Source organism: Clavelina lepadiformis, chromosome 3, assembly GCF_947623445.1.
Source record: "Clavelina lepadiformis chromosome 3, kaClaLepa1.1, whole genome shotgun sequence".
In the NCBI taxonomy this organism is placed as follows: domain Eukaryota; kingdom Metazoa; phylum Chordata; class Ascidiacea; order Aplousobranchia; family Clavelinidae; genus Clavelina; species Clavelina lepadiformis.
The window spans coordinates 12,698,367-12,770,455 of record NC_135242.1 but is presented as its reverse complement, the minus strand read 5'-3'; positions in this window follow the sequence as shown (position 1 = coordinate 12,770,455).

The following is a 72,089-nucleotide window of genomic DNA, read 5'->3' as shown; positions in this document are numbered from 1 at the left end:
ACTAAAAAATTTGCACTATACATTAGTTATATAGGTCCTAAAAAGTGCTTTGTGAACTATATGGTGCCAAATGTGCAATTCAAATTGCACAAAGTTCTAACTGGTCTCAAAATGTTTATTAGAGTCTAATAAGTAAATAATAAAAGTATAACAGTTAACCAATGAAAGGTTTGTCTGTTATCGTTAAAAGAACTTAACTAAAAAATTTGCACTATACATTAGTTATATAGGTCCTAAAAAGTGCTTTGTGAACTATATGGTGCCAAATGTGCAATTCACATTGCAAAAAGTTCTAACGGGTCTCAAAATGTTTATTAGAGTCTAATAAGTAAATAATAAAAGTATAACAGTTAACCAATGATAGGTTTGTCTGTTATCGTTAAAAGAACTTAACTAAAAAATTTGCACTATACATTAGTTATATAGGTCCTAAAAAGTGCTTTGTGAACTATATGGTGCCAAATGTGCAATTCACATTGCAAAAAGTTCTAACGGGTCTCTAAATGTTTATTAGAGTCTAATAAGTAAATAATAAAAGTATAACAGTTAACCAATAAAAGGTTTGTCTGTTATCGTTAAAAGAACTTAACTAAAAAATTTGCACTATACATTAGTTATATAGGTCCTAAAAAGTACCTTGTGAACTATATGGTGCCAAATGTGCAATTCACATTGCAAAAAGTTCTAACGGGTCTCAAAATGTTTATTAGAGTCTAATAAGTAAATAATAAAAGTATAACAGTTAACCAATGAAAGGTTTGTCTGTTATCGTTAAAAGAACTTAACTAAAAAATTTGCACTATACATTAGTTATATAGGCCCTAAAAAGTGCATTGTGAACTATATGGTGCCAAATGTGCAATTCACATTGCAAAAAGTTCTAACGGGTCTCTAAATGTTTATTAGAGTCTAATAAGTAAATAATAAAAGTATAACAGTTAACCAATGAAAGGTTTGTCTGTTATCGTTAAAAGAACTTAACTAAAAAATTTGCACTATACATTAGTTATATAGGTCCTAAAAAGTGCTTTGTGAACTATATGGTGCCAAATGTGCATTTCAAATTGCAAAAAGTTCTAACGGGTCTCTAAATGTTTATTAGAGTCTAATAAGTAAATAATAAAAGTATAACAGTTAACCAATGAAAGGTTTGTCTGTTATCGTTAAAAGAACTTAACTAAAAAATTTGCACTATACATTAGTTATATAGGTCCTAAAAAGTGCTTTGTGAACTATATGGTGCCAAATGTGCAATTCACATTGCAAAAAGTTCTAACGGGTCTCTAAATGTTTATTAGAGTCTAATAAGTAAATAATAAAAGTATAACAGTTAACCAATGAAAGGTTTGTCTGTTATCGTTAAAAGAACTTAACTAAAAAATTTGCACTATACATTAGTTATATAGGTCCTAAAAAGTGCTTTGTGAACTATATGGTGCCAAATGTGCAATTCACATTGCAAAAAGTTCTAACGGGTCTCTAAATGTTTATTAGAGTCTAATAAGTAAATAATAAAAGTATAACAGTTAACCAATAAAAGGTTTGTCTGTTATCGTTAAAAGAACTTAACTAAAAAATTTGCACTATACATTAGTTATATAGGTCCTAAAAAGTACCTAGTGAACAATATGGTGCCAAATGTGCAATTCACATTGCAAAAAGTTCTAACGGGTCTCAAAATGTTTATTAGAGTCTAATAAGTAAATAATAAAAGTATAACAGTTAACCAATGAAAGGTTTGTCTGTTATCGTTAAAAGAACTTAACTAAAAAATTTGCACTATACATTAGTTATATAGGTCCTAAAAAGTGCTTTGTGAACTATATGGTGCCAAATGTGCAATTCACATTGCAAAAAGTTCTAACGGGTCTCAAAATGTTTATTAGAGTCTAATAAGTAAATAATAAAAGTATAACAGTTAACCAATGATAGGTTTGTCTGTTATCGTTAAAAGAACTTAACTAAAAAATTTGCACTATACATTAGTTATATAGGTCCTAAAAAGTACCTTGTGAACTATATGGTGCCAAATGTGCAATTCACATTGCAAAAAGTTCTAACGGGTCTCAAAATGTTTATTAGAGTCTAATAAGTAAATAATAAAAGTATAACAGTTAACCAATGAAAGGTTTGTCTGTTATCGTTAAAAGAACTTAACTAAAAAATTTGCACTATACATTAGTTATATAGGCCATAAAAAGTGATTTGTGAACTATATGGTGCCAAATGTGCAATTCACATTGCAAAAAGTTCTAACGGGTCTCAAAATGTTTATTAGAGTCTAATAAGTAAATAATAAAAGTATAACAGTTAACCAATGAAAGGTTTGTCTGTTATCGTTAAAAGAACTTAACTAAAAAATGTGCACTATACATTAGTTATATAGGCCCTAAAAAGTGCTTTGTGAACTATATGGTGCCAAATGTGCAATTCACATTGCAAAAAGTTCTAACGGGTCTCAAAATGTTTATTAGAGTCTAATAAGTAAATAATAAAAGTATAACAGTTAACCAACGAAAGGTTTGTCTGTTATCGTTAAAAGAACTTAACTAAAAAATTTGCACTATACATTAGTTATATAGGTCCTAAAAAGTGCTTTGTGAACTATATCGTGCCAAATGTGCAATTCACATTGCAAAAACTTCTAACGGGTCTCTAAATGTTTATTAGAGTCTAATAAGTAAATAATAAAAGTATAACAGTTAACCAATAAAAGGTTTGTCTGTTATCGTTAAAAGAACTTAACTAAAAAATGTGCACTATACATTAGTTATATAGGTCCTAAAAAGTACCTTGTGAACAATATGGTGCCAAATGTGCAATTCAAATTGCACAAAGTTCTAACTGGTCTCAAAATGTTTATTAGAGTCTAATAAGTAAATAATAAAAGTATAACAGTTAACCAATGAAAGGTTTGTCTGTTATCGTTAAAAGAACTTAACTAAAAAATTTGCACTATACATTAGTTATATAGGTCCTGAAAAGTACCTTGTGAACTATATGGTGCCAAATGTGCAATTCACATTGCAAAAAGTTCTAACTGGTCTCAAAATGTTTATTAGAGTCTAATAAGTAAATAATAAAAGTATAACAGTTAACCAATAAAAGCTTTGTCTGTTATCGTTAAAAGAACTTAACTAAAAAATTTGCACTATACATTAGTTATATAGGTCCTAAAAAGTACCTTGTGAACAATATGGTGCCAAATGTGCAATTCACATTGCAAAAACTTCTAACTGGTCTCAAAATGTTTATTAGAGTCTAATAAGTAAATAATAAAAGTATAACAGTTAACCAATGAAAGGTTTGTCTGTTATCGTTAAAAGAACTTAACTAAAAAATTTGCACTATACATTAGTTATATAGGTCCTAAAAAGTACCTTGTGAACTATATGGTGCCAAATGTGCAATTCACATTGCAAAAAGTTCTAACGGGTCTCAAATTGTTTATTAGAGTCTAATAAGTAAATAATAAAAGTATAACAGTTAACCAATAAAAGGTTTGTCTGTTATCGTTAAAAGAACTTAACTAAAAAATGTGCACTATACATTAGTTATATAGGTCCTAAAAAGTACCTTGTGAACAATATGGTGCCAAATGTGCAATTCAAATTGCACAAAGTTCTAACTGGTCTCAAAATGTTTATTAGAGTCTAATAAGTAAATAATAAAAGTATAACAGTTAACCAATGAAAGGTTTGTCTGTTATCGTTAAAAGAACTTAACTAAAAAATTTGCACTATACATTAGTTATATAGGTCCTAAAAAGTGCTTTGTGAACTATATGGTGCCAAATGTGCAATTCACATTGCAAAAAGTTCTAACGGGTCTCAAAATGTTTATTAGAGTCTAATAAGTAAATAATAAAAGTATAACAGTTAACCAATGATAGGTTTGTCTGTTATCGTTAAAAGAACTTAACTAAAAAATTTGCACTATACATTAGTTATATAGGTCCTAAAAAGTGCTTTGTGAACTATATGGTGCCAAATGTGCAATTCACATTGCAAAAAGTTCTAACGGGTCTCTAAATGTTTATTAGAGTCTAATAAGTAAATAATAAAAGTATAACAGTTAACCAATAAAAGGTTTGTCTGTTATCGTTAAAAGAACTTAACTAAAAAATTTGCACTATACATTAGTTATATAGGTCCTAAAAAGTACCTTGTGAACTATATGGTGCCAAATGTGCAATTCACATTGCAAAAAGTTCTAACGGGTCTCAAAATGTTTATTAGAGTCTAATAAGTAAATAATAAAAGTATAACAGTTAACCAATGAAAGGTTTGTCTGTTATCGTTAAAAGAACTTAACTAAAAAATTTGCACTATACATTAGTTATATAGGCCCTAAAAAGTGCTTTGTGAACTATATGGTGCCAAATGTGCAATTCACATTGCAAAAAGTTCTAACGGGTCTCTAAATGTTTATTAGAGTCTAATAAGTAAATAATAAAAGTATAACAGTTAACCAATGAAAGGTTTGTCTGTTATCGTTAAAAGAACTTAACTAAAAAATTTGCACTATACATTAGTTATATAGGTCCTAAAAAGTGCTTTGTGAACTATATGGTGCCAAATGTGCATTTCAAATTGCAAAAAGTTCTAACGGGTCTCTAAATGTTTATTAGAGTCTAATAAGTAAATAATAAAAGTATAACAGTTAACCAATGAAAGGTTTGTCTGTTATCGTTAAAAGAACTTAACTAAAAAATTTGCACTATACATTAGTTATATAGGTCCTAAAAAGTGCTTTGTGAACTATATGGTGCCAAATGTGCAATTCTCATTGCAAAAAGTTCTAACGGGTCTCTAAATGTTTATTAGAGTCTAATAAGTAAATAATAAAAGTATAACAGTTAACCAATGAAAGGTTTGTCTGTTATCGTTAAAAGAACTTAACTAAAAAATTTGCACTATACATTAGTTATATAGGTCCTAAAAAGTGCTTTGTGAACTATATGGTGCCAAATGTGCAATTCACATTGCAAAAAGTTCTAACGGGTCTCTAAATGTTTATTAGAGTCTAATAAGTAAATAATAAAAGTATAACAGTTAACCAATAAAAGGTTTGTCTGTTATCGTTAAAAGAACTTAACTAAAAAATTTGCACTATACATTAGTTATATAGGTCCTAAAAAGTGCTTTGTGAACTATATGGTGCCAAATGTGCAATTCACATTGCAAAAAGTTCTAACGGGTCTCAAAATGTTTATTAGAGTCTAATAAGTAAATAATAAAAGTATAACAGTTAACCAATGATAGGTTTGTCTGTTATCGTTAAAAGAACTTAACTAAAAAATTTGCACTATACATTAGTTATATAGGTCCTAAAAAGTGCTTTGTGAACTATATGGTGCCAAATGTGCAATTCACATTGCAAAAAGTTCTAACGGGTCTCTAAATGTTTATTAGAGTCTAATAAGTAAATAATAAAAGTATAACAGTTAACCAATAAAAGGTTTGTCTGTTATCGTTAAAAGAACTTAACTAAAAAATTTGCACTATACATTAGTTATATAGGTCCTAAAAAGTACCTTGTGAACTATATGGTGCCAAATGTGCAATTCACATTGCAAAAAGTTCTAACGGGTCTCAAAATGTTTATTAGAGTCTAATAAGTAAATAATAAAAGTATAACAGTTAACCAATGAAAGGTTTGTCTGTTATCGTTAAAAGAACTTAACTAAAAAATTTGCACTATACATTAGTTATATAGGCCCTAAAAAGTGCTTTGTGAACTATATGGTGCCAAATGTGCAATTCACATTGCAAAAAGTTCTAACGGGTCTCTAAATGTTTATTAGAGTCTAATAAGTAAATAATAAAAGTATAACAGTTAACCAATGAAAGGTTTGTCTGTTATCGTTAAAAGAACTTAACTAAAAAATTTGCACTATACATTAGTTATATAGGTCCTAAAAAGTGCTTTGTGAACTATATGGTGCCAAATGTGCATTTCAAATTGCAAAAAGTTCTAACGGGTCTCTAAATGTTTATTAGAGTCTAATAAGTAAATAATAAAAGTATAACAGTTAACCAATGAAAGGTTTGTCTGTTATCGTTAAAAGAACTTAACTAAAAAATTTGCACTATACATTAGTTATATAGGTCCTAAAAAGTGCTTTGTGAACTATATGGTGCCAAATGTGCAATTCAAATTGCACAAAGTTCTAACTGGTCTCAAAATGTTTATTAGAGTCTAATAAGTAAATAATAAAAGTATAACAGTTAACCAATGAAAGGTTTGTCTGTTATCGTTAAAAGAACTTAACTAAAAAATTTGCACTATACATTAGTTATATAGGTCCTAAAAAGTGCTTTGTGAACTATATGGTGCCAAATGTGCAATTCACATTGCAAAAAGTTCTAACGGGTCTCAAAATGTTTATTAGAGTCTAATAAGTAAATAATAAAAGTATAACAGTTAACCAATGATAGGTTTGTCTGTTATCGTTAAAAGAACTTAACTAAAAAATTTGCACTATACATTAGTTATATAGGTCCTAAAAAGTGCTTTGTGAACTATATGGTGCCAAATGTGCAATTCACATTGCAAAAAGTTCTAACGGGTCTCTAAATGTTTATTAGAGTCTAATAAGTAAATAATAAAAGTATAACAGTTAACCAATAAAAGGTTTGTCTGTTATCGTTAAAAGAACTTAACTAAAAAATTTGCACTATACATTAGTTATATAGGTCCTAAAAAGTACCTTGTGAACTATATGGTGCCAAATGTGCAATTCACATTGCAAAAAGTTCTAACGGGTCTCAAAATGTTTATTAGAGTCTAATAAGTAAATAATAAAAGTATAACAGTTAACCAATGAAAGGTTTGTCTGTTATCGTTAAAAGAACTTAACTAAAAAATTTGCACTATACATTAGTTATATAGGCCCTAAAAAGTGCATTGTGAACTATATGGTGCCAAATGTGCAATTCACATTGCAAAAAGTTCTAACGGGTCTCTAAATGTTTATTAGAGTCTAATAAGTAAATAATAAAAGTATAACAGTTAACCAATGAAAGGTTTGTCTGTTATCGTTAAAAGAACTTAACTAAAAAATTTGCACTATACATTAGTTATATAGGTCCTAAAAAGTGCTTTGTGAACTATATGGTGCCAAATGTGCATTTCAAATTGCAAAAAGTTCTAACGGGTCTCTAAATGTTTATTAGAGTCTAATAAGTAAATAATAAAAGTATAACAGTTAACCAATGAAAGGTTTGTCTGTTATCGTTAAAAGAACTTAACTAAAAAATTTGCACTATACATTAGTTATATAGGTCCTAAAAAGTGCTTTGTGAACTATATGGTGCCAAATGTGCAATTCACATTGCAAAAAGTTCTAACGGGTCTCTAAATGTTTATTAGAGTCTAATAAGTAAATAATAAAAGTATAACAGTTAACCAATGAAAGGTTTGTCTGTTATCGTTAAAAGAACTTAACTAAAAAATTTGCACTATACATTAGTTATATAGGTCCTAAAAAGTGCTTTGTGAACTATATGGTGCCAAATGTGCAATTCACATTGCAAAAAGTTCTAACGGGTCTCTAAATGTTTATTAGAGTCTAATAAGTAAATAATAAAAGTATAACAGTTAACCAATAAAAGGTTTGTCTGTTATCGTTAAAAGAACTTAACTAAAAAATTTGCACTATACATTAGTTATATAGGTCCTAAAAAGTACCTAGTGAACAATATGGTGCCAAATGTGCAATTCACATTGCAAAAAGTTCTAACGGGTCTCAAAATGTTTATTAGAGTCTAATAAGTAAATAATAAAAGTATAACAGTTAACCAATGAAAGGTTTGTCTGTTATCGTTAAAAGAACTTAACTAAAAAATTTGCACTATACATTAGTTATATAGGTCCTAAAAAGTGCTTTGTGAACTATATGGTGCCAAATGTGCAATTCACATTGCAAAAAGTTCTAACGGGTCTCAAAATGTTTATTAGAGTCTAATAAGTAAATAATAAAAGTATAACAGTTAACCAATGATAGGTTTGTCTGTTATCGTTAAAAGAACTTAACTAAAAAATTTGCACTATACATTAGTTATATAGGTCCTAAAAAGTACCTTGTGAACTATATGGTGCCAAATGTGCAATTCACATTGCAAAAAGTTCTAACGGGTCTCAAAATGTTTATTAGAGTCTAATAAGTAAATAATAAAAGTATAACAGTTAACCAATGAAAGGTTTGTCTGTTATCGTTAAAAGAACTTAACTAAAAAATTTGCACTATACATTAGTTATATAGGCCATAAAAAGTGATTTGTGAACTATATGGTGCCAAATGTGCAATTCACATTGCAAAAAGTTCTAACGGGTCTCAAAATGTTTATTAGAGTCTAATAAGTAAATAATAAAAGTATAACAGTTAACCAATGAAAGGTTTGTCTGTTATCGTTAAAAGAACTTAACTAAAAAATGTGCACTATACATTAGTTATATAGGCCCTAAAAAGTGCTTTGTGAACTATATGGTGCCAAATGTGCAATTCACATTGCAAAAAGTTCTAACGGGTCTCAAAATGTTTATTAGAGTCTAATAAGTAAATAATAAAAGTATAACAGTTAACCAACGAAAGGTTTGTCTGTTATCGTTAAAAGAACTTAACTAAAAAATTTGCACTATACATTAGTTATATAGGTCCTAAAAAGTGCTTTGTGAACTATATCGTGCCAAATGTGCAATTCACATTGCAAAAACTTCTAACGGGTCTCTAAATGTTTATTAGAGTCTAATAAGTAAATAATAAAAGTATAACAGTTAACCAATAAAAGGTTTGTCTGTTATCGTTAAAAGAACTTAACTAAAAAATGTGCACTATACATTAGTTATATAGGTCCTAAAAAGTACCTTGTGAACAATATGGTGCCAAATGTGCAATTCAAATTGCACAAAGTTCTAACTGGTCTCAAAATGTTTATTAGAGTCTAATAAGTAAATAATAAAAGTATAACAGTTAACCAATGAAAGGTTTGTCTGTTATCGTTAAAAGAACTTAACTAAAAAATTTGCACTATACATTAGTTATATAGGTCCTGAAAAGTACCTTGTGAACTATATGGTGCCAAATGTGCAATTCACATTGCAAAAAGTTCTAACTGGTCTCAAAATGTTTATTAGAGTCTAATAAGTAAATAATAAAAGTATAACAGTTAACCAATAAAAGCTTTGTCTGTTATCGTTAAAAGAACTTAACTAAAAAATTTGCACTATACATTAGTTATATAGGTCCTAAAAAGTACCTTGTGAACAATATGGTGCCAAATGTGCAATTCACATTGCAAAAACTTCTAACTGGTCTCAAAATGTTTATTAGAGTCTAATAAGTAAATAATAAAAGTATAACAGTTAACCAATGAAAGGTTTGTCTGTTATCGTTAAAAGAACTTAACTAAAAAATTTGCACTATACATTAGTTATATAGGTCCTAAAAAGTACCTTGTGAACTATATGGTGCCAAATGTGCAATTCACATTGCAAAAAGTTCTAACGGGTCTCAAATTGTTTATTAGAGTCTAATAAGTAAATAATAAAAGTATAACAGTTAACCAATAAAAGGTTTGTCTGTTATCGTTAAAAGAACTTAACTAAAAAATGTGCACTATACATTAGTTATATAGGTCCTAAAAAGTACCTTGTGAACAATATGGTGCCAAATGTGCAATTCAAATTGCACAAAGTTCTAACTGGTCTCAAAATGTTTATTAGAGTCTAATAAGTAAATAATAAAAGTATAACAGTTAACCAATGAAAGGTTTGTCTGTTATCGTTAAAAGAACTTAACTAAAAAATTTGCACTATACATTAGTTATATAGGTCCTAAAAAGTGCTTTGTGAACTATATGGTGCCAAATGTGCAATTCACATTGCAAAAAGTTCTAACGGGTCTCAAAATGTTTATTAGAGTCTAATAAGTAAATAATAAAAGTATAACAGTTAACCAATGATAGGTTTGTCTGTTATCGTTAAAAGAACTTAACTAAAAAATTTGCACTATACATTAGTTATATAGGTCCTAAAAAGTGCTTTGTGAACTATATGGTGCCAAATGTGCAATTCACATTGCAAAAAGTTCTAACGGGTCTCTAAATGTTTATTAGAGTCTAATAAGTAAATAATAAAAGTATAACAGTTAACCAATAAAAGGTTTGTCTGTTATCGTTAAAAGAACTTAACTAAAAAATTTGCACTATACATTAGTTATATAGGTCCTAAAAAGTACCTTGTGAACTATATGGTGCCAAATGTGCAATTCACATTGCAAAAAGTTCTAACGGGTCTCAAAATGTTTATTAGAGTCTAATAAGTAAATAATAAAAGTATAACAGTTAACCAATGAAAGGTTTGTCTGTTATCGTTAAAAGAACTTAACTAAAAAATTTGCACTATACATTAGTTATATAGGCCCTAAAAAGTGCTTTGTGAACTATATGGTGCCAAATGTGCAATTCACATTGCAAAAAGTTCTAACGGGTCTCTAAATGTTTATTAGAGTCTAATAAGTAAATAATAAAAGTATAACAGTTAACCAATGAAAGGTTTGTCTGTTATCGTTAAAAGAACTTAACTAAAAAATTTGCACTATACATTAGTTATATAGGTCCTAAAAAGTGCTTTGTGAACTATATGGTGCCAAATGTGCATTTCAAATTGCAAAAAGTTCTAACGGGTCTCTAAATGTTTATTAGAGTCTAATAAGTAAATAATAAAAGTATAACAGTTAACCAATGAAAGGTTTGTCTGTTATCGTTAAAAGAACTTAACTAAAAAATTTGCACTATACATTAGTTATATAGGTCCTAAAAAGTGCTTTGTGAACTATATGGTGCCAAATGTGCAATTCAAATTGCACAAAGTTCTAACTGGTCTCAAAATGTTTATTAGAGTCTAATAAGTAAATAATAAAAGTATAACAGTTAACCAATGAAAGGTTTGTCTGTTATCGTTAAAAGAACTTAACTAAAAAATTTGCACTATACATTAGTTATATAGGTCCTAAAAAGTGCTTTGTGAACTATATGGTGCCAAATGTGCAATTCACATTGCAAAAAGTTCTAACGGGTCTCAAAATGTTTATTAGAGTCTAATAAGTAAATAATAAAAGTATAACAGTTAACCAATGATAGGTTTGTCTGTTATCGTTAAAAGAACTTAACTAAAAAATTTGCACTATACATTAGTTATATAGGTCCTAAAAAGTGCTTTGTGAACTATATGGTGCCAAATGTGCAATTCACATTGCAAAAAGTTCTAACGGGTCTCTAAATGTTTATTAGAGTCTAATAAGTAAATAATAAAAGTATAACAGTTAACCAATAAAAGGTTTGTCTGTTATCGTTAAAAGAACTTAACTAAAAAATTTGCACTATACATTAGTTATATAGGTCCTAAAAAGTACCTTGTGAACTATATGGTGCCAAATGTGCAATTCACATTGCAAAAAGTTCTAACGGGTCTCAAAATGTTTATTAGAGTCTAATAAGTAAATAATAAAAGTATAACAGTTAACCAATGAAAGGTTTGTCTGTTATCGTTAAAAGAACTTAACTAAAAAATTTGCACTATACATTAGTTATATAGGCCCTAAAAAGTGCATTGTGAACTATATGGTGCCAAATGTGCAATTCACATTGCAAAAAGTTCTAACGGGTCTCTAAATGTTTATTAGAGTCTAATAAGTAAATAATAAAAGTATAACAGTTAACCAATGAAAGGTTTGTCTGTTATCGTTAAAAGAACTTAACTAAAAAATTTGCACTATACATTAGTTATATAGGTCCTAAAAAGTGCTTTGTGAACTATATGGTGCCAAATGTGCATTTCAAATTGCAAAAAGTTCTAACGGGTCTCTAAATGTTTATTAGAGTCTAATAAGTAAATAATAAAAGTATAACAGTTAACCAATGAAAGGTTTGTCTGTTATCGTTAAAAGAACTTAACTAAAAAATTTGCACTATACATTAGTTATATAGGTCCTAAAAAGTGCTTTGTGAACTATATGGTGCCAAATGTGCAATTCACATTGCAAAAAGTTCTAACGGGTCTCTAAATGTTTATTAGAGTCTAATAAGTAAATAATAAAAGTATAACAGTTAACCAATGAAAGGTTTGTCTGTTATCGTTAAAAGAACTTAACTAAAAAATTTGCACTATACATTAGTTATATAGGTCCTAAAAAGTGCTTTGTGAACTATATGGTGCCAAATGTGCAATTCACATTGCAAAAAGTTCTAACGGGTCTCTAAATGTTTATTAGAGTCTAATAAGTAAATAATAAAAGTATAACAGTTAACCAATAAAAGGTTTGTCTGTTATCGTTAAAAGAACTTAACTAAAAAATTTGCACTATACATTAGTTATATAGGTCCTAAAAAGTACCTAGTGAACAATATGGTGCCAAATGTGCAATTCACATTGCAAAAAGTTCTAACGGGTCTCAAAATGTTTATTAGAGTCTAATAAGTAAATAATAAAAGTATAACAGTTAACCAATGAAAGGTTTGTCTGTTATCGTTAAAAGAACTTAACTAAAAAATTTGCACTATACATTAGTTATATAGGTCCTAAAAAGTGCTTTGTGAACTATATGGTGCCAAATGTGCAATTCACATTGCAAAAAGTTCTAACGGGTCTCAAAATGTTTATTAGAGTCTAATAAGTAAATAATAAAAGTATAACAGTTAACCAATGATAGGTTTGTCTGTTATCGTTAAAAGAACTTAACTAAAAAATTTGCACTATACATTAGTTATATAGGTCCTAAAAAGTACCTTGTGAACTATATGGTGCCAAATGTGCAATTCACATTGCAAAAAGTTCTAACGGGTCTCAAAATGTTTATTAGAGTCTAATAAGTAAATAATAAAAGTATAACAGTTAACCAATGAAAGGTTTGTCTGTTATCGTTAAAAGAACTTAACTAAAAAATTTGCACTATACATTAGTTATATAGGCCATAAAAAGTGATTTGTGAACTATATGGTGCCAAATGTGCAATTCACATTGCAAAAAGTTCTAACGGGTCTCAAAATGTTTATTAGAGTCTAATAAGTAAATAATAAAAGTATAACAGTTAACCAATGAAAGGTTTGTCTGTTATCGTTAAAAGAACTTAACTAAAAAATGTGCACTATACATTAGTTATATAGGCCCTAAAAAGTGCTTTGTGAACTATATGGTGCCAAATGTGCAATTCACATTGCAAAAAGTTCTAACGGGTCTCAAAATGTTTATTAGAGTCTAATAAGTAAATAATAAAAGTATAACAGTTAACCAATGAAAGGTTTGTCTGTTATCGTTAAAAGAACTTAACTAAAAAATTTGCACTATACATTAGTTATATAGGTCCTAAAAAGTGCTTTGTGAACTATATCGTGCCAAATGTGCAATTCACATTGCAAAAACTTCTAACGGGTCTCTAAATGTTTATTAGAGTCTAATAAGTAAATAATAAAAGTATAACAGTTAACCAATAAAAGGTTTGTCTGTTATCGTTAAAAGAACTTAACTAAAAAATGTGCACTATACATTAGTTATATAGGTCCTAAAAAGTACCTTGTGAACAATATGGTGCCAAATGTGCAATTCAAATTGCACAAAGTTCTAACTGGTCTCAAAATGTTTATTAGAGTCTAATAAGTAAATAATAAAAGTATAACAGTTAACCAATGAAAGGTTTGTCTGTTATCGTTAAAAGAACTTAACTAAAAAATTTGCACTATACATTAGTTATATAGGTCCTGAAAAGTACCTTGTGAACTATATGGTGCCAAATGTGCAATTCACATTGCAAAAAGTTCTAACTGGTCTCAAAATGTTTATTAGAGTCTAATAAGTAAATAATAAAAGTATAACAGTTAACCAATAAAAGCTTTGTCTGTTATCGTTAAAAGAACTTAACTAAAAAATTTGCACTATACATTAGTTATATAGGTCCTAAAAAGTACCTTGTGAACAATATGGTGCCAAATGTGCAATTCACATTGCAAAAACTTCTAACTGGTCTCAAAATGTTTATTAGAGTCTAATAAGTAAATAATAAAAGTATAACAGTTAACCAATGAAAGGTTTGTCTGTTATCGTTAAAAGAACTTAACTAAAAAATTTGCACTATACATTAGTTATATAGGTCCTAAAAAGTACCTTGTGAACTATATGGTGCCAAATGTGCAATTCACATTGCAAAAAGTTCTAACGGGTCTCAAATTGTTTATTAGAGTCTAATAAGTAAATAATAAAAGTATAACAGTTAACCAATAAAAGGTTTGTCTGTTATCGTTAAAAGAACTTAACTAAAAAATGTGCACTATACATTAGTTATATAGGTCCTAAAAAGTACCTTGTGAACAATATGGTGCCAAATGTGCAATTCAAATTGCACAAAGTTCTAACTGGTCTCAAAATGTTTATTAGAGTCTAATAAGTAAATAATAAAAGTATAACAGTTAACCAATGAAAGGTTTGTCTGTTATCGTTAAAACAACTTAACTAAAAAATTTGCACTATACATTAGTTATATAGGTCCTGAAAAGTACCTTGTGAACTATATGGTGCCAAATGTGCAATTCACATTGCAAAAAGTTCTAACTGGTCTCAAAATGTTTATTAGAGTCTAATAAGTAAATAATAAAAGTATAACAGTTAACCAATGAAAGGTTTGTCTGTTATCGTTAAAAGAACTTAACTAAAAAATTTGCACTATACATTAGTTATATAGGTCCTAAAAAGTGCTTTGTGAACTATATGGTGCCAAATGTGCAATTCACATTGCAAAAAGTTCTAACGGGTCTCAAAATGTTTATTAGAGTCTAATAAGTAAATAATAAAAGTATAACAGTCAACCAATAAAAGGTTTGTCTGTTATCGTTAAAAGAACTTAACTAAAAAATTTGCACTATACATTAGTTATATAGGTCCTAAAAAGTGCTTTGTGAACTATATGGTGCCAAATGTGCAATTCACATTGCAAAAAGTTCTAACGGGTCTCTAAATGTTTATTAGAGTCTAATAAGTAAATAATAAAAGTATAACAGTTAACCAATAAAAGGTTTGTCTGTTATCGTTAAAAGAACTTAACTAAAAAATTTGCACTATACATTAGTTATATAGGTCCTAAAAAGTACCTTGTGAACTATATGGTGCCAAATGTGCAATTCACATTGCAAAAAGTTCTAACGGGTCTCTAAATGTTTATTAGAGTCTAATAAGTAAATAATAAAAGTATAACAGTTAACCAATGAAAGGTTTGTCTGTTATCGTTAAAAGAACTTAACTAAAAAATTTGCACTATACATTAGTTATATAGGCCCTAAAAAGTGCTTTGTGAACTATATGGTGCCAAATGTGCAATTCACATTGCAAAAAGTTCTAACGGGTCTCTAAATGTTTATTAGAGTCTAATAAGTAAATAATAAAAGTATAACAGTTAACCAATGAAAGGTTTATCTGTTATCGTTAAAAGAACTTAACTAAAAAATTTGCACTATACATTATTTATATAGGTCCTAAAAAGTGCTTTGTGAACTATATGGTGCCAAATGTGCAATTCACATTGCAAAAAGTTCTAACGGGTCTCTAAATGTTTATTAGAGTCTAATAAGTAAATAATAAAAGTATAACAGTTAACCAATGAAAGGTTTGTCTGTTATCGTTAAAAGAACTTAACTAAAAAATTTGCACTATACATTAGTTATATAGGTCCTAAAAAGTGCTTTGTGAACTATATGGTGCCAAATGTGCATTTCAAATTGCAAAAAGTTCTAACGGGTCTCTAAATGTTTATTAGAGTCTAATAAGTAAATAATAAAAGTATAACAGTTAACCAATGAAAGGTTTGTCTGTTATCGTTAAAAGAACTTAACTAAAAAATTTGCACTATACATTAGTTATATAGGTCCTAAAAAGTGCTTTGTGAACTATATGGTGCCAAATGTGCAATTCACATTGCAAAAACTTCTAACTGGTCTCTAAATGTTTATTAGAGTCTAATAAGTAAATAATAAAAGTATAACAGTTAACCAATGAAAGGTTTGTCTGTTATCGTTAAAAGAACTTAACTAAAAAATTTGCACTATACATTAGTTATATAGGTCCTAAAAAGTGCTTTGTGAACTATATGGTGCCAAATGTGCAATTCACATTGCAAAAAGTTCTAACGGGTCTCTAAATGTTTATTAGAGTCTAATAAGTAAATAATAAAAGTATAACAGTTAACCAATAAAAGGTTTGTCTGTTATCGTTAAAAGAACTTAACTAAAAAATTTGCACTATACATTAGTTATATAGGTCCTAAAAAGTACCTTGTGAACAATATGGTGCCAAATGTGCAATTCACATTGCAAAAACTTCTAACTGGTCTCAAAATGTTTATTAGAGTCTAATAAGTAAATAATAAAAGTATAACAGTTAACCAATGAAAGGTTTGTCTGTTATCGTTAAAAGAACTTAACTAAAAAATTTGCACTATACATTAGTTATATAGGTCCTAAAAAGTACCTTGTGAACTATATGGTGCCAAATGTGCAATTCACATTGCAAAAAGTTCTAACGGGTCTCAAATTGTTTATTAGAGTCTAATAAGTAAATAATAAAAGTATAACAGTTAACCAATAAAAGGTTTGTCTGTTATCGTTAAAAGAACTTAACTAAAAAATGTGCACTATACATTAGTTATATAGGTCCTAAAAAGTACCTTGTGAACAATATGGTGCCAAATGTGCAATTCAAATTGCACAAAGTTCTAACTGGTCTCAAAATGTTTATTAGAGTCTAATAAGTAAATAATAAAAGTATAACAGTTAACCAATGAAAGGTTTGTCTGTTATCGTTAAAAGAACTTAACTAAAAAATTTGCACTATACATTAGTTATATAGGTCCTGAAAAGTACCTTGTGAACTATATGGTGGCAAATGTGCAATTCACATTGCAAAAAGTTCTAACTGGTCTCAAAATGTTTATTAGAGTCTAATAAGTAAATAATAAAAGTATAACAGTTAACCAATGAAAGGTTTGTCTGTTATCGTTAAAAGAACTTAACTAAAAAATTTGCACTATACATTAGTTATATAGGTCCTAAAAAGTGCTTTGTGAACTATATGGTGCCAAATGTGCAATTCACATTGCAAAAAGTTCTAACGGGTCTCAAAATGTTTATTAGAGTCTAATAAGTAAATAATAAAAGTATAACAGTCAACCAATGATAGGTTTGTCTGTTATCGTTAAAAGAACTTAACTAAAAAATTTGCACTATACATTAGTTATATAGGTCCTAAAAAGTGCTTTGTGAACTATATGGTGCCAAATGTGCAATTCACATTGCAAAAAGTTCTAACGGGTCTCTAAATGTTTATTAGAGTCTAATAAGTAAATAATAAAAGTATAACAGTTAACCAATAAAAGGTTTGTCTGTTATCGTTAAAAGAACTTAACTAAAAAATTTGCACTATACATTAGTTATATAGGTCCTAAAAAGTACCTTGTGAACTATATGGTGCCAAATGTGCAATTCACATTGCAAAAAGTTCTAACGGGTCTCTAAATGTTTATTAGAGTCTAATAAGTAAATAATAAAAGTATAACAGTTAACCAATGAAAGGTTTGTCTGTTATCGTTAAAAGAACTTAACTAAAAAATTTGCACTATACATTAGTTATATAGGCCCTAAAAAGTGCTTTGTGAACTATATGGTGCCAAATGTGCAATTCACATTGCAAAAAGTTCTAACGGGTCTCTAAATGTTTATTAGAGTCTAATAAGTAAATAATAAAAGTATAACAGTTAACCAATGAAAGGTTTATCTGTTATCGTTAAAAGAACTTAACTAAAAAATTTGCACTATACATTATTTATATAGGTCCTAAAAAGTGCTTTGTGAACTATATGGTGCCAAATGTGCAATTCACATTGCAAAAAGTTCTAACGGGTCTCTAAATGTTTATTAGAGTCTAATAAGTAAATAATAAAAGTATAACAGTTAACCAATGAAAGGTTTGTCTGTTATCGTTAAAAGAACTTAACTAAAAAATTTGCACTATACATTAGTTATATAGGTCCTAAAAAGTGCTTTGTGAACTATATGGTGCCAAATGTGCAATTCACATTGCAAAAAGTTCTAACGGGTCTCTAAATGTTTATTAGAGTCTAATAAGTAAATAATAAAAGTATAACAGTTAACCAATGAAAGGTTTGTCTGTTATCGTTAAAAGAACTTAACTAAAAAATTTGCACTATACATTAGTTATATAGGTCCTAAAAAGTGCTTTGTGAACTATATGGTGCCAAATGTGCATTTCAAATTGCAAAAAGTTCTAACGGGTCTCTAAATGTTTATTAGAGTCTAATAAGTAAATAATAAAAGTATAACAGTTAACCAATGAAAGGTTTGTCTGTTATCGTTAAAAGAACTTAACTAAAAAATTTGCACTATACATTAGTTATATAGGTCCTAAAAAGTGCTTTGTGAACTATATGGTGCCAAATGTGCAATTCACATTGCAAAAAGTTCTAACGGGTCTCTAAATGTTTATTAGAGTCTAATAAGTAAATAATAAAAGTATAACAGTTAACCAATGAAAGGTTTGTCTGTTATCGTTAAAAGAACTTAACTAAAAAATTTGCACTATACATTAGTTATATAGGTCCTAAAAAGTGCTTTGTGAACTATATGGTGCCAAATGTGCAATTCACATTGCAAAAAGTTCTAACGGGTCTCTAAATGTTTATTAGAGTCTAATAAGTAAATAATAAAAGTATAACAGTTAACCAATAAAAGGTTTGTCTGTTATCGTTAAAAGAACTTAACTAAAAAATTTGCACTATACATTAGTTATATAGGTCCTAAAAAGTACCTAGTGAACAATATGGTGCCAAATGTGCAATTCACATTGCAAAAAGTTCTAACGGGTCTCAAAATGTTTATTAGAGTCTAATAAGTAAATAATAAAAGTATAACAGTTAACCAATGAAAGGTTTGTCTGTTATCGTTAAAAGAACTTAACTAAAAAATTTGCACTATACATTAGTTATATAGGTCCTAAAAAGTGCTTTGTGAACTATATGGTGCCAAATGTGCAATTCACATTGCAAAAAGTTCTAACGGGTCTCAAAATGTTTATTAGAGTCTAATAAGTAAATAATAAAAGTATAACAGTTAACCAATGATAGGTTTGTCTGTTATCGTTAAAAGAACTTAACTAAAAAATTTGCACTATACATTAGTTATATAGGTCCTAAAAAGTACCTTGTGAACTATATGGTGCCAAATGTGCAATTCACATTGCAAAAAGTTCTAACGGGTCTCAAAATGTTTATTAGAGTCTAATAAGTAAATAATAAAAGTATAACAGTTAACCAATGAAAGGTTTGTCTGTTATCGTTAAAAGAACTTAACTAAAAAATTTGCACTATACATTAGTTATATAGGCCCTAAAAAGTGCTTTGTGAACTATATGGTGCCAAATGTGCAATTCACATTGCAAAAAGTTCTAACGGGTCTCAAAATGTTTATTAGAGTCTAATAAGTAAATAATAAAAGTATAACAGTTAACCAATGAAAGGTTTGTCTGTTATCGTTAAAAGAACTTAACTAAAAAATTTGCACTATACATTAGTTATATAGGTCCTAAAAAGTGCTTTGTGAACTATATCGTGCCAAATGTGCAATTCACATTGCAAAAACTTCTAACGGGTCTCTAAATGTTTATTAGAGTCTAATAAGTAAATAATAAAAGTATAACAGTTAACCAATAAAAGGTTTGTCTGTTATCGTTAAAAGAACTTAACTAAAAAATGTGCACTATACATTAGTTATATAGGTCCTAAAAAGTACCTTGTGAACAATATGGTGCCAAATGTGCAATTCAAATTGCACAAAGTTCTAACTGGTCTCAAAATGTTTATTAGAGTCTAATAAGTAAATAATAAAAGTATAACAGTTAACCAATGAACGGTTTGTCTGTTATCGTTAAAAGAACTTAACTAAAAAATTTGCACTATACATTAGTTATATAGGTCCTGAAAAGTACCTTGTGAACTATATGGTGCCAAATGTGCAATTCACATTGCAAAAACTTCTAACTGGTCTCAAAATGTTTATTAGAGTCTAATAAGTAAATAATAAAAGTATAACAGTTAACCAATGAAAGGTTTGTCTGTTATCGTTAAAAGAACTTAACTAAAAAATTTGCACTATACATTAGTTATATAGGTCCTAAAAAGTACCTTGTGAACTATATGGTGCCAAATGTGCAATTCACATTGCAAAAACTTCTAACTGGTCTCAAAATGTTTATTAGAGTCTAATAAGTAAATAATAAAAGTATAACAGTTAACCAATGAAAGGTTTGTCTGTTATCGTTAAAAGAACTTAACTAAAAAATTTGCACTATACATTAGTTATATAGGTCCTAAAAAGTACCTTGTGAACTATATGGTGCCAAATGTGCAATTCACATTGCAAAAAGTTCTAACGGGTCTCAAATTGTTTATTAGAGTCTAATAAGTAAATAATAAAAGTATAACAGTTAACCAATAAAAGGTTTGTCTGTTATCGTTAAAAGAACTTAACTAAAAAATGTGCACTATACATTAGTTATATAGGTCCTAAAAAGTACCTTGTGAACAATATGGTGCCAAATGTGCAATTCAAATTGCACAAAGTTCTAACTGGTCTCAAAATGTTTATTAGAGTCTAATAAGTAAATAATAAAAGTATAACAGTTAACCAATGAAAGGTTTGTCTGTTATCGTTAAAAGAACTTAACTAAAAAATTTGCACTATACATTAGTTATATAGGTCCTGAAAAGTACCTTGTGAACTATATGGTGCCAAATGTGCAATTCACATTGCAAAAAGTTCTAACTGGTCTCAAAATGTTTATTAGAGTCTAATAAGTAAATAATAAAAGTATAACAGTTAACCAATGAAAGGTTTGTCTGTTATCGTTAAAAGAACTTAACTAAAAAATTTGCACTATACATTAGTTATATAGGTCCTAAAAAGTGCTTTGTGAACTATATGGTGCCAAATGTGCAATTCACATTGCAAAAAGTTCTAACGGGTCTCAAAATGTTTATTAGAGTCTAATAAGTAAATAATAAAAGTATAACAGTCAACCAATGATAGGTTTGTCTGTTATCGTTAAAAGAACTTAACTAAAAAATTTGCACTATACATTAGTTATATAGGTCCTAAAAAGTGCTTTGTGAACTATATGGTGCCAAATGTGCAATTCACATTGCAAAAAGTTCTAACGGGTCTCTAAATGTTTATTAGAGTCTAATAAGTAAATAATAAAAGTATAACAGTTAACCAATAAAAGGTTTGTCTGTTATCGTTAAAAGAACTTAACTAAAAAATTTGCACTATACATTAGTTATATAGGTCCTAAAAAGTACCTTGTGAACTATATGGTGCCAAATGTGCAATTCACATTGCAAAAAGTTCTAACGGGTCTCTAAATGTTTATTAGAGTCTAATAAGTAAATAATAAAAGTATAACAGTTAACCAATGAAAGGTTTGTCTGTTATCGTTAAAAGAACTTAACTAAAAAATTTGCACTATACATTAGTTATATAGGCCCTAAAAAGTGCTTTGTGAACTATATGGTGCCAAATGTGCAATTCACATTGCAAAAAGTTCTAACGGGTCTCTAAATGTTTATTAGAGTCTAATAAGTAAATAATAAAAGTATAACAGTTAACCAATGAAAGGTTTATCTGTTATCGTTAAAAGAACTTAACTAAAAAATTTGCACTATACATTATTTATATAGGTCCTAAAAAGTACCTAGTGAACTATATGGTGCCAAATGTGCAATTCACATTGCAAAAAGTTCTAACGGGTCTCTAAATGTTTATTAGAGTCTAATAAGTAAATAATAAAAGTATAACAGTTAACCAATGAAAGGTTTGTCTGTTATCGTTAAAAGAACTTAACTAAAAAATTTGCACTATACATTAGTTATATAGGTCCTAAAAAGTGCTTTGTGAACTATATGGTGCCAAATGTGCAATTCACATTGCAAAAAGTTCTAACGGGTCTCTAAATGTTTATTAGAGTCTAATAAGTAAATAATAAAAGTATAACAGTTAACCAATGAAAGGTTTGTCTGTTATCGTTAAAAGAACTTAACTAAAAAATTTGCACTATACATTAGTTATATAGGTCCTAAAAAGTGCTTTGTGAACTATATGGTGCCAAATGTGCATTTCAAATTGCAAAAAGTTCTAACGGGTCTCTAAATGTTTATTAGAGTCTAATAAGTAAATAATAAAAGTATAACAGTTAACCAATGAAAGGTTTGTCTGTTATCGTTAAAAGAACTTAACTAAAAAATTTGCACTATACATTAGTTATATAGGTCCTAAAAAGTGCTTTGTGAACTATATGGTGCCAAATGTGCAATTCACATTGCAAAAAGTTCTAACGGGTCTCTAAATGTTTATTAGAGTCTAATAAGTAAATAATAAAAGTATAACAGTTAACCAATGAAAGGTTTGTCTGTTATCGTTAAAAGAACTTAACTAAAAAATTTGCACTATACATTAGTTATATAGGTCCTAAAAAGTGCTTTGTGAACTATATGGTGCCAAATGTGCAATTCACATTGCAAAAAGTTCTAACGGGTCTCTAAATGTTTATTAGAGTCTAATAAGTAAATAATAAAAGTATAACAGTTAACCAATAAAAGGTTTGTCTGTTATCGTTAAAAGAACTTAACTAAAAAATTTGCACTATACATTAGTTATATAGGTCCTAAAAAGTACCTAGTGAACAATATGGTGCCAAATGTGCAATTCACATTGCAAAAAGTTCTAACGGGTCTCAAAATGTTTATTAGAGTCTAATAAGTAAATAATAAAAGTATAACAGTTAACCAATGAAAGGTTTGTCTGTTATCGTTAAAAGAACTTAACTAAAAAATTTGCACTATACATTAGTTATATAGGTCCTAAAAAGTGCTTTGTGAACTATATGGTGCCAAATGTGCAATTCACATTGCAAAAAGTTCTAACGGGTCTCAAAATGTTTATTAGAGTCTAATAAGTAAATAATAAAAGTATAACAGTTAACCAATGATAGGTTTGTCTGTTATCGTTAAAAGAACTTAACTAAAAAATTTGCACTATACATTAGTTATATAGGTCCTAAAAAGTACCTTGTGAACTATATGGTGCCAAATGTGCAATTCACATTGCAAAAAGTTCTAACGGGTCTCAAAATGTTTATTAGAGTCTAATAAGTAAATAATAAAAGTATAACAGTTAACCAATGAAAGGTTTGTCTGTTATCGTTAAAAGAACTTAACTAAAAAATTTGCACTATACATTAGTTATATAGGCCCTAAAAAGTGCTTTGTGAACTATATGGTGCCAAATGTGCAATTCACATTGCAAAAAGTTCTAACGGGTCTCAAAATGTTTATTAGAGTCTAATAAGTAAATAATAAAAGTATAACAGTTAACCAATGAAAGGTTTGTCTGTTATCGTTAAAAGAACTTAACTAAAAAATTTGCACTATACATTAGTTATATAGGTCCTAAAAAGTGCTTTGTGAACTATATCGTGCCAAATGTGCAATTCACATTGCAAAAACTTCTAACGGGTCTCTAAATGTTTATTAGAGTCTAATAAGTAAATAATAAAAGTATAACAGTTAACCAATAAAAGGTTTGTCTGTTATCGTTAAAAGAACTTAACTAAAAAATGTGCACTATACATTAGTTATATAGGTCCTAAAAAGTACCTTGTGAACAATATGGTGCCAAATGTGCAATTCAAATTGCACAAAGTTCTAACTGGTCTCAAAATGTTTATTAGAGTCTAATAAGTAAATAATAAAAGTATAACAGTTAACCAATGAACGGTTTGTCTGTTATCGTTAAAAGAACTTAACTAAAAAATTTGCACTATACATTAGTTATATAGGTCCTGAAAAGTACCTTGTGAACTATATGGTGCCAAATGTGCAATTCACATTGCAAAAACTTCTAACTGGTCTCAAAATGTTTATTAGAGTCTAATAAGTAAATAATAAAAGTATAACAGTTAACCAATGAAAGGTTTGTCTGTTATCGTTAAAAGAACTTAACTAAAAAATTTGCACTATACATTAGTTATATAGGTCCTAAAAAGTACCTTGTGAACTATATGGTGCCAAATGTGCAATTCACATTGCAAAAACTTCTAACTGGTCTCAAAATGTTTATTAGAGTCTAATAAGTAAATAATAAAAGTATAACAGTTAACCAATGAAAGGTTTGTCTGTTATCGTTAAAAGAACTTAACTAAAAAATTTGCACTATACATTAGTTATATAGGTCCTAAAAAGTACCTTGTGAACTATATGGTGCCAAATGTGCAATTCACATTGCAAAAAGTTCTAACGGGTCTCAAATTGTTTATTAGAGTCTAATAAGTAAATAATAAAAGTATAACAGTTAACCAATAAAAGGTTTGTCTGTTATCGTTAAAAGAACTTAACTAAAAAATGTGCACTATACATTAGTTATATAGGTCCTAAAAAGTACCTTGTGAACAATATGGTGCCAAATGTGCAATTCAAATTGCACAAAGTTCTAACTGGTCTCAAAATGTTTATTAGAGTCTAATAAGTAAATAATAAAAGTATAACAGTTAACCAATGAAAGGTTTGTCTGTTATCGTTAAAAGAACTTAACTAAAAAATTTGCACTATACATTAGTTATATAGGTCCTGAAAAGTACCTTGTGAACTATATGGTGCCAAATGTGCAATTCACATTGCAAAAAGTTCTAACTGGTCTCAAAATGTTTATTAGAGTCTAATAAGTAAATAATAAAAGTATAACAGTTAACCAATGAAAGGTTTGTCTGTTATCGTTAAAAGAACTTAACTAAAAAATTTGCACTATACATTAGTTATATAGGTCCTAAAAAGTGCTTTGTGAACTATATGGTGCCAAATGTGCAATTCACATTGCAAAAAGTTCTAACGGGTCTCAAAATGTTTATTAGAGTCTAATAAGTAAATAATAAAAGTATAACAGTCAACCAATGATAGGTTTGTCTGTTATCGTTAAAAGAACTTAACTAAAAAATTTGCACTATACATTAGTTATATAGGTCCTAAAAAGTGCTTTGTGAACTATATGGTGCCAAATGTGCAATTCACATTGCAAAAAGTTCTAACGGGTCTCTAAATGTTTATTAGAGTCTAATAAGTAAATAATAAAAGTATAACAGTTAACCAATAAAAGGTTTGTCTGTTATCGTTAAAAGAACTTAACTAAAAAATTTGCACTATACATTAGTTATATAGGTCCTAAAAAGTACCTTGTGAACTATATGGTGCCAAATGTGCAATTCACATTGCAAAAAGTTCTAACGGGTCTCTAAATGTTTATTAGAGTCTAATAAGTAAATAATAAAAGTATAACAGTTAACCAATGAAAGGTTTGTCTGTTATCGTTAAAAGAACTTAACTAAAAAATTTGCACTATACATTAGTTATATAGGCCCTAAAAAGTGCTTTGTGAACTATATGGTGCCAAATGTGCAATTCACATTGCAAAAAGTTCTAACGGGTCTCTAAATGTTTATTAGAGTCTAATAAGTAAATAATAAAAGTATAACAGTTAACCAATGAAAGGTTTATCTGTTATCGTTAAAAGAACTTAACTAAAAAATTTGCACTATACATTATTTATATAGGTCCTAAAAAGTACCTAGTGAACTATATGGTGCCAAATGTGCAATTCACATTGCAAAAAGTTCTAACGGGTCTCTAAATGTTTATTAGAGTCTAATAAGTAAATAATAAAAGTATAACAGTTAACCAATGAAAGGTTTGTCTGTTATCGTTAAAAGAACTTAACTAAAAAATTTGCACTATACATTAGTTATATAGGTCCTAAAAAGTGCTTTGTGAACTATATGGTGCCAAATGTGCAATTCACATTGCAAAAAGTTCTAACGGGTCTCTAAATGTTTATTAGAGTCTAATAAGTAAATAATAAAAGTATAACAGTTAACCAATGAAAGGTTTGTCTGTTATCGTTAAAAGAACTTAACTAAAAAATTTGCACTATACATTAGTTATATAGGTCCTAAAAAGTGCTTTGTGAACTATATGGTGCCAAATGTGCATTTCAAATTGCAAAAAGTTCTAACGGGTCTCTAAATGTTTATTAGAGTCTAATAAGTAAATAATAAAAGTATAACAGTTAACCAATGAAAGGTTTGTCTGTTATCGTTAAAAGAACTTAACTAAAAAATTTGCACTATACATTAGTTATATAGGTCCTAAAAAGTGCTTTGTGAACTATATGGTGCCAAATGTGCAATTCACATTGCAAAAAGTTCTAACGGGTCTCTAAATGTTTATTAGAGTCTAATAAGTAAATAATAAAAGTATAACAGTTAACCAATGAAAGGTTTGTCTGTTATCGTTAAAAGAACTTAACTAAAAAATTTGCACTATACATTAGTTATATAGGTCCTAAAAAGTGCTTTGTGAACTATATGGTGCCAAATGTGCAATTCACATTGCAAAAAGTTCTAACGGGTCTCTAAATGTTTATTAGAGTCTAATAAGTAAATAATAAAAGTATAACAGTTAACCAATAAAAGGTTTGTCTGTTATCGTTAAAAGAACTTAACTAAAAAATTTGCACTATACATTAGTTATATAGGTCCTAAAAAGTACCTAGTGAACAATATGGTGCCAAATGTGCAATTCACATTGCAAAAAGTTCTAACGGGTCTCAAAATGTTTATTAGAGTCTAATAAGTAAATAATAAAAGTATAACAGTTAACCAATGAAAGGTTTGTCTGTTATCGTTAAAAGAACTTAACTAAAAAATTTGCACTATACATTAGTTATATAGGTCCTAAAAAGTGCTTTGTGAACTATATGGTGCCAAATGTGCAATTCACATTGCAAAAAGTTCTAACGGGTCTCAAAATGTTTATTAGAGTCTAATAAGTAAATAATAAAAGTATAACAGTTAACCAATGATAGGTTTGTCTGTTATCGTTAAAAGAACTTAACTAAAAAATTTGCACTATACATTAGTTATATAGGTCCTAAAAAGTACCTTGTGAACTATATGGTGCCAAATGTGCAATTCACATTGCAAAAAGTTCTAACGGGTCTCAAAATGTTTATTAGAGTCTAATAAGTAAATAATAAAAGTATAACAGTTAACCAATGAAAGGTTTGTCTGTTATCGTTAAAAGAACTTAACTAAAAAATTTGCACTATACATTAGTTATATAGGCCCTAAAAAGTGCTTTGTGAACTATATGGTGCCAAATGTGCAATTCACATTGCAAAAACTTCTAACGGGTCTCTAAATGTTTATTAGAGTCTAATAAGTAAATAATAAAAGTATAACAGTTAACCAATGAAAGGTTTGTCTGTTATCGTTAAAAGAACTTAACTAAAAAATTTGCACTATACATTAGTTATATAGGTCCTAAAAAGTGCTTTGTGAACTATATCGTGCCAAATGTGCAATTCACATTGCAAAAACTTCTAACGGGTCTCTAAATGTTTATTAGAGTCTAATAAGTAAATAATAAAAGTATAACAGTTAACCAATAAAAGGTTTGTCTGTTATCGTTAAAAGAACTTAACTAAAAAATGTGCACTATACATTAGTTATATAGGTCCTAAAAAGTACCTTGTGAACAATATGGTGCCAAATGTGCAATTCAAATTGCACAAAGTTCTAACTGGTCTCAAAATGTTTATTAGAGTCTAATAAGTAAATAATAAAAGTATAACAGTTAACCAATGAACGGTTTGTCTGTTATCGTTAAAAGAACTTAACTAAAAAATTTGCACTATACATTAGTTATATAGGTCCTGAAAAGTACCTTGTGAACTATATGGTGCCAAATGTGCAATTCACATTGCAAAAACTTCTAACTGGTCTCAAAATGTTTATTAGAGTCTAATAAGTAAATAATAAAAGTATAACAGTTAACCAATGAAAGGTTTGTCTGTTATCGTTAAAAGAACTTAACTAAAAAATTTGCACTATACATTAGTTATATAGGTCCTAAAAAGTGCTTTGTGAACTATATGGTGCCAAATGTGCAATTCACATTGCAAAAAGTTCTAACGGGTCTCAAAATGTTTATTAGAGTCTAATAAGTAAATAATAAAAGTATAACAGTTAACCAATGAAAGGTTTGTCTGTTATCGTTAAAAGAACTTAACTAAAAAATTTGCACTATACATTAGTTATATAGGTCCTAAAAAGTGCTTTGTGAACTATATGGTGCCAAATGTGCAATTCACATTGCAAAAAGTTCTAACGGGTCTCAAAATGTTTATTAGAGTCTAATAAGTAAATAATAAAAGTATAACAGTTAACCAATGATAGGTTTGTCTGTTATCGTTAAAAGAACTTAACTAAAAAATTTGCACTATACATTAGTTATATAGGTCCTAAAAAGTACCTTGTGAACTATATGGTGCCAAATGTGCAATTCACATTGCAAAAAGTTCTAACGGGTCTCAAAATGTTTATTAGAGTCTAATAAGTAAATAATAAAAGTATAACAGTTAACCAATGAAAGGTTTGTCTGTTATCGTTAAAAGAACTTAACTAAAAAATTTGCACTATACATTAGTTATATAGGCCCTAAAAAGTGCTTTGTGAACTATATGGTGCCAAATGTGCAATTCACATTGCAAAAACTTCTAACGGGTCTCTAAATGTTTATTAGAGTCTAATAAGTAAATAATAAAAGTATAACAGTTAACCAATGAAAGGTTTGTCTGTTATCGTTAAAAGAACTTAACTAAAAAATTTGCACTATACATTAGTTATATAGGTCCTAAAAAGTGCTTTGTGAACTATATCGTGCCAAATGTGCAATTCACATTGCAAAAACTTCTAACGGGTCTCTAAATGTTTATTAGAGTCTAATAAGTAAATAATAAAAGTATAACAGTTAACCAATAAAAGGTTTGTCTGTTATCGTTAAAAGAACTTAACTAAAAAATGTGCACTATACATTAGTTATATAGGTCCTAAAAAGTACCTTGTGAACAATATGGTGCCAAATGTGCAATTCAAATTGCACAAAGTTCTAACTGGTCTCAAAATGTTTATTAGAGTCTAATAAGTAAATAATAAAAGTATAACAGTTAACCAATGAACGGTTTGTCTGTTATCGTTAAAAGAACTTAACTAAAAAATTTGCACTATACATTAGTTATATAGGTCCTGAAAAGTACCTTGTGAACTATATGGTGCCAAATGTGCAATTCACATTGCAAAAACTTCTAACTGGTCTCAAAATGTTTATTAGAGTCTAATAAGTAAATAATAAAAGTATAACAGTTAACCAATGAAAGGTTTGTCTGTTATCGTTAAAAGAACTTAACTAAAAAATTTGCACTATACATTAGTTATATAGGTCCTAAAAAGTACCTTGTGAACTATATGGTGCCAAATGTGCAATTCACATTGCAAAAACTTCTAACTGGTCTCAAAATGTTTATTAGAGTCTAATAAGTAAATAATAAAAGTATAACAGTTAACCAATGAAAGGTTTGTCTGTTATCGTTAAAAGAACTTAACTAAAAAATGTGCACTATACATTAGTTATATAGGTCCTAAAAAGTACCTTGTGAACTATATGGTGCCAAATGTGCAATTCACATTGCAAAAAGTTCTAACGGGTCTCAAATTGTTTATTAGAGTCTAATAAGTAAATAATAAAAGTATAACAGTTAACCAATAAAAGGTTTGTCTGTTATCGTTAACAGAACTTAACTAAAAAATGTGCACTATACATTAGTTATATAGGTCCTAAAAAGTACCTTGTGAACAATATGGTGCCAAATGTGCAATTCAAATTGCACAAAGTTCTAACTGGTCTCAAAATGTTTATTAGAGTCTAATAAGTAAATAATAAAAGTATAACAGTTAACCAATGAAAGGTTTGTCTGTTATCGTTAAAAGAACTTAACTAAAAAATTTGCACTATACATTAGTTATATAGGTCCTAAAAAGTACCTTGTGAACTATATGGTGCCAAATGTGCAATTCACATTGCAAAAAGTTCTAACGGGTCTCAAATTGTTTATTAGAGTCTAATAAGTAAATAATAAAAGTATAACAGTTAACCAATAAAAGGTTTGTCTGTTATCGTTAAAAGAACTTAACTAAAAAATGTGCACTATACATTAGTTATATAGGTCCTAAAAAGTACCTTGTGAACAATATGGTGCCAAATGTGCAATTCAAATTGCACAAAGTTCTAACTGGTCTCAAAATGTTTATTAGAGTCTAATAAGTAAATAATAAAAGTATAACAGTTAACCAATGAAAGGTTTGTCTGTTATCGTTAAAAGAACTTAACTAAAAAATTTGCACTATACATTAGTTATATAGGTCCTGAAAAGTACCTTGTGAACTATATGGTGCCAAATGTGCAATTCACATTGCAAAAAGTTCTAACTGGTCTCAAAATGTTTATTAGAGTCTAATAAGTAAATAATAAAAGTATAACAGTTAACCAATGAAAGGTTTGTCTGTTATCGTTAAAAGAACTTAACTAAAAAATTTGCACTATACATTAGTTATATAGGTCCTAAAAAGTGCTTTGTGAACTATATGGTGCCAAATGTGCAATTCACATTGCAAAAAGTTCTAACGGGTCTCAAAATGTTTATTAGAGTCTAATAAGTAAATAATAAAAGTATAACAGTCAACCAATGATAGGTTTGTCTGTTATCGTTAAAAGAACTTAACTAAAAAATTTGCACTATACATTAGTTATATAGGTCCTAAAAAGTGCTTTGTGAACTATATGGTGCCAAATGTGCAATTCACATTGCAAAAAGTTCTAACGGGTCTCTAAATGTTTATTAGAGTCTAATAAGTAAATAATAAAAGTATAACAGTTAACCAATAAAAGGTTTGTCTGTTATCGTTAAAAGAACTTAACTAAAAAATTTGCACTATACATTAGTTATATAGGTCCTAAAAAGTACCTTGTGAACTATATGGTGCCAAATGTGCAATTCACATTGCAAAAAGTTCTAACGGGTCTCTAAATGTTTATTAGAGTCTAATAAGTAAATAATAAAAGTATAACAGTTAACCAATGAAAGGTTTGTCTGTTATCGTTAAATGAACTTAACTAAAAAATTTGCACTATACATTAGTTATATAGGCCCTAAAAAGTGCTTTGTGAACTATATGGTGCCAAATGTGCAATTCACATTGCAAAAAGTTCTAACGGGTCTCTAAATGTTTATTAGAGTCTAATAAGTAAATAATAAAAGTATAACAGTTAACCAATAAAAGGTTTATCTGTTATCGTTAAAAGAACTTAACTAAAAAATTTGCACTATACATTATTTATATAGGTCCTAAAAAGTGCTTTGTGAACTATATGGTGCCAAATGTGCAATTCACATTGCAAAAAGTTCTAACGGGTCTCTAAATGTTTATTAGAGTCTAATAAGTAAATAATAAAAGTATAACAGTTAACCAATGAAAGGTTTGTCTGTTATCGTTAAAAGAACTTAACTAAAAAATTTGCACTATACATTAGTTATATAGGTCCTAAAAAGTGCTTTGTGAACTATATGGTGCCAAATGTGCAATTCACATTGCAAAAAGTTCTAACGGGTCTCTAAATGTTTATTAGAGTCTAATAAGTAAATAATAAAAGTATAACAGTTAACCAATGAAAGGTTTGTCTGTTATCGTTAAAAGAACTTAACTAAAAAATTTGCACTATACATTAGTTATATAGGTCCTAAAAAGTGCTTTGTGACTATATGGTGCCAAATGTGCATTTCAAATTGCAAAAAGTTCTAACGGGTCTCTAAATGTTTATTAGAGTCTAATAAGTAAATAATAAAAGTATAACAGTTAACCAATGAAAGGTTTGTCTGTTATCGTTAAAAGAACTTAACTAAAAAATTTGCACTATACATTAGTTATATAGGTCCTAAAAAGTGCTTTGTGAACTATATGGTGCCAAATGTGCAATTCACATTGCAAAAAGTTCTAACGGGTCTCTAAATGTTTATTAGAGTCTAATAAGTAAATAATAAAAGTATAACAGTTAACCAATGAAAGGTTTGTCTGTTATCGTTAAAAGAACTTAACTAAAAAATTTGCACTATACATTAGTTATATAGGTCCTAAAAAGTGCTTTGTGAACTATATGGTGCCAAATGTGCAATTCACATTGCAAAAAGTTCTAACGGGTCTCTAAATGTTTATTAGAGTCTAATAAGTAAATAATAAAAGTATAACAGTTAACCAATAAAAGGTTTGTCTGTTATCGTTAAAAGAACTTAACTAAAAAATTTGCACTATACATTAGTTATATAGGTCCTAAAAAGTACCTAGTGAACAATATGGTGCCAAATGTGCAATTCACATTGCAAAAAGTTCTAACGGGTCTCAAAATGTTTATTAGAGTCTAATAAGTAAATAATAAAAGTATAACAGTTAACCAATGAAAGGTTTGTCTGTTATCGTTAAAAGAACTTAACTAAAAAATTTGCACTATACATTAGTTATATAGGTCCTAAAAAGTGCTTTGTGAACTATATGGTGCCAAATGTGCAATTCACATTGCAAAAAGTTCTAACGGGTCTCAAAATGTTTATTAGAGTCTAATAAGTAAATAATAAAAGTATAACAGTTAACCAATGATAGGTTTGTCTGTTATCGTTAAAAGAACTTAACTAAAAAATTTGCACTATACATTAGTTATATAGGTCCTAAAAAGTACCTTGTGAACTATATGGTGCCAAATGTGCAATTCACATTGCAAAAAGTTCTAACGGGTCTCAAAATGTTTATTAGAGTCTAATAAGTAAATAATAAAAGTATAACAGTTAACCAATGAAAGGTTTGTCTGTTATCGTTAAAAGAACTTAACTAAAAAATTTGCACTATACATTAGTTATATAGGCCCTAAAAAGTGCTTTGTGAACTATATGGTGCCAAATGTGCAATTCACATTGCAAAAAGTTCTAACGGGTCTCAAAATGTTTATTAGAGTCTAATAAGTAAATAATAAAAGTATAACAGTTAACCAATGAAAGGTTTGTCTGTTATCGTTAAAAGAACTTAACTAAAAAATTTGCACTATACATTAGTTATATAGGCCCTAAAAAGTGCTTTGTGAACTATATGGTGCCAAATGTGCAATTCACATTGCAAAAAGTTCTAACGGGTCTCAAAATGTTTATTAGAGTCTAATAAGTAAATAATAAAAGTATAACAGTTAACCAATGAAAGGTTTGTCTGTTATCGTTAAAAGAACTTAACTAAAAAATTTGCACTATACATTAGTTATATAGGTCCTAAAAAGTGCTTTGTGAACTATATCGTGCCAAATGTGCAATTCACATTGCAAAAACTTCTAACGGGTCTCTAAATGTTTATTAGAGTCTAATAAGTAAATAATAAAAGTATAACAGTTAACCAATAAAAGGTTTGTCTGTTATCGTTAAAAGAACTTAACTAAAAAATGTGCACTATACATTAGTTATATAGGTCCTAAAAAGTACCTTGTGAACAATATGGTGCCAAATGTGCAATTCAAATTGCACAAAGTTCTAACTGGTCTCAAAATGTTTATTAGAGTCTAATAAGTAAATAATAAAAGTATAACAGTTAACCAATGAAAGGTTTGTCTGTTATCGTTAAAAGAACTTAACTAAAAAATTTGCACTATACATTAGTTATATAGGTCCTGAAAAGTACCTTGTGAACTATATGGTGCCAAATGTGCAATTCACATTGCAAAAACTTCTAACTGGTCTCAAAATGTTTATTAGAGTCTAATAAGTAAATAATAAAAGTATAACAGTTAACCAATGAAAGGTTTGTCTGTTATCGTTAAAAGAACTTAACTAAAAAATTTGCACTATACATTAGTTATATAGGTCCTAAAAAGTACCTTGTGAACTATATGGTGCCAAATGTGCAATTCACATTGCAAAAACTTCTAACTGGTCTCAAAATGTTTATTAGAGTCTAATAAGTAAATAATAAAAGTATAACAGTTAACCAATGAAAGGTTTGTCTGTTATCGTTAAAAGAACTTAACTAAAAAATTTGCACTATACATTAGTTATATAGGTCCTAAAAAGTACCTTGTGAACTATATGGTGCCAAATGTGCAATTCACATTGCAAAAAGTTCTAACGGGTCTCAAATTGTTTATTAGAGTCTAATAAGTAAATAATAAAAGTATAACAGTTAACCAATAAAAGGTTTGTCTGTTATCGTTAACAGAACTTAACTAAAAAATGTGCACTATACATTAGTTATATAGGTCCTAAAAAGTACCTTGTGAACAATATGGTGCCAAATGTGCAATTCAAATTGCACAAAGTTCTAACTGGTCTCAAAATGTTTATTAGAGTCTAATAAGTAAATAATAAAAGTATAACAGTTAACCAATGAAAGGTTTGTCTGTTATCGTTAAAAGAACTTAACTAAAAAATTTGCACTATACATTAGTTATATAGGTCCTGAAAAGTACCTTGTGAACTATATGGTGCCAAATGTGCAATTCACATTGCAAAAAGTTCTAACTGGTCTCAAAATGTTTATTAGAGTCTAATAAGTAAATAATAAAAGTATAACAGTTAACCAATGAAAGGTTTGTCTGTTATCGTTAAAAGAACTTAACTAAAAAATTTGCACTATACATTAGTTATATAGGTCCTAAAAAGTGCTTTGTGAACTATATGGTGCCAAATGTGCAATTCACATTGCAAAAAGTTCTAACGGGTCTCAAAATGTTTATTAGAGTCTAATAAGTAAATAATAAAAGTATAACAGTTAACCAATGGTAGGTTTGTCTGTTATCGTTAAAAGAACTTAACTAAAAAATTTGCACTATACATTAGTTATATAGGTCCTAAAAAGTGCTTTGTGAACTATATGGTGCCAAATGTGCAATTCACATTGCAAAAAGTTCTAACGGGTCTCTAAATGTTTATTAGAGTCTAATAAGTAAATAATAAAAGTATAACAGTTAACCAATGAAAGGTTTGTCTGTTATCGTTAAAAGAACTTAACTAAAAAATTTGCACTATACATTAGTTATATAGGTCCTAAAAAGTGCTTTGTGACTATATGGTGCCAAATGTGCATTTCAAATTGCAAAAAGTTCTAACGGGTCTCTAAATGTTTATTAGAGTCTAATAAGTAAATAATAAAAGTATAACAGTTAACCAATGAAAGGTTTGTCTGTTATCGTTAAAAGAACTTAACTAAAAAATTTGCACTATACATTAGTTATATAGGTCCTAAAAAGTGCTTTGTGAACTATATGGTGCCAAATGTGCAATTCACATTGCAAAAAGTTCTAACGGGTCTCTAAATGTTTATTAGAGTCTAATAAGTAAATAATAAAAGTATAACAGTTAACCAATGAAAGGTTTGTCTGTTATCGTTAAAAGAACTTAACTAAAAAATTTGCACTATACATTAGTTATATAGGTCCTAAAAAGTGCTTTGTGAACTATATGGTGCCAAATGTGCAATTCACATTGCAAAAAGTTCTAACGGGTCTCTAAATGTTTATTAGAGTCTAATAAGTAAATAATAAAAGTATAACAGTTAACCAATAAAAGGTTTGTCTGTTATCGTTAAAAGAACTTAACTAAAAAATTTGCACTATACATTAGTTATATAGGTCCTAAAAAGTACCTAGTGAACAATATGGTGCCAAATGTGCAATTCACATTGCAAAAAGTTCTAACGGGTCTCAAAATGTTTATTAGAGTCTAATAAGTAAATAATAAAAGTATAACAGTTAACCAATGAAAGGTTTGTCTGTTATCGTTAAAAGAACTTAACTAAAAAATTTGCACTATACATTAGTTATATAGGTCCTAAAAAGTGCTTTGTGAACTATATGGTGCCAAATGTGCAATTCACATTGCAAAAAGTTCTAACGGGTCTCAAAATGTTTATTAGAGTCTAATAAGTAAATAATAAAAGTATAACAGTTAACCAATGATAGGTTTGTCTGTTATCGTTAAAAGAACTTAACTAAAAAATTTGCACTATACATTAGTTATATAGGTCCTAAAAAGTACCTTGTGAACTATATGGTGCCAAATGTGCAATTCACATTGCAAAAAGTTCTAACGGGTCTCAAAATGTTTATTAGAGTCTAATAAGTAAATAATAAAAGTATAACAGTTAACCAATGAAAGGTTTGTCTGTTATCGTTAAAAGAACTTAACTAAAAAATTTGCACTATACATTAGTTATATAGGCCCTAAAAAGTGCTTTGTGAACTATATGGTGCCAAATGTGCAATTCACATTGCAAAAAGTTCTAACGGGTCTCAAAATGTTTATTAGAGTCTAATAAGTAAATAATAAAAGTATAACAGTTAACCAATGAAAGGTTTGTCTGTTATCGTTAAAAGAACTTAACTAAAAAATTTGCACTATACATTAGTTATATAGGCCCTAAAAAGTGCTTTGTGAACTATATGGTGCCAAATGTGCAATTCACATTGCAAAAAGTTCTAACGGGTCTCAAAATGTTTATTAGAGTCTAATAAGTAAATAATAAAAGTATAACAGTTAACCAATGAAAGGTTTGTCTGTTATCGTTAAAAGAACTTAACTAAAAAATTTGCACTATACATTAGTTATATAGGTCCTAAAAAGTGCTTTGTGAACTATATCGTGCCAAATGTGCAATTCACATTGCAAAAACTTCTAACGGGTCTCTAAATGTTTATTAGAGTCTAATAAGTAAATAATAAAAGTATAACAGTTAACCAATAAAAGGTTTGTCTGTTATCGTTAAAAGAACTTAACTAAAAAATGTGCACTATACATTAGTTATATAGGTCCTAAAAAGTACCTTGTGAACAATATGGTGCCAAATGTGCAATTCAAATTGCACAAAGTTCTAACTGGTCTCAAAATGTTTATTAGAGTCTAATAAGTAAATAATAAAAGTATAACAGTTAACCAATGAAAGGTTTGTCTGTTATCGTTAAAAGAACTTAACTAAAAAATTTGCACTATACATTAGTTATATAGGTCCTGAAAAGTACCTTGTGAACTATATGGTGCCAAATGTGCAATTCACATTGCAAAAACTTCTAACTGGTCTCAAAATGTTTATTAGAGTCTAATAAGTAAATAATAAAAGTATAACAGTTAACCAATGAAAGGTTTGTCTGTTATCGTTAAAAGAACTTAACTAAAAAATTTGCACTATACATTAGTTATATAGGTCCTAAAAAGTACCTTGTGAACTATATGGTGCCAAATGTGCAATTCACATTGCAAAAACTTCTAACTGGTCTCAAAATGTTTATTAGAGTCTAATAAGTAAATAATAAAAGTATAACAGTTAACCAATGAAAGGTTTGTCTGTTATCGTTAAAAGAACTTAACTAAAAAATTTGCACTATACATTAGTTATATAGGTCCTAAAAAGTACCTTGTGAACTATATGGTGCCAAATGTGCAATTCACATTGCAAAAAGTTCTAACGGGTCTCAAATTGTTTATTAGAGTCTAATAAGTAAATAATAAAAGTATAACAGTTAACCAATAAAAGGTTTGTCTGTTATCGTTAACAGAACTTAACTAAAAAATGTGCACTATACATTAGTTATATAGGTCCTAAAAAGTACCTTGTGAACAATATGGTGCCAAATGTGCAATTCAAATTGCACAAAGTTCTAACTGGTCTCAAAATGTTTATTAGAGTCTAATAAGTAAATAATAAAAGTATAACAGTTAACCAATGAAAGGTTTGTCTGTTATCGTTAAAAGAACTTAACTAAAAAATTTGCACTATACATTAGTTATATAGGTCCTGAAAAGTACCTTGTGAACTATATGGTGCCAAATGTGCAATTCACATTGCAAAAAGTTCTAACTGGTCTCAAAATGTTTATTAGAGTCTAATAAGTAAATAATAAAAGTATAACAGTTAACCAATGAAAGGTTTGTCTGTTATCGTTAAAAGAACTTAACTAAAAAATTTGCACTATACATTAGTTATATAGGTCCTAAAAAGTGCTTTGTGAACTATATGGTGCCAAATGTGCAATTCACATTGCAAAAAGTTCTAACGGGTCTCAAAATGTTTATTAGAGTCTAATAAGTAAATAATAAAAGTATAACAGTTAACCAATGGTAGGTTTGTCTGTTATCGTTAAAAGAACTTAACTAAAAAATTTGCACTATACATTAGTTATATAGGTCCTAAAAAGTGCTTTGTGAACTATATGGTGCCAAATGTGCAATTCACATTGCAAAAAGTTCTAACGGGTCTCTAAATGTTTATTAGAGTCTAATAAGTAAATAATAAAAGTATAACAGTTAACCAATAAAAGGTTTGTCTGTTATCGTTAAAAGAACTTAACTAAAAAATTTGCACTATACATTAGTTATATAGGTCCTAAAAAGTACCTTGTGAACTATATGGTGCCAAATGTGCAATTCACATTGCAAAAAGTTCTAACGGGTCTCAAAATGTTTATTAGAGTCTAATAAGTAAATAATAAAAGTATAACAGTTAACCAATGAAAGGTTTGTCTGTTATCGTTAAAAGAACTTAACTAAAAAATTTGCACTATACATTAGTTATATAGGCCCTAAAAAGTGCTTTGTGAACTATATGGTGCCAAATGTGCAATTCACATTGCAAAAAGTTCTAACGGGTCTCTAAATGTTTATTAGAGTCTAATAAGTAAATAATAAAAGTATAACAGTTAACCAATGAAAGGTTTGTCTGTTATCGTTAAAAGAACTTAACTAAAAAATTTGCACTATACATTATTTATATAGGTCCTAAAAAGTGCTTTGTGAAGTATATGGTGCCAAATGTGCAATTCACATTGCAAAAAGTTCTAACGGGTCTCTAAATGTTTATTAGAGTCTAATAAGTAAATAATAAAAGTATAACAGTTAACCAATGAAAGGTTTGTCTGTTATCGTTAAAAGAACTTAACTAAAAAATTTGCACTATACATTAGTTATATAGGTCCTAAAAAGTGCTTTGTGAACTATATGGTGCCAAATGTGCAATTCACATTGCAAAAAGTTCTAACGGGTCTCTAAATGTTTATTAGAGTCTAATAAGTAAATAATAAAAGTATAACAGTTAACCAATGAAAGGTTTGTCTGTTATCGTTAAAAGAACTTAACTAAAAAATTTGCACTATACATTAGTTATATAGGTCCTAAAAAGTGCTTTGTGAACTATATGGTGCCAAATGTGCATTTCAAATTGCAAAAAGTTCTAACGGGTCTCTAAATGTTTATTAGAGTCTAATAAGTAAATAATAAAAGTATAACAGTTAACCAATGAAAGGTTTGTCTGTTATCGTTAAAAGAACTTAACTAAAAAATTTGCACTATACATTAGTTATATAGGTCCTAAAAAGTGCTTTGTGAACTATATGGTGCCAAATGTGCAATTCACATTGCAAAAAGTTCTAACGGGTCTCTAAATGTTTATTAGAGTCTAATAAGTAAATAATAAAAGTATAACAGTTAACCAATGAAAGGTTTGTCTGTTATCGTTAAAAGAACTTAACTAAAAAATTTGCACTATACATTAGTTATATAGGTCCTAAAAAGTGCTTTGTGAACTATATGGTGCCAAATGTGCAATTCACATTGCAAAAAGTTCTAACGGGTCTCTAAATGTTTATTAGAGTCTAATAAGTAAATAATAAAAGTATAACAGTTAACCAATAAAAGGTTTGTCTGTTATCGTTAAAAGAACTTAACTAAAAAATTTGCACTATACATTAGTTATATAGGTCCTAAAAAGTACCTAGTGAACAATATGGTGCCAAATGTGCAATTCACATTGCAAAAAGTTCTAACGGGTCTCAAAATGTTTATTAGAGTCTAATAAGTAAATAATAAAAGTATAACAGTTAACCAATAAAAGGTTTGTCTGTTATCGTTAAAAGAACTTAACTAAAAAATTTGCACTATACATTAGTTATATAGGTCCTAAAAAGTACCTAGTGAACAATATGGTGCCAAATGTGCAATTCACATTGCAAAAAGTTCTAACGGGTCTCAAAATGTTTATTAGAGTCTAATAAGTAAATAATAAAAGTATAACAGTTAACCAATGAAAGGTTTGTCTGTTATCGTTAAAAGAACTTAACTAAAAAATTTGCACTATACATTAGTTATATAGGTCCTAAAAAGTACCTTGTGAACTATATGGTGCCAAATGTGCAATTCACATTGCAAAAAGTTCTAACGGGTCTCAAAATGTTTATTAGAGTCTAATAAGTAAATAATAAAAGTATAACAGTTAACCAATGAAAGGTTTGTCTGTTATCGTTAAAAGAACTTAACTAAAAAATTTGCACTATACATTAGTTATATAGGCCCTAAAAAGTGCTTTGTGAACTATATGGTGCCAAATGTGCAATTCACATTGCAAAAAGTTCTAACGGGTCTCAAAATGTTTATTAGAGTCTAATAAGTAAATAATAAAAGTATAACAGTTAACCAATGAAAGGTTTGTCTGTTATCGTTAAAAGAACTTAACTAAAAAATTTGCACTATACATTAGTTATATAGGCCCTAAAAAGTGCTTTGTGAACTATATGGTGCCAAATGTGCAATTCACATTGCAAAAAGTTCTAACGGGTCTCAAAATGTTTATTAGAGTCTAATAAGTAAATAATAAAAGTATAACAGTTAACCAATGAAAGGTTTGTCTGTTATCGTTAAAAGAACTTAACTAAAAAATTTGCACTATACATTAGTTATATAGGTCCTAAAAAGTGCTTTGTGAACTATATCGTGCCAAATGTGCAATTCACATTGCAAAAACTTCTAACGGGTCTCTAAATGTTTATTAGAGTCTAATAAGTAAATAATAAAAGTATAACAGTTAACCAATAAAAGCTTTGTCTGTTATCGTTAAAAGAACTTAACTAAAAAATGTGCACTATACATTAGTTATATAGGTCCTAAAAAGTACCTTGTGAACAATATGGTGCCAAATGTGCAATTCAAATTGCACAAAGTTCTAACTGGTCTCTAAATGTTTATTAGAGTCTAATAAGTAAATAATAAAAGTATAACAGTTAACCAATGAAAGGTTTGTCTGTTATCGTTAAAAGAACTTAACTAAAAAATTTGCACTATACATTAGTTATATAGGTCCTGAAAAGTACCTTGTGAACTATATGGTGCCAAATGTGCAATTCACATTGCAAAAAGTTCTAACTGGTCTCAAAATGTTTATTAGAGTCTAATAAGTAAATAATAAAAGTATAACAGTTAACCAATAAAAGCTTTGTCTGTTATCGTTAAAAGAACTTAACTAAAAAATTTGCACTATACATTAGTTATATAGGTCCTAAAAAGTACCTTGTGAACAATATGGTGCCAAATGTGCAATTCACATTGCAAAAACTTCTAACTGGTCTCAAAATGTTTATTAGAATCTAATAAGTAAATAATAAAAGTATAACAGTTAACCAATGAAAGGTTTGTCTGTTATCGTTAAAAGAACTTAACTAAAAAATTTGCACTATACATTAGTTATATAGGCCCTAAAAAGTGCTTTGTGAACTATATGGTGCCAAATGTGCAATTCACATTGCAAAAAGTTCTAACGGGTCTCAAAATGTTTATTAGAGTCTAATAAGTAAATAATAAAAGTATAACAGTTAACCAATGAAAGGTTTGTCTGTTATCGTTAAAAGAACTTAACTAAAAAATTTGCACTATACATTAGTTATATAGGCCCTAAAAAGTGCTTTGTGAACTATATGGTGCCAAATGTGCAATTCACATTGCAAAAAGTTCTAACGGGTCTCAAAATGTTTATTAGAGTCTAATAAGTAAATAATAAAAGTATAACAGTTAACCAATGAAAGGTTTGTCTGTTATCGTTAAAAGAACTTAACTAAAAAATTTGCACTATACATTAGTTATATAGGTCCTAAAAAGTGCTTTGTGAACTATATCGTGCCAAATGTGCAATTCACATTGCAAAAACTTCTAACGGGTCTCTAAATGTTTATTAGAGTCTAATAAGTAAATAATAAAAGTATAACAGTTAACCAATAAAAGCTTTGTCTGTTATCGTTAAAAGAACTTAACTAAAAAATGTGCACTATACATTAGTTATATAGGTCCTAAAAAGTACCTTGTGAACAATATGGTGCCAAATGTGCAATTCAAATTGCACAAAGTTCTAACTGGTCTCTAAATGTTTATTAGAGTCTAATAAGTAAATAATAAAAGTATAACAGTTAACCAATGAAAGGTTTGTCTGTTATCGTTAAAAGAACTTAACTAAAAAATTTGCACTATACATTAGTTATATAGGTCCTGAAAAGTACCTTGTGAACTATATGGTGCCAAATGTGCAATTCACATTGCAAAAAGTTCTAACTGGTCTCAAAATGTTTATTAGAGTCTAATAAGTAAATAATAAAAGTATAACAGTTAACCAATAAAAGCTTTGTCTGTTATCGTTAAAAGAACTTAACTAAAAAATTTGCACTATACATTAGTTATATAGGTCCTAAAAAGTACCTTGTGAACAATATGGTGCCAAATGTGCAATTCACATTGCAAAAACTTCTAACTGGTCTCAAAATGTTTATTAGAATCTAATAAGTAAATAATAAAAGTATAACAGTTAACCAATGAAAGGTTTGTCTGTTATCGTTAAAAGAACTTAACTAAAAAATTTGCACTATACATTAGTTATATAGGTCCTAAAAAGTACCTTGTGAACTATATGGTGCCAAATGTGCAATTCACATTGCAAAAAGTTCTAACGGGTCTCAAATTGTTTATTAGAGTCTAATAAGTAAATAATAAAAGTATAACAGTTAACCAATAAAAGCTTTGTCTGTTATCGTTAAAAGAACTTAACTAAAAAATGTGCACTATACATTAGTTATATAGGTCCTAAAAAGTACCTTGTGAACAATATGGTGCCAAATGTGCAGTTCAAATTGCACAAAGTTCTAACTGTTCTCAAAATGTTTATTAGAGTCTAATAAGTAAATAATAAAAGTATAACAGTTAACCAATGAAAGGTTTGTCTGTTATCGTTAAAAGAACTTAACTAAAAAATTTGCACTATACATTAGTTATATAGGTCCTGAAAAGTACCTTGTGAACTATATGGTGCCAAATGTGCAATTCACATTGCAAAAAGTTCTAACGGGTCTCAAAATGTTTATTAGAGTCTAATAAGTAAATAATAAAAGTATAACAGTTAACCAATAAAAGCTTTGTCTGTTATCGTTAAAAGAACTTAACTAAAAAATTTGCACTATACATTAGTTATATAGGTCCTAAAAAGTACCTTGTGAACAATATGGTGCCAAATGTGCAATTCACATTGCAAAAACTTCTAACTGGTCTCAAAATGTTTATTAGAGTCTAATAAGTAAATAATAAAAGTATAACAGTTAACCAATGAAAGGTTTGTCTGTTATCGTTAAAAGAACTTAACTAAAAAATTTGCACTATACATTAGTTATATAGGTCCTAAAAAGTACCTTGTGAACTATATGGTGCCAAATGTGCAATTCACATTGCAAAAAGTTCTAACGGGTCTCAAAATGTTTATTAGAGTCTAATAAGTAAATAATAAAAGTATAACAGTTAACCAATAAAAGCTTTGTCTGTTATCGTTAAAAGAACTTAACTAAAAAATTTGCACTATACATTAGTTATATAGGTCCTAAAAAGTGCCTTGTGACCTATATGGTGCCAAATGTGCAATTCACATTGCAAAAAGTTCTAACGGGTCTTAAAATGTTTATTAGAGTCTAATAAGTAAATAATAAAAGTATAACAGTTAAACAATGAAAGGTTTGTCTGTTATTGTTAAAAGAACTTAACTAAAAAATTTGCACTATACATTAGTTACATAGGTCCTAAAAAGTAACTTGTAAACTATATGGTGCCAAATGTGCAATTCACATTGCAAAAAGTTCTAACTGGTCTCAAAATTTTTATTAGAGTCTAATAAGTAAATAATTAAAGTATAACAGTTAACCAATGAAAGGTTTGTCTGTTATCGTTAAAAGAACTTAACTAAAAAATTTGCTCTATACATTAGTTATATAGGTCCTAAAAAGTGCTTTGTGAACTATATGGTGCCAAATGTGCAATTCACATTGCAAAAAGTTCTAACGGGTCTCTAAATGTTTATTAGAGTCTAATAAGTAAATAATAAAAGTATAACAGTTAACCAATAAAAGGTTTGTCTGTTATCGTTAAAAGAACTTAACTAAAAAATTTGCACTATACATTAGTTATATAGGTCCTAAAAAGTACCTTGTGAACTATATGGTGCCAAATGTGCAATTCACATTGCAAAAAGTTCTAACGGGTCTCAAAATGTTTATTAGAGTCTAATAAGTAAATAATAAAAGTATAACAGTTAACCAATGATAGATTTGTCTGTTATCGTTAAAAGAACTTAACTAAAAAATTTGCACTATACATTAGTTATATAGGTCCTAAAAAGTGCTTTGTGAACTATATGGTGCCAAATGTGCAATTCACATTGCAAAAAGTTCTAACGGGTCTCTAAATGTTTATTAGAGTCTAATAAGTAAATAATAAAAGTATAACAGTTAACCAATGAACGGTTTGTCTGTTATCGTTAAAAGAACTTAACTAAAAAATTTGCACTATACATTAGTTATATAGGTCCTAAAAAGTGCTTTGTGAACTATATGGTGCCAAATGTGCAATTCACAATGCAAAAAGTTCTAACTGGTCTCAAAATGTTTATTAGAGTCTAATAAGTAAATAATAAAAGTATAACAGTTAACCAATGAAAGGTTTGTCTGTTATCGTTAAAAGAACTTAACTAAAAAATTTGCACTATACATTAGTTACATAGGTCCTAAAAAGTACCTTGTGAACAATATGGTGCCAAATGTGCAATTCACATTGCAAAAAGTTCTAACTGGTCTCAAAATGTTTATTAGAGTCTAATAAGTAAATAATAAAAGTATATCAGTTAACCAATGAAAGGTTTGTCTGTTATCGTTAAAAGAACTTAACTAAAAAATTTGCACTATACATTAGTTATATAGGTCCTAAAAAGTGCTTTGTGAACTATATGGTGCCAAATGTGCAATTCAAATTGCACAAAGTTCTAACTGGTCTCTAAATGTTTATTAGAGTCTAATAAGTAAATAATAAAAGTATAACAGTTAACCAATGAAAGGTTTGTCTGTTATCGTTAAAAGAACTTAACTAAAAAATTTGCACTATACATTAGTTATATAGGTCCTGAAAAGTACCTTGTGAACTATATGGTGCCAAATGTGCAATTCACATTGCAAAAAGTTCTAACTGGTCTCAAAATGTTTATTAGAGTCTAATAAGTAAATAATAAAAGTATAACAGTTAACCAATAAAAGCTTTGTCTGTTATCGTTAAAAGAACTTAACTAAAAAATTTGCACTATACATTAGTTATATAGGTCCTAAAAAGTACCTTGTGAACAATATGGTGCCAAATGTGCAATTCACATTGCAAAAACTTCTAACTGGTCTCAAAATGTTTATTAGAATCTAATAAGTAAATAATAAAAGTATAACAGTTAACCAATGAAAGGTTTGTCTGTTATCGTTAAAAGAACTTAACTAAAAAATTTGCACTATACATTAGTTATATAGGTCCTAAAAAGTACCTTGTGAACTATATGGTGCCAAATGTGCAATTCACATTGCAAAAAGTTCTAACGGGTCTCAAATTGTTTATTAGAGTCTAATAAGTAAATAATAAAAGTATAACAGTTAACCAATAAAAGCTTTGTCTGTTATCGTTAAAAGAACTTAACTAAAAAATGTGCACTATACATTAGTTATATAGGTCCTAAAAAGTACCTTGTGAACAATATGGTGCCAAATGTGCAGTTCAAATTGCACAAAGTTCTAACTGTTCTCAAAATGTTTATTAGAGTCTAATAAGTAAATAATAAAAGTATAACAGTTAACCAATGAAAGGTTTGTCTGTTATCGTTAAAAGAACTTAACTAAAAAATTTGCACTATACATTAGTTATATAGGTCCTGAAAAGTACCTTGTGAACTATATGGTGCCAAATGTGCAATTCACATTGCAAAAAGTTCTAACGGGTCTCAAAATGTTTATTAGAGTCTAATAAGTAAATAATAAAAGTATAACAGTTAACCAATAAAAGCTTTGTCTGTTATCGTTAAAAGAACTTAACTAAAAAATTTGCACTATACATTAGTTATATAGGTCCTAAAAAGTACCTTGTGAACAATATGGTGCCAAATGTGCAATTCACATTGCAAAAACTTCTAACTGGTCTCAAAATGTTTATTAGAGTCTAATAAGTAAATAATAAAAGTATAACAGTTAACCAATGAAAGGTTTGTCTGTTATCGTTAAAAGAACTTAACTAAAAAATTTGCACTATACATTAGTTATATAGGTCCTAAAAAGTACCTTGTGAACTATATGGTGCCAAATGTGCAATTCACATTGCAAAAAGTTCTAACGGGTCTCAAAATGTTTATTAGAGTCTAATAAGTAAATAATAAAAGTATAACAGTTAACCAATAAAAGCTTTGTCTGTTATCGTTAAAAGAACTTAACTAAAAAATTTGCACTATACATTAGTTATATAGGTCCTAAAAAGTGCCTTGTGACCTATATGGTGCCAAATGTGCAATTCACATTGCAAAAAGTTCTAACGGGTCTTAAAATGTTTATTAGAGTCTAATAAGTAAATAATAAAAGTATAACAGTTAAACAATGAAAGGTTTGTCTGTTATTGTTAAAAGAACTTAACTAAAAAATTTGCACTATACATTAGTTACATAGGTCCTAAAAAGTAACTTGTAAACTATATGGTGCCAAATGTGCAATTCACATTGCAAAAAGTTCTAACTGGTCTCAAAATTTTTATTAGAGTCTAATAAGTAAATAATTAAAGTATAACAGTTAACCAATGAAAGGTTTGTCTGTTATCGTTAAAAGAACTTAACTAAAAAATTTGCTCTATACATTAGTTATATAGGTCCTAAAAAGTGCTTTGTGAACTATATGGTGCCAAATGTGCAATTCACATTGCAAAAAGTTCTAACGGGTCTCTAAATGTTTATTAGAGTCTAATAAGTAAATAATAAAAGTATAACAGTTAACCAATAAAAGGTTTGTCTGTTATCGTTAAAAGAACTTAACTAAAAAATTTGCACTATACATTAGTTATATAGGTCCTAAAAAGTACCTTGTGAACTATATGGTGCCAAATGTGCAATTCACATTGCAAAAAGTTCTAACGGGTCTCAAAATGTTTATTAGAGTCTAATAAGTAAATAATAAAAGTATAACAGTTAACCAATGATAGATTTGTCTGTTATCGTTAAAAGAACTTAACTAAAAAATTTGCACTATACATTAGTTATATAGGTCCTAAAAAGTGCTTTGTGAACTATATGGTGCCAAATGTGCAATTCACATTGCAAAAAGTTCTAACGGGTCTCTAAATGTTTATTAGAGTCTAATAAGTAAATAATAAAAGTATAACAGTTAACCAATGAACGGTTTGTCTGTTATCGTTAAAAGAACTTAACTAAAAAATTTGCACTATACATTAGTTATATAGGTCCTAAAAAGTGCTTTGTGAACTATATGGTGCCAAATGTGCAATTCACAATGCAAAAAGTTCTAACTGGTCTCAAAATGTTTATTAGAGTCTAATAAGTAAATAATAAAAGTATAACAGTTAACCAATGAAAGGTTTGTCTGTTATCGTTAAAAGAACTTAACTAAAAAATTTGCACTATACATTAGTTACATAGGTCCTAAAAAGTACCTTGTGAACAATATGGTGCCAAATGTGCAATTCACATTGCAAAAAGTTCTAACTGGTCTCAAAATGTTTATTAGAGTCTAATAAGTAAATAATAAAAGTATATCAGTTAACCAATGAAAGGTTTGTCTGTTATCGTTAAAAGAACTTAACTAAAAAATTTGCACTATACATTAGTTATATAGGTCCTAAAAAGTGCTTTGTGAACTATATGGTGCCAAATGTGCAATTCACATTGCAAAAAGTTCTAACGGGTCTCTAAATGTTTATTAGAGTCTAATAAGTAAATAATAAAAGTATAACAGTTAACCAATGAAAGGTTTGTCTGTTATCGTTAAAAGAACTTAACTAAAAAATTTGCACTATACATTAGTTATATAGGTCCTAAAAAGTGCTTTGTGAACTATATGGTGCCAAATGTGCAATTCACATTGCAAAAAGTTCTAACGGGTCTCTAAATGTTTATTAGAGTCTAATAAGTAAATAATAAAAGTATAACAGTTAACCAATGAAAGGTTTGTCTGTTATCGTTAAAAGAACTTAACTAAAAAATTTGCACTATACATTAGTTATATAGGTCCTAAAAAGTGCTTTGTGAACTATATGGTGCCAAATGTGCAATTCACATTGCAAAAAGTTCTAACGGGTCTCAAAATGTTTATTAGAGTCTAATAAGTAAATAATAAAAGTATAACAGTTAACCAATGAAAGGTTTGTCTGTTATCGTTAAAAGAACTTAACTAAAAAATTTGCACTATACATTAGTTATATAGGTCCTAAAAAGTACCTTGTGAACTATATGGTGCCAAATGTGCAATTCACATTGCAAAAAGTTCTAACGGGTCTCTAAATGTTTATTAGAGTCTAATAAGTAAATAATAAAAGTATAACAGTTAACCAATGAAAGGTTTGTCTGTTATCGTTAAAAGAACTTAACTAAAAAATTTGCACTATACATTAGTTATATAGGTCCTAAAAAGTGCTTTGTGAACTATATGGTGCCAAATGTGCAATTCACATTGCAAAAAGTTCTAACGGGTCTCTAAATGTTTATTAGAGTCTAATAAGTAAATAATAAAAGTATAACAGTTAACCAATAAAAGCTTTGTCTGTTATCGTTTAAAGAACTTAACTAAAAAATTTGCACTATACATTAGTTATATAGGTCCTGAAAAGTACCTTGTGAACTATATGGTGCCAAATGTGCAATTCACATTGCAAAAAGTTCTAACGGGTCTCTAAATGTTTATTAGAGTCTAATAAGTAAATAATAAAAGTATAACAGTTAACCAATGAAAGGTTTGTCTGTTATCGTTAAAAGAACTTAACTAAAAAATTTGCACTATACATTAGTTATATAGGTCCTAAAAAGTGCTTTGTGAACTATATGGTGCCAAATGTGCATTTCAAATTGCAAAAAGTTCTAACAGGTCTCTTAATGTTTATTAGAGTCTAATAAGTAAATAATAAAAGTATAACAGTTAACCAATGAACGGTTTGTCTGTTATCGTTAAAAGAACTTAACTAAAAAATTTGCACTATACATTAGTTATATAGGTCCTAAAAAGTGCTTTGTGAACTATATGGTGCCAAATGTGCAATTCACATTGCAAAAAGTTCTAACTGGTCTCAAAATGTTTATTAGAGTCTAATAAGTAAATAATAAAAGTATAACAGTTAACCAATAAAAGCTTTGTCTGTTATCGTTAAAAGAACTTAACTAAAAAATTTGCACTATACATTAGTTAAATAGGTCCTAAAAAGTACCTTGTGAACAATATGGTGCCAAATGTGCAATTCACATTGCAAAAACTTCTAACTGGTCTCAAAATGTTTATTAGAGTCTAATAAGTAAATAATAAAAGTATAACAGTTAACCAATGAAAGGTTTGTCTGTTATCGTTAAAAGAACTTAACTAAAAAATTTGCACTATACATTAGTTATATAGGTCCTAAAAAGTACCTTGTGAACTATATGGTGCCAAATGTGCAATTCACATTGCAAAAAGTTCTAACGGGTCTCAAATTGTTTATTAGAGTCTAATAAGTAAATAATAAAAGTATAACAGTTAACCAATAAAAGGTTTGTCTGTTATCGTTAAAAGAACTTAACTAAAAAATGTGCACTATACATTAGTTATATAGGTCCTAAAAAGTACCTTGTGAACAATATGGTGCCAAATGTGCAATTCAAATTGCACAAAGTTCTAACTGGTCTCAAAATGTTTATTAGAGTCTAATAAGTAAATAATAAAAGTATAACAGTTAACCAATGAAAGGTTTGTCTGTTATCGTTAAAAGAACTTAACTAAAAAATGTGCACTATACATTAGTTATATAGGTCCTAAAAAGTACCTTGTGAACAATATGGTGCCAAATGTGCAATTCAAATTGCACAAAGTTCTAACTGGTCTCAAAATGTTTATTAGAGTCTAATAAGTAAATAATAAAAGTATAACAGTTAACCAATGAACGGTTTGTCTGTTATCGTTAAAAGAACTTAACTAAAAAATTTGCACTATACATTAGTTATATAGGTCCTAAAAAGTGCTTTGTGAACAATATGGTGCCAAATGTGCAATTCACATTGCAAAAAGTTCTAACTGGTCTCAAAATGTTTATTAGAGTCTAATAAGTAAATAATAAAAGTATAACAGTTAACCAATAAAAGCTTTGTCTGTTATCGTTAAAAGAACTTAACTAAAAAATTTGCACTATACATTAGTTAAATAGGTCCTAAAAAGTACCTTGTGAACAATATGGTGCCAAATGTGCAATTCACATTGCAAAAACTTCTAACTGGTCTCAAAATGTTTATTAGAGTCTAATAAGTAAATAATAAAAGTATAACAGTTAACCAATGAAAGGTTTGTCTGTTATCGTTAAAAGAACTTAACTAAAAAATTTGCACTATACATTAGTTATATAGGTCCTAAAAAGTACCTTGTGAACTATATGGTGCCAAATGTGCAATTCACATTGCAAAAAGTTCTAACGGGTCTCAAATTGTTTATTAGAGTCTAATAAGTAAATAATAAAAGTATAACAGTTAACCAATAAAAGGTTTGTCTGTTATCGTTAAAAGAACTTAACTAAAAAATGTGCACTATACATTAGTTATATAGGTCCTAAAAAGTACCTTGTGAACAATATGGTGCCAAATGTGCAATTCAAATTGCACAAAGTTCTAACTGGTCTCAAAATGTTTATTAGAGTCTAATAAGTAAATAATAAAAGTATAACAGTTAACCAATGAAAGGTTTGTCTGTTATCGTTAAAAGAACTTAACTAAAAAATTTGCACTATACATTAGTTATATAGGTCCTAAAAAGTGCTTTGTGAACTATATGGTGCCAAATGTGCAATTCACATTGCAAAAAGTTCTAACGGGTCTCAAAATGTTTATTAGAGTCTAATAAGTAAATAATAAAAGTATAACAGTTAACCAATGAAAGGTTTGTCTGTTATCGTTAAAAGAACTTAACTAAAAAATTTGCACTATACATTAGTTATATAGGTCCTAAAAAGTGCTTTGTGAACTATATGGTGCCAAATGTGCAATTCACATTGCAAAAAGTTCTAACGGGTCTCTAAATGTTTATTAGAGTCTAATAAGTAAATAATAAAAGTATAACAGTTAACCAATGAACGGTTTGTCTGTTATCGTTAAAAGAACTTAACTAAAAAATTTGCACTATACATTAGTTATATAGGTCCTAAAAAGTGCTTTGTGAACTATATGGTGCCAAATGTGCAATTCACAATGCAAAAAGTTCTAACTGGTCTCAAAATGTTTATTAGAGTCTAATAAGTAAATAATAAAAGTATAACAGTTAACCAATGAAAGGTTTGTCTGTTATCGTTAAAAGAACTTAACTAAAAAATTTGCACTATACATTAGTTACATAGGTCCTAAAAAGTACCTTGTGAACAATATGGTGCCAAATGTGCAATTCACATTGCAAAAAGTTCTAACTGGTCTCAAAATGTTTATTAGAGTCTAATAAGTAAATAATAAAAGTATATCAGTTAACCAATGAAAGGTTTGTCTGTTATCGTTAAAAGAACTTAACTAAAAAATTTGCACTATACATTAGTTATATAGGTCCTAAAAAGTGCTTTGTGAACTATATGGTGCCAAATGTGCAATTCACATTGCAAAAAGTTCTAACGGGTCTCTAAATGTTTATTAGAGTCTAATAAGTAAATAATAAAAGTATAACAGTTAACCAATGAAAGGTTTGTCTGTTATCGTTAAAAGAACTTAACTAAAAAATTTGCACTATACATTAGTTATATAGGTCCTAAAAAGTGCTTTGTGAACTATATGGTGCCAAATGTGCAATTCACATTGCAAAAAGTTCTAACGGGTCTCAAAATGTTTATTAGAGTCTAATAAGTAAATAATAAAAGTATAACAGTTAACCAATGAAAGGTTTGTCTGTTATCGTTAAAAGAACTTAACTAAAAAATTTGCACTATACATTAGTTATATAGGTCCTAAAAAGTACCTTGTGAACTATATGGTGCCAAATGTGCAATTCACATTGCAAAAAGTTCTAACGGGTCTCTAAATGTTTATTAGAGTCTAATAAGTAAATAATAAAAGTATAACAGTTAACCAATGAAAGGTTTGTCTGTTATCGTTAAAAGAACTTAACTAAAAAATTTGCACTATACATTAGTTATATAGGTCCTAAAAAGTGCTTTGTGAACTATATGGTGCCAAATGTGCAATTCACATTGCAAAAAGTTCTAACGGGTCTCTAAATGTTTATTAGAGTCTAATAAGTAAATAATAAAAGTATAACAGTTAACCAATAAAAGCTTTGTCTGTTATCGTTTAAAGAACTTAACTAAAAAATTTGCACTATACATTAGTTATATAGGTCCTGAAAAGTACCTTGTGAACTATATGGTGCCAAATGTGCAATTCACATTGCAAAAAGTTCTAACGGGTCTCTAAATGTTTATTAGAGTCTAATAAGTAAATAATAAAAGTATAACAGTTAACCAATGAAAGGTTTGTCTGTTATCGTTAAAAGAACTTAACTAAAAAATTTGCACTATACATTAGTTATATAGGTCCTAAAAAGTGCTTTGTGAACTATATGGTGCCAAATGTGCATTTCAAATTGCAAAAAGTTCTAACAGGTCTCTTAATGTTTATTAGAGTCTAATAAGTAAATAATAAAAGTATAACAGTTAACCAATGAACGGTTTGTCTGTTATCGTTAAAAGAACTTAACTAAAAAATTTGCACTATACATTAGTTATATAGGTCCTAAAAAGTGCTTTGTGAACTATATGGTGCCAAATGTGCAATTCACATTGCAAAAAGTTCTAACTGGTCTCAAAATGTTTATTAGAGTCTAATAAGTAAATAATAAAAGTATAACAGTTAACCAATAAAAGCTTTGTCTGTTATCGTTAAAAGAACTTAACTAAAAAATTTGCACTATACATTAGTTAAATAGGTCCTAAAAAGTACCTTGTGAACAATATGGTGCCAAATGTGCAATTCACATTGCAAAAACTTCTAACTGGTCTCAAAATGTTTATTAGAGTCTAATAAGTAAATAATAAAAGTATAACAGTTAACCAATGAAAGGTTTGTCTGTTATCGTTAAAAGAACTTAACTAAAAAATTTGCACTATACATTAGTTATATAGGTCCTAAAAAGTACCTTGTGAACTATATGGTGCCAAATGTGCAATTCACATTGCAAAAAGTTCTAACGGGTCTCAAATTGTTTATTAGAGTCTAATAAGTAAATAATAAAAGTATAACAGTTAACCAATAAAAGGTTTGTCTGTTATCGTTAAAAGAACTTAACTAAAAAATGTGCACTATACATTAGTTATATAGGTCCTAAAAAGTACCTTGTGAACAATATGGTGCCAAATGTGCAATTCAAATTGCACAAAGTTCTAACTGGTCTCAAAATGTTTATTAGAGTCTAATAAGTAAATAATAAAAGTATAACAGTTAACCAATGAAAGGTTTGTCTGTTATCGTTAAAAGAACTTAACTAAAAAATGTGCACTATACATTAGTTATATAGGTCCTAAAAAGTACCTTGTGAACAATATGGTGCCAAATGTGCAATTCAAATTGCACAAAGTTCTAACTGGTCTCAAAATGTTTATTAGAGTCTAATAAGTAAATAATAAAAGTATAACAGTTAACCAATGAACGGTTTGTCTGTTATCGTTAAAAGAACTTAACTAAAAAATTTGCACTATACATTAGTTATATAGGTCCTAAAAAGTGCTTTGTGAACAATATGGTGCCAAATGTGCAATTCACATTGCAAAAAGTTCTAACTGGTCTCAAAATGTTTATTAGAGTCTAATAAGTAAATAATAAAAGTATAACAGTTAACCAATAAAAGCTTTGTCTGTTATCGTTAAAAGAACTTAACTAAAAAATTTGCACTATACATTAGTTAAATAGGTCCTAAAAAGTACCTTGTGAACAATATGGTGCCAAATGTGCAATTCACATTGCAAAAACTTCTAACTGGTCTCAAAATGTTTATTAGAGTCTAATAAGTAAATAATAAAAGTATAACAGTTAACCAATGAAAGGTTTGTCTGTTATCGTTAAAAGAACTTAACTAAAAAATTTGCACTATACATTAGTTATATAGGTCCTAAAAAGTACCTTGTGAACTATATGGTGCCAAATGTGCAATTCACATTGCAAAAAGTTCTAACGGGTCTCAAATTGTTTATTAGAGTCTAATAAGTAAATAATAAAAGTATAACAGTTAACCAATAAAAGGTTTGTCTGTTATCGTTAAAAGAACTTAACTAAAAAATGTGCACTATACATTAGTTATATAGGTCCTAAAAAGTACCTTGTGAACAATATGGTGCCAAATGTGCAATTCAAATTGCACAAAGTTCTAACTGGTCTCAAAATGTTTATTAGAGTCTAATAAGTAAATAATAAAAGTATAACAGTTAACCAATGAAAGGTTTGTCTGTTATCGTTAAAAGAACTTAACTAAAAAATTTGCACTATACATTAGTTATATAGGTCCTAAAAAGTGCTTTGTGAACTATATGGTGCCAAATGTGCAATTCACATTGCAAAAAGTTCTAACGGGTCTCAAAATGTTTATTAGAGTCTAATAAGTAAATAATAAAAGTATAACAGTTAACCAATGAAAGGTTTGTCTGTTATCGTTAAAAGAACTTAACTAAAAAATTTGCACTATACATTAGTTATATAGGTCCTAAAAAGTGCTTTGTGAACTATATGGTGCCAAATGTGCAATTCACATTGCAAAAAGTTCTAACGGGTCTCTAAATGTTTATTAGAGTCTAATAAGTAAATAATAAAAGTATAACAGTTAACCAATAAAAGGTTTGTCTGTTATCGTTAAAAGAACTTAACTAAAAAATTTGCACTATACATTAGTTATATAGGTCCTAAAAAGTACCTAGTGAACAATATGGTGCCAAATGTGCAATTCACATTGCAAAAAGTTCTAACGGGTCTCAAAATGTTTATTAGAGTCTAATAAGTAAATAATAAAAGTATAACAGTTAACCAACGAAAGGTTTGTCTGTTATCGTTAAAAGAACTTAACTAAAAAATTTGCACTATACATTAGTTATATAGGTCCTAAAAAGTGCTTTGTGAACTATATGGTGCCAAATGTGCAATTCACATTGCAAAAAGTTCTAACGGGTCTCAAAATGTTTATTAGAGTCTAATAAGTAAATAATAAAAGTATAACAGTTAACCAATGATAGGTTTGTCTGTTATCGTTAAAAGAACTTAACTAAAAAATTTGCACTATACATTAGTTATATAGGTCCTAAAAAGTACCTTGTGAACTATATGGTGCCAAATGTGCAATTCACATTGCAAAAAGTTCTAACGGGTCTCTAAATGTTTATTAGAGTCTAATAAGTAAATAATAAAAGTATAACAGTTAACCAATGAAAGGTTTGTCTGTTATCGTTAAAAGAACTTAACTAAAAAATTTGCACTATACATTAGTTATATAGGTCCTAAAAAGTGCTTTGTGAACTATATGGTGCCAAATGTGCAATTCACATTGCAAAAAGTTCTAACGGGTCTCTAAATGTTTATTAGAGTCTAATAAGTAAATAATAAAAGTATAACAGTTAACCAATAAAAGGTTTGTCTGTTATCGTTAAAAGAACTTAACTAAAAAATTTGCACTATACATTAGTTATATAGGTCCTAAAAAGTACCTAGTGAACAATATGGTGCCAAATGTGCAATTCACATTGCAAAAAGTTCTAACGGGTCTCAAAATGTTTATTAGAGTCTAATAAGTAAATAATAAAAGTATAACAGTTAACCAATAAAAGGTTTGTCTGTTATCGTTAAAAGAACTTAACTAAAAAATTTGCACTATACATTAGTTATATAGGTCCTAAAAAGTACCTAGTGAACAATATGGTGCCAAATGTGCAATTCACATTGCAAAAAGTTCTAACGGGTCTCAAAATGTTTATTAGAGTCTAATAAGTAAATAATAAAAGTATAACAGTTAACCAATGAAAGGTTTGTCTGTTATCGTTAAAAGAACTTAACTAAAAAATTTGCACTATACATTAGTTATATAGGTCCTAAAAAGTACCTTGTGAACTATATGGTGCCAAATGTGCAATTCACATTGCAAAAAGTTCTAACGGGTCTCAAAATGTTTATTAGAGTCTAATAAGTAAATAATAAAAGTATAACAGTTAACCAATGAAAGGTTTGTCTGTTATCGTTAAAAGAACTTAACTAAAAAATTTGCACTATACATTAGTTATATAGGCCCTAAAAAGTGCTTTGTGAACTATATGGTGCCAAATGTGCAATTCACATTGCAAAAAGTTCTAACGGGTCTCAAAATGTTTATTAGAGTCTAATAAGTAAATAATAAAAGTATAACAGTTAACCAATGAAAGGTTTGTCTGTTATCGTTAAAAGAACTTAACTAAAAAATTTGCACTATACATTAGTTATATAGGCCCTAAAAAGTGCTTTGTGAACTATATGGTGCCAAATGTGCAATTCACATTGCAAAAAGTTCTAACGGGTCTCAAAATGTTTATTAGAGTCTAATAAGTAAATAATAAAAGTATAACAGTTAACCAATGAAAGGTTTGTCTGTTATCGTTAAAAGAACTTAACTAAAAAATTTGCACTATACATTAGTTATATAGGTCCTAAAAAGTGCTTTGTGAACTATATCGTGCCAAATGTGCAATTCACATTGCAAAAACTTCTAACGGGTCTCTAAATGTTTATTAGAGTCTAATAAGTAAATAATAAAAGTATAACAGTTAACCAATAAAAGCTTTGTCTGTTATCGTTAAAAGAACTTAACTAAAAAATGTGCACTATACATTAGTTATATAGGTCCTAAAAAGTACCTTGTGAACAATATGGTGCCAAATGTGCAATTCAAATTGCACAAAGTTCTAACTGGTCTCTAAATGTTTATTAGAGTCTAATAAGTAAATAATAAAAGTATAACAGTTAACCAATGAAAGGTTTGTCTGTTATCGTTAAAAGAACTTAACTAAAAAATTTGCACTATACATTAGTTATATAGGTCCTGAAAAGTACCTTGTGAACTATATGGTGCCAAATGTGCAATTCACATTGCAAAAAGTTCTAACTGGTCTCAAAATGTTTATTAGAGTCTAATAAGTAAATAATAAAAGTATAACAGTTAACCAATAAAAGCTTTGTCTGTTATCGTTAAAAGAACTTAACTAAAAAATTTGCACTATACATTAGTTATATAGGTCCTAAAAAGTACCTTGTGAACAATATGGTGCCAAATGTGCAATTCACATTGCAAAAACTTCTAACTGGTCTCAAAATGTTTATTAGAATCTAATAAGTAAATAATAAAAGTATAACAGTTAACCAATGAAAGGTTTGTCTGTTATCGTTAAAAGAACTTAACTAAAAAATTTGCACTATACATTAGTTATATAGGTCCTAAAAAGTACCTTGTGAACTATATGGTGCCAAATGTGCAATTCACATTGCAAAAAGTTCTAACGGGTCTCAAATTGTTTATTAGAGTCTAATAAGTAAATAATAAAAGTATAACAGTTAACCAATAAAAGCTTTGTCTGTTATCGTTAAAAGAACTTAACTAAAAAATGTGCACTATACATTAGTTATATAGGTCCTAAAAAGTACCTTGTGAACAATATGGTGCCAAATGTGCAATTCAAATTGCACAAAGTTCTAACTGGTCTCAAAATGTTTATTAGAGTCTAATAAGTAAATAATAAAAGTATAACAGTTAACCAATGAAAGGTTTGTCTGTTATCGTTAAAAGAACTTAACTAAAAAATTTGCACTATACATTAGTTATATAGGTCCTGAAAAGTACCTTGTGAACTATATGGTGCCAAATGTGCAATTCACATTGCAAAAAGTTCTAACGGGTCTCAAAATGTTTATTAGAGTCTAATAAGTAAATAATAAAAGTATAACAGTTAACCAATAAAAGCTTTGTCTGTTATCGTTAAAAGAACTTAACTAAAAAATTTGCACTATACATTAGTTATATAGGTCCTAAAAAGTACCTTGTGAACAATATGGTGCCAAATGTGCAATTCACATTGCAAAAACTTCTAACTGGTCTCAAAATGTTTATTAGAGTCTAATAAGTAAATAATAAAAGTATAACAGTTAACCAATGAAAGGTTTGTCTGTTATCGTTAAAAGAACTTAACTAAAAAATTTGCACTATACATTAGTTATATAGGTCCTAAAAAGTACCTTGTGAACTATATGGTGCCAAATGTGCAATTCACATTGCAAAAAGTTCTAACGGGTCTCAAAATGTTTATTAGAGTCTAATAAGTAAATAATAAAAGTATAACAGTTAACCAATAAAAGCTTTGTCTGTTATCGTTAAAAGAACTTAACTAAAAAATTTGCACTATACATTAGTTATATAGGTCCTAAAAAGTGCCTTGTGACCTATATGGTGCCAAATGTGCAATTCACATTGCAAAAAGTTCTAACGGGTCTTAAAATGTTTATTAGAGTCTAATAAGTAAATAATAAAAGTATAACAGTTAAACAATGAAAGGTTTGTCTGTTATTGTTAAAAGAACTTAACTAAAAAATTTGCACTATACATTAGTTACATAGGTCCTAAAAAGTAACTTGTAAACTATATGGTGCCAAATGTGCAATTCACATTGCAAAAAGTTCTAACTGGTCTCAAAATTTTTATTAGAGTCTAATAAGTAAATAATTAAAGTATAACAGTTAACCAATGAAAGGTTTGTCTGTTATCGTTAAAAGAACTTAACTAAAAAATTTGCTCTATACATTAGTTATATAGGTCCTAAAAAGTGCTTTGTGAACTATATGGTGCCAAATGTGCAATTCACATTGCAAAAAGTTCTAACGGGTCTCTAAATGTTTATTAGAGTCTAATAAGTAAATAATAAAAGTATAACAGTTAACCAATAAAAGGTTTGTCTGTTATCGTTAAAAGAACTTAACTAAAAAATTTGCACTATACATTAGTTATATAGGTCCTAAAAAGTACCTTGTGAACTATATGGTGCCAAATGTGCAATTCACATTGCAAAAAGTTCTAACGGGTCTCAAAATGTTTATTAGAGTCTAATAAGTAAATAATAAAAGTATAACAGTTAACCAATGATAGATTTGTCTGTTATCGTTAAAAGAACTTAACTAAAAAATTTGCACTATACATTAGTTATATAGGTCCTAAAAAGTGCTTTGTGAACTATATGGTGCCAAATGTGCAATTCACATTGCAAAAAGTTCTAACGGGTCTCTAAATGTTTATTAGAGTCTAATAAGTAAATAATAAAAGTATAACAGTTAACCAATGAACGGTTTGTCTGTTATCGTTAAAAGAACTTAACTAAAAAATTTGCACTATACATTAGTTATATAGGTCCTAAAAAGTGCTTTGTGAACTATATGGTGCCAAATGTGCAATTCACAATGCAAAAAGTTCTAACTGGTCTCAAAATGTTTATTAGAGTCTAATAAGTAAATAATAAAAGTATAACAGTTAACCAATGAAAGGTTTGTCTGTTATCGTTAAAAGAACTTAACTAAAAAATTTGCACTATACATTAGTTATATAGGTCCTAAAAAGTGCTTTGTGAACTATATGGTGCCAAATGTGCAATTCACATTGCAAAAAGTTCTAACGGGTCTCTAAATGTTTATTAGAGTCTAATAAGTAAATAATAAAAGTATAACAGTTAACCAATGAAAGGTTTGTCTGTTATCGTTAAAAGAACTTAACTAAAAAATTTGCACTATACATTAGTTATATAGGTCCTAAAAAGTGCTTTGTGAACTATATGGTGCCAAATGTGCAATTCACATTGCAAAAAGTTCTAACGGGTCTCTAAATGTTTATTAGAGTCTAATAAGTAAATAATAAAAGTATAACAGTTAACCAATGAAAGGTTTGTCTGTTATCGTTAAAAGAACTTAACTAAAAAATTTGCACTATACATTAGTTATATAGGCCCTAAAAAGTGCTTTGTGAACTATATGGTGCCAAATGTGCAATTCACATTGCAAAAAGTTCTAACGGGTCTCAAAATGTTTATTAGAGTCTAATAAGTAAATAATAAAAGTATAACAGTTAACCAATGAAAGGTTTGTCTGTTATCGTTAAAAGAACTTAACTAAAAAATTTGCACTATACATTAGTTATATAGGTCCTAAAAAGTACCTTGTGAACTATATGGTGCCAAATGTGCAATTCACATTGCAAAAAGTTCTAACGGGTCTCTAAATGTTTATTAGAGTCTAATAAGTAAATAATAAAAGTATAACAGTTAACCAATGAAAGGTTTGTCTGTTATCGTTAAAAGAACTTAACTAAAAAATTTGCACTATACATTAGTTATATAGGTCCTAAAAAGTGCTTTGTGAACTATATGGTGCCAAATGTGCAATTCACATTGCAAAAAGTTCTAACGGGTCTCTAAATGTTTATTAGAGTCTAATAAGTAAATAATAAAAGTATAACAGTTAACCAATAAAAGCTTTGTCTGTTATCGTTTAAAGAACTTAACTAAAAAATTTGCACTATACATTAGTTATATAGGTCCTGAAAAGTACCTTGTGAACTATATGGTGCCAAATGTGCAATTCACATTGCAAAAAGTTCTAACGGGTCTCTAAATGTTTATTAGAGTCTAATAAGTAAATAATAAAAGTATAACAGTTAACCAATGAAAGGTTTGTCTGTTATCGTTAAAAGAACTTAACTAAAAAATTTGCACTATACATTAGTTATATAGGTCCTAAAAAGTGCTTTGTGAACTATATGGTGCCAAATGTGCATTTCAAATTGCAAAAAGTTCTAACAGGTCTCTTAATGTTTATTAGAGTCTAATAAGTAAATAATAAAAGTATAACAGTTAACCAATGAACGGTTTGTCTGTTATCGTTAAAAGAACTTAACTAAAAAATTTGCACTATACATTAGTTATATAGGTCCTAAAAAGTGCTTTGTGAACTATATGGTGCCAAATGTGCAATTCACATTGCAAAAAGTTCTAACTGGTCTCAAAATGTTTATTAGAGTCTAATAAGTAAATAATAAAAGTATAACAGTTAACCAATAAAAGCTTTGTCTGTTATCGTTAAAAGAACTTAACTAAAAAATTTGCACTATACATTAGTTAAATAGGTCCTAAAAAGTACCTTGTGAACAATATGGTGCCAAATGTGCAATTCACATTGCAAAAACTTCTAACTGGTCTCAAAATGTTTATTAGAGTCTAATAAGTAAATAATAAAAGTATAACAGTTAACCAATGAAAGGTTTGTCTGTTATCGTTAAAAGAACTTAACTAAAAAATTTGCACTATACATTAGTTATATAGGTCCTAAAAAGTACCTTGTGAACTATATGGTGCCAAATGTGCAATTCACATTGCAAAAAGTTCTAACGGGTCTCAAATTGTTTATTAGAGTCTAATAAGTAAATAATAAAAGTATAACAGTTAACCAATAAAAGGTTTGTCTGTTATCGTTAAAAGAACTTAACTAAAAAATGTGCACTATACATTAGTTATATAGGTCCTAAAAAGTACCTTGTGAACAATATGGTGCCAAATGTGCAATTCAAATTGCACAAAGTTCTAACTGGTCTCAAAATGTTTATTAGAGTCTAATAAGTAAATAATAAAAGTATAACAGTTAACCAATGAAAGGTTTGTCTGTTATCGTTAAAAGAACTTAACTAAAAAATTTGCACTATACATTAGTTATATAGGTCCTAAAAAGTGCTTTGTGAACTATATGGTGCCAAATGTGCAATTCACATTGCAAAAAGTTCTAACGGGTCTCAAAATGTTTATTAGAGTCTAATAAGTAAATAATAAAAGTATAACAGTTAACCAATGATAGGTTTGTCTGTTATCGTTAAAAGAACTTAACTAAAAAATTTGCACTATACATTAGTTATATAGGTCCTAAAAAGTGCTTTGTGAACTATATGGTGCCAAATGTGCAATTCACATTGCAAAAAGTTCTAACGGGTCTCTAAATGTTTATTAGAGTCTAATAAGTAAATAATAAAAGTATAACAGTTAACCAATAAAAGGTTTGTCTGTTATCGTTAAAAGAACTTAACTAAAAAATTTGCACTATACATTAGTTATATAGGTCCTAAAAAGTACCTTGTGAACTATATGGTGCCAAATGTGCAATTCACATTGCAAAAAGTTCTAACGGGTCTCAAAATGTTTATTAGAGTCTAATAAGTAAATAATAAAAGTATAACAGTTAACCAATGAAAGGTTTGTCTGTTATCGTTAAAAGAACTTAACTAAAAAATTTGCACTATACATTAGTTATATAGGCCCTAAAAAGTGCTTTGTGAACTATATGGTGCCAAATGTGCAATTCACATTGCAAAAAGTTCTAACGGGTCTCTAAATGTTTATTAGAGTCTAATAAGTAAATAATAAAAGTATAACAGTTAACCAATGAAAGGTTTGTCTGTTATCGTTAAAAGAACTTAACTAAAAAATTTGCACTATACATTAGTTATATAGGTCCTAAAAAGTACCTTGTGAACTATATGGTGCCAAATGTGCAATTCACATTGCAAAAAGTTCTAACGGGTCTCTAAATGTTTATTAAAGTCTAATAAGTAAATAATAAAAGTATAACAGTTAACCAATGAAAGGTTTGTCTGTTATCGTTAAAAGAACTTAACTAAAAAATTTGCACTATACATTAGTTATATAGGTCCTAAAAAGTGCTTTGTGAACTATATGGTGCCAAATGTGCAATTCACATTGCAAAAAGTTCTAACGGGTCTCTAAATGTTTATTAGAGTCTAATAAGTAAATAATAAAAGTATAACAGTTAACCAATAAAAGCTTTGTCTGTTATCGTTTAAAGAACTTAACTAAAAAATTTGCACTATACATTAGTTATATAGGTCCTGAAAAGTACCTTGTGAACTATATGGTGCCAAATGTGCAATTCACATTGCAAAAAGTTCTAACGGGTCTCTAAATGTTTATTAGAGTCTAATAAGTAAATAATAAAAGTATAACAGTTAACCAATGAAAGGTTTGTCTGTTATCGTTAAAAGAACTTAACTAAAAAATTTGCACTATACATTAGTTATATAGGTCCTAAAAAGTGCTTTGTGAACTATATGGTGCCAAATGTGCATTTCAAATTGCAAAAAGTTCTAACAGGTCTCTTAATGTTTATTAGAGTCTAATAAGTAAATAATAAAAGTATAACAGTTAACCAATGAACGGTTTGTCTGTTATCGTTAAAAGAACTTAACTAAAAAATTTGCACTATACATTAGTTATATAGGTCCTAAAAAGTGCCTTGTGAACTATATGGTGCCAAATGTGCAATTCACATTGCAAAAAGTTCTAACTGGTCTCAAAATGTTTATTAGAGTCTAATAAGTAAATAATAAAAGTATAACAGTTAACCAATAAAAGCTTTGTCTGTTATCGTTAAAAGAACTTAACTAAAAAATTTGCACTATACATTAGTTATATAGGTCCTAAAAAGTACCTTGTGAACAATATGGTGCCAAATGTGCAATTCACATTGCAAAAACTTCTAACTGGTCTCAAAATGTTTATTAGAGTCTAATAAGTAAATAATAAAAGTATAACAGTTAACCAATGAAAGGTTTGTCTGTTATCGTTAAAAGAACTTAACTAAAAAATTTGCACTATACATTAGTTATATAGGTCCTAAAAAGTACCTTGTGAACTATATGGTGCCAAATGTGCAATTCACATTGCAAAAAGTTCTAACGGGTCTCAAATTGTTTATTAGAGTCTAATAAGTAAATAATAAAAGTATAACAGTTAACCAATGATAGGTTTGTCTGTTATCGTTAAAAGAACTTAACTAAAAAATTTGCACTATACATTAGTTATATAGGTCCTAAAAAGTACCTTGTGAACAATATGGTGCCAAATGTGCAATTCAAATTGCACAAAGTTCTAACTGGTCTCAAAATGTTTATTAGAGTCTAATAAGTAAATAATAAAAGTATAACAGTTAACCAATGAAAGGTTTGTCTGTTATCGTTAAAAGAACTTAACTAAAAAATTTGCACTATACATTAGTTATATAGGTCATAAAAAGTGCTTTGTGAACTATATGGTGCCAAATGTGCAATTCACATTGCAAAAAGTTCTAACGGGTCTCAAAATGTTTATTAGAGTCTAATAAGTAAATAATAAAAGTATAACAGTTAACCAATGATAGGTTTGTCTGTTATCGTTAAAAGAACTTAACTAAAAAATTTGCACTATACATTAGTTATATAGGTCCTAAAAAGTGCTTTGTGAACTATATGGTGCCAAATGTGCAATTCACATTGCAAAAAGTTCTAACGGGTCTCTAAATGTTTATTAGAGTCTAATAAGTAAATAATAAAAGTATAACAGTTAACCAATAAAAGGTTTGTCTGTTATCGTTAAAAGAACTTAACTAAAAAATTTGCACTATACATTAGTTATATAGGTCCTAAAAAGTACCTTGTGAACTATATGGTGCCAAATGTGCAATTCAAATTGCACAAAGTTCTAACTGGTCTCAAAATGTTTATTAGAGTCTAATAAGTAAATAATAAAAGTATAACAGTTAACCAATGAAAGGTTTGTCTGTTATCGTTAAAAGAACTTAACTAAAAAATTTGCACTATACATTAGTTATATAGGTCCTGAAAAGTACCTTGTGAACTATATGGTGCCAAATGTGCAATTCACATTGCAAAAAGTTCTAACGGGTCTCAAAATGTTTATTAGAGTCTAATAAGTAAATAATAAAAGTATAACAGTTAACCAATAAAAGCTTTGTCTGTTATCGTTAAAAGAACTTAACTAAAAAATTTGCACTATACATTAGTTATATAGGTCCTAAAAAGTACCTTGTGAACAATATGGTGCCAAATGTGCAATTCACATTGCAAAAACTTCTAACTGGTCTCAAAATGTTTATTAGAGTCTAATAAGTAAATAATAAAAGTATAACAGTTAACCAATGAAAGGTTTGTCTGTTATCGTTAAAAGAACTTAACTAAAAAATTTGCACTATACATTAGTTATATAGGTCCTAAAAAGTACCTTGTGAACTATATGGTGCCAAATGTGCAATTCACATTGCAAAAAGTTCTAACGGGTCTCAAAATGTTTATTAGAGTCTAATAAGTAAATAATAAAAGTATAACAGTTAACCAATAAAAGCTTTGTCTGTTATCGTTAAAAGAACTTAACTAAAAAATTTGCACTATACATTAGTTATATAGGTCCTAAAAAGTGCCTTGTGACCTATATGGTGCCAAATGTGCAATTCACATTGCAAAAAGTTCTAACGGGTCTTAAAATGTTTATTAGAGTCTAATAAGTAAATAATAAAAGTATAACAGTTAAACAATGAAAGGTTTGTCTGTTATTGTTAAAAGAACTTAACTAAAAAATTTGCACTATACATTAGTTACATAGGTCCTAAAAAGTAACTTGTAAACTATATGGTGCCAAATGTGCAATTCACATTGCAAAAAGTTCTAACTGGTCTCAAAATTTTTATTAGAGTCTAATAAGTAAATAATTAAAGTATAACAGTTAACCAATGAAAGGTTTGTCTGTTATCGTTAAAAGAACTTAACTAAAAAATTTGCTCTATACATTAGTTATATAGGTCCTAAAAAGTGCTTTGTGAACTATATGGTGCCAAATGTGCAATTCACATTGCAAAAAGTTCTAACGGGTCTCTAAATGTTTATTAGAGTCTAATAAGTAAATAATAAAAGTATAACAGTTAACCAATAAAAGGTTTGTCTGTTATCGTTAAAAGAACTTAACTAAAAAATTTGCACTATACATTAGTTATATAGGTCCTAAAAAGTACCTTGTGAACTATATGGTGCCAAATGTGCAATTCACATTGCAAATAGTTCTAACGGGTCTCAAAATGTTTATTAGAGTCTAATAAGTAAATAATAAAAGTATAACAGTTAACCAATGATAGATTTGTCTGTTATCGTTAAAAGAACTTAACTAAAAAATTTGCACTATACATTAGTTATATAGGTCCTAAAAAGTGCTTTGTGAACTATATGGTGCCAAATGTGCAATTCACATTGCAAAAAGTTCTAACGGGTCTCTAAATGTTTATTAGAGTCTAATAAGTAAATAATAAAAGTATAACAGTTAACCAATGAACGGTTTGTCTGTTATCGTTAAAAGAACTTAACTAAAAAATTTGCACTATACATTAGTTATATAGGTCCTAAAAAGTGCTTTGTGAACTATATGGTGCCAAATGTGCAATTCACAATGCAAAAAGTTCTAACTGGTCTCAAAATGTTTATTAGAGTCTAATAAGTAAATAATAAAAGTATAACAGTTAACCAATGAAAGGTTTGTCTGTTATCGTTAAAAGAACTTAACTAAAAAATTTGCACTATACATTAGTTATATAGGTCCTAAAAAGTGCTTTGTGAACTATATGGTGCCAAATGTGCAATTCACATTGCAAAAAGTTCTAACGGGTCTCTAAATGTTTATTAGAGTCTAATAAGTAAATAATAAAAGTATAACAGTTAACCAATGAAAGGTTTGTCTGTTATCGTTAAAAGAACTTAACTAAAAAATTTGCACTATACATTAGTTATATAGGTCCTAAAAAGTGCTTTGTGAACTATATGGTGCCAAATGTGCAATTCACATTGCAAAAAGTTCTAACGGGTCTCTAAATGTTTATTAGAGTCTAATAAGTAAATAATAAAAGTATAACAGTTAACCAATGAAAGGTTTGTCTGTTATCGTTAAAAGAACTTAACTAAAAAATTTGCACTATACATTAGTTATATAGGCCCTAAAAAGTGCTTTGTGAACTATATGGTGCCAAATGTGCAATTCACATTGCAAAAAGTTCTAACGGGTCTCAAAATGTTTATTAGAGTCTAATAAGTAAATAATAAAAGTATAACAGTTAACCAATGAAAGGTTTGTCTGTTATCGTTAAAAGAACTTAACTAAAAAATTTGCACTATACATTAGTTATATAGGTCCTAAAAAGTACCTTGTGAACTATATGGTGCCAAATGTGCAATTCACATTGCAAAAAGTTCTAACGGGTCTCTAAATGTTTATTAGAGTCTAATAAGTAAATAATAAAAGTATAACAGTTAACCAATGAAAGGTTTGTCTGTTATCGTTAAAAGAACTTAACTAAAAAATTTGCACTATACATTAGTTATATAGGTCCTAAAAAGTGCTTTGTGAACTATATGGTGCCAAATGTGCAATTCACATTGCAAAAAGTTCTAACGGGTCTCTAAATGTTTATTAGAGTCTAATAAGTAAATAATAAAAGTATAACAGTTAACCAATAAAAGCTTTGTCTGTTATCGTTTAAAGAACTTAACTAAAAAATTTGCACTATACATTAGTTATATAGGTCCTGAAAAGTACCTTGTGAACTATATGGTGCCAAATGTGCAATTCACATTGCAAAAAGTTCTAACGGGTCTCTAAATGTTTATTAGAGTCTAATAAGTAAATAATAAAAGTATAACAGTTAACCAATGAAAGGTTTGTCTGTTATCGTTAAAAGAACTTAACTAAAAAATTTGCACTATACATTAGTTATATAGGTCCTAAAAAGTGCTTTGTGAACTATATGGTGCCAAATGTGCATTTCAAATTGCAAAAAGTTCTAACAGGTCTCTTAATGTTTATTAGAGTCTAATAAGTAAATAATAAAAGTATAACAGTTAACCAATGAACGGTTTGTCTGTTATCGTTAAAAGAACTTAACTAAAAAATTTGCACTATACATTAGTTATATAGGTCCTAAAAAGTGCTTTGTGAACTATATGGTGCCAAATGTGCAATTCACATTGCAAAAAGTTCTAACTGGTCTCAAAATGTTTATTAGAGTCTAATAAGTAAATAATAAAAGTATAACAGTTAACCAATAAAAGCTTTGTCTGTTATCGTTAAAAGAACTTAACTAAAAAATTTGCACTATACATTAGTTAAATAGGTCCTAAAAAGTACCTTGTGAACAATATGGTGCCAAATGTGCAATTCACATTGCAAAAACTTCTAACTGGTCTCAAAATGTTTATTAGAGTCTAATAAGTAAATAATAAAAGTATAACAGTTAACCAATGAAAGGTTTGTCTGTTATCGTTAAAAGAACTTAACTAAAAAATTTGCACTATACATTAGTTATATAGGTCCTAAAAAGTACCTTGTGAACTATATGGTGCCAAATGTGCAATTCACATTGCAAAAAGTTCTAACGGGTCTCAAATTGTTTATTAGAGTCTAATAAGTAAATAATAAAAGTATAACAGTTAACCAATAAAAGGTTTGTCTGTTATCGTTAAAAGAACTTAACTAAAAAATGTGCACTATACATTAGTTATATAGGTCCTAAAAAGTACCTTGTGAACAATATGGTGCCAAATGTGCAATTCAAATTGCACAAAGTTCTAACTGGTCTCAAAATGTTTATTAGAGTCTAATAAGTAAATAATAAAAGTATAACAGTTAACCAATGAAAGGTTTGTCTGTTATCGTTAAAAGAACTTAACTAAAAAATTTGCACTATACATTAGTTATATAGGTCCTAAAAAGTGCTTTGTGAACTATATGGTGCCAAATGTGCAATTCACATTGCAAAAAGTTCTAACGGGTCTCAAAATGTTTATTAGAGTCTAATAAGTAAATAATAAAAGTATAACAGTTAACCAATGATAGGTTTGTCTGTTATCGTTAAAAGAACTTAACTAAAAAATTTGCACTATACATTAGTTATATAGGTCCTAAAAAGTGCTTTGTGAACTATATGGTGCCAAATGTGCAATTCACATTGCAAAAAGTTCTAACGGGTCTCTAAATGTTTATTAGAGTCTAATAAGTAAATAATAAAAGTATAACAGTTAACCAATAAAAGGTTTGTCTGTTATCGTTAAAAGAACTTAACTAAAAAATTTGCACTATACATTAGTTATATAGGTCCTAAAAAGTACCTTGTGAACTATATGGTGCCAAATGTGCAATTCACATTGCAAAAAGTTCTAACGGGTCTCAAAATGTTTATTAGAGTCTAATAAGTAAATAATAAAAGTATAACAGTTAACCAATGAAAGGTTTGTCTGTTATCGTTAAAAGAACTTAACTAAAAAATTTGCACTATACATTAGTTATATAGGCCCTAAAAAGTGCTTTGTGAACTATATGGTGCCAAATGTGCAATTCACATTGCAAAAAGTTCTAACGGGTCTCTAAATGTTTATTAGAGTCTAATAAGTAAATAATAAAAGTATAACAGTTAACCAATGAAAGGTTTGTCTGTTATCGTTAAAAGAACTTAACTAAAAAATTTGCACTATACATTAGTTATATAGGTCCTAAAAAGTACCTTGTGAACTATATGGTGCCAAATGTGCAATTCACATTGCAAAAAGTTCTAACGGGTCTCTAAATGTTTATTAAAGTCTAATAAGTAAATAATAAAAGTATAACAGTTAACCAATGAAAGGTTTGTCTGTTATCGTTAAAAGAACTTAACTAAAAAATTTGCACTATACATTAGTTATATAGGTCCTAAAAAGTGCTTTGTGAACTATATGGTGCCAAATGTGCAATTCACATTGCAAAAAGTTCTAACGGGTCTCTAAATGTTTATTAGAGTCTAATAAGTAAATAATAAAAGTATAACAGTTAACCAATAAAAGCTTTGTCTGTTATCGTTTAAAGAACTTAACTAAAAAATTTGCACTATACATTAGTTATATAGGTCCTGAAAAGTACCTTGTGAACTATATGGTGCCAAATGTGCAATTCACATTGCAAAAAGTTCTAACGGGTCTCTAAATGTTTATTAGAGTCTAATAAGTAAATAATAAAAGTATAACAGTTAACCAATGAAAGGTTTGTCTGTTATCGTTAAAAGAACTTAACTAAAAAATTTGCACTATACATTAGTTATATAGGTCCTAAAAAGTGCTTTGTGAACTATATGGTGCCAAATGTGCATTTCAAATTGCAAAAAGTTCTAACAGGTCTCTTAATGTTTATTAGAGTCTAATAAGTAAATAATAAAAGTATAACAGTTAACCAATGAACGGTTTGTCTGTTATCGTTAAAAGAACTTAACTAAAAAATTTGCACTATACATTAGTTATATAGGTCCTAAAAAGTGCCTTGTGAACTATATGGTGCCAAATGTGCAATTCACATTGCAAAAAGTTCTAACTGGTCTCAAAATGTTTATTAGAGTCTAATAAGTAAATAATAAAAGTATAACAGTTAACCAATAAAAGCTTTGTCTGTTATCGTTAAAAGAACTTAACTAAAAAATTTGCACTATACATTAGTTATATAGGTCCTAAAAAGTACCTTGTGAACAATATGGTGCCAAATGTGCAATTCACATTGCAAAAACTTCTAACTGGTCTCAAAATGTTTATTAGAGTCTAATAAGTAAATAATAAAAGTATAACAGTTAACCAATGAAAGGTTTGTCTGTTATCGTTAAAAGAACTTAACTAAAAAATTTGCACTATACATTAGTTATATAGGTCCTAAAAAGTACCTTGTGAACTATATGGTGCCAAATGTGCAATTCACATTGCAAAAAGTTCTAACGGGTCTCAAATTGTTTATTAGAGTCTAATAAGTAAATAATAAAAGTATAACAGTTAACCAATGATAGGTTTGTCTGTTATCGTTAAAAGAACTTAACTAAAAAATGTGCACTATACATTAGTTATATAGGTCCTAAAAAGTACCTTGTGAACAATATGGTGCCAAATGTGCAATTCAAATTGCACAAAGTTCTAACTGGTCTCAAAATGTTTATTAGAGTCTAATAAGTAAATAATAAAAGTATAACAGTTAACCAATGAAAGGTTTGTCTGTTATCGTTAAAAGAACTTAACTAAAAAATTTGCACTATACATTAGTTATATAGGTCATAAAAAGTGCTTTGTGAACTATATGGTGCCAAATGTGCAATTCACATTGCAAAAAGTTCTAACGGGTCTCAAAATGTTTATTAGAGTCTAATAAGTAAATAATAAAAGTATAACAGTTAACCAATGATAGGTTTGTCTGTTATCGTTAAAAGAACTTAACTAAAAAATTTGCACTATACATTAGTTATATAGGTCCTAAAAAGTGCTTTGTGAACTATATGGTGCCAAATGTGCAATTCACATTGCAAAAAGTTCTAACGGGTCTCTAAATGTTTATTAGAGTCTAATAAGTAAATAATAAAAGTATAACAGTTAACCAATAAAAGGTTTGTCTGTTATCGTTAAAAGAACTTAACTAAAAAATTTGCACTATACATTAGTTATATAGGTCCTAAAAAGTACCTTGTGAACTATATGGTGCCAAATGTGCAATTCACATTGCAAAAAGTTGTAACGGGTCTCAAAATGTTTATTAGAGTCTAATAAGTAAATAATAAAAGTATAACAGTTAACCAATGAAAGGTTTGTCTGTTATCGTTAAAAGAACTTAACTAAAAAATTTGCACTATACATTAGTTATATAGGCCCTAAAGAGTGCTTTGTGAACTATATGGTGCCAAATGTGCAATTCACATTGCAAAAAGTTCTAACGGGTCTCTAAATGTTTATTAGAGTCTAATAAGTAAATAATAAAAGTATAACAGTTAAC